This window comes from Lepidochelys kempii, chromosome 12 (genome assembly GCF_965140265.1).
Source record: "Lepidochelys kempii isolate rLepKem1 chromosome 12, rLepKem1.hap2, whole genome shotgun sequence".
NCBI classification, from domain to species: domain Eukaryota; kingdom Metazoa; phylum Chordata; order Testudines; family Cheloniidae; genus Lepidochelys; species Lepidochelys kempii.
This window is the reverse complement of record NC_133267.1, coordinates 31422653-31494741: the sequence shown is the minus strand read 5'-3', so window position 1 is coordinate 31494741 and position 72089 is coordinate 31422653. Positions and strand designations below refer to the sequence as shown.

Below are 72089 nucleotides of genomic sequence, written 5' to 3'. Positions count from 1 at the left end.
TTTTATACATACAAAGCATGAAAAAATATCTCCTCCCACCCCACTCTCCTGCTGGTAATAGCTTATCTAAAGTGATCACTCTCCTTACAATGTATATGATAATCAAGTTGGGCTATTTCCAGCACAAATCCAGGTTTTCTCACCGCTCCCCCCCCCCACACACAAACCCACTCTCCTGCTGGTAATAGCTTATCTAAAGTGACCATGAAAGTTACAATATTACAACAAAAAAACTTCAAATCCAGACTCCAGCGAGAAACTGTTGAATTGGAATTCATTTGCAAATTGGATACAATTAACTTAGGCTTGAATAGAGACTGGGAGTGGCTAAGTCATTATGCAAGGTACCCTATTTCCCCTTGTTTTTTCCTACCCCCACCCCCCCAGACATTCTTGTTAAACACTGGATTTGTGCTGGAAAAGGCCCAACTTGATTATCATACACATTGTAAGGAGAGTGAGCACTTTAGATAAGCTATTACCAGCAGGAGAGTGGGGTGGGGGGAGGTATTTTTTCATGCTTTGTGTGTATAAAAAGATCTTCTACACTTTCCACAGTATGCATCTGATGAAGTGAGCTGTAGCTCACGAAAGCTTATGCTCAAATAAATTGGTTAGTCTCTAAGGTGCCACAAGTACTCCTTTTCTTTTTGCGAATACAGACTAACACGGCTGTTACTCTGAAATCAGCTAATCTAGGCATTTCACCCATGGTGCTTAGACCACAAGCTCTAATAGTGAAGTATTGGAAAGAAGTCCAGTGGGAGCTCTGTAATGGGTCTTTGTGTTTATATGTAGCCAATTATCTTGGAAGCTGGACTATGAAAATAACAAGAGTCCTGAAAAAAGTTAGATATTTTTGAATCAGATGTTTCTTTTACCCAAGTGCCCTGTCTAAATTAAAGCAGAGGCAACATGGCTCATTCTCACAATGTGCTTAATGAAAAATGGGTACTAGAAAAAGTTAAGGAGATGGATAATGAATGTAGGTTCCTTCATGTAAACCAATAGACATTGCTATACAGTATTATGAAATTGTTTGTCTCATATCTGTACTTGAGAATTCACACGTTTTCTTCTTAGTTTGTCATAACAGGATTGTGTCCTGTTAGAGAAGAACAGTTAGGTAATAATCTGATTTTTTTTCAATAAGGCTGCAATCTGGTTTCTTTACCCACCCATGGCACCAAGATAGCTTTCCTCTGAGGCTGCAGTGACCTTCTGCTTGCTCACCAGGGGCATGTCTACATGATGAAGTTGTCGGATCTTTTCCTCTGTTTTTGACACGAGTGACGTGACCCCCCCCCCCTCCTTTCTCATTTGGAGTTCGATGCTGACCCACGTGACTTCTGAATTGGGTTAGATTTCATTTGTCTCATGGTATTCCATTCGCTGCCCTGGGGAATTACTTTTGCAGTTTGGCCCTAATTACTCCTGGAAAACCCAAGGCTACATTTTAACTCCTCTCTTTCGTTTGACGTTGATATATATCTATAAGGTCATTTGTATCCATTTCATGATTTTCAAATTTTGCACACTGCTTTGTGTGTACATAATACTAGATGTACTTCTCATTCCCTGTGCATCCTATGAAGCAGCTTAGTGGTTTGCGTAGATATCTTTCCAATATTGAATCTTGGATGAATTAAAATGTTCTTACATTTGGATTGTCCAGTGGCTTAGCAATTGGGTCTATGCATCAATGTGGAAGATTGGAGTCTGGGTGGGTGAAGCTCAGGTCCATCACAAGGGTAGAGTAACAAGTTTAAACTTCATGTCAGGTATGATGGGCATTCCCTTAAATACACATACATGGAAAGAGCAATAGAATAGCAATAACTGTCACACAATCCTAGGTACTACAGTTATACAATAAATAAATAATAATATTTTCAGCTAAAGGAATAGTGTTGTGATGGGTGAGATGATTCATGGGAGAAAAACACAAGCCCTTAGAATGAAAAGGAATACTTTGAACTGTACTAATCAAATGAAAAAGCTGGGATTTAAAGATGTCAGTTTCTTCCTTTTTACTGCCCCACCAGTAGACCGTTACATTTTCAGATCCATATTATTCCGGTGTCCACATACCTATTACAAATAATGGAGGAAAGGAAAAATCCTTTAAGTATATTAAAAGAAATAAGGAAAGAGTAAAAAGGGAAATATTTCACAAAGTTAAATAAACATTAATTCTTTTTTAAAAAAAACCACTTTTTTCTTTCTCATTCACAAACACTCCCTTTCAGCAGTGCTCTTGTTTTAATAAATCTGTAACTAGCAAACAAATGTTCTTTTTGACCCAAAAATCATTGCCACTGTCATTGCTTATACTCACCAGGGACTATACCCAGACATTAGAGGAACACAGCTGCATGCATTATGACACAAAGAAAGTGAGGGAATAGCAAAGAAGACTTCTCCTTCCTGTGTCCTTTGGACACAGAAGCATGAGGATTCCACATTCTGAGGCTCAGAGCTCTTTCTCCCCACCAAGGCCATGGTCCAGAAAAGCATATAAGCACATGCTTAACTTTGAGCACATAAGTAGCTCCACTGACTTTGTGAAAAGGACTTAAGCATATGCATCAGTGTGTTACAAGACTGGAGCCCAAGTCAGCACCGAGCACATCTCCACAGGTACGGGACTTTGGATTTCTAGAGCTTTCTCCCTTATCCCCCACCAGTCTTCTCATACCAGGTTAATCATGGGCTGAATTCTCCTAATCACTGGTATCTCACACATGCAGCTCGCTGGCCAGTTGGAATGTTAGGGCCCCCAAAGTAGCTAGACTTGGTGCCCAGGAGGGGGTGGCTTAAGAAAGAGTGAGACTAAAGTGAAAAAATATTTCATGCTCTTATCAAGGAGCAAAGAAGACTTATAGTTGCTGCCAGCCAGATAAAATGGAATGAATTTGTGTGTTCTGATTTCATCTTTCTCCTCTTCATCTACTTTGAAAATACCATCCAGGGTCTAAAGGTTCAGCCAGGTCTTGTTGTTGCACTACACAAGGAGTCCAATCCATACCACTTTCACCCCCAACCGAGAACTCTTTTTACATGTCCCTTAAAGGGCGGGTTCATCAACACTGTACAGGCTTATTTAAACTGGTCCTATGATCTTTCCCAATTACTGCGAGAATACTAAATCTTCCAGCTACCCTTCTCCAGTTATCCTTAAGAACATATACAAACGAATACATCTAAATCCTTCTGTCATATTACTGAGGGCCAGAGCCTGATATGATACTCAGTGAGAGTGAAGGTATCCAAATTTGGGTCTGTGAGAGCTATGGTATATTACACATTGATAAAGAAGCAAGTTGATGTGTTCATTGCAAGGCTTACTTTGTAATATCAGCAGGCCACAATGTTCAATAGACTCTGTGGGCTTTTATCCATTCCGTGTGGACTGGCTGCCTCCTATAGATTACATGTATTTTCATTCTGAGCCTTAACTATGGAATCTGATGCCTTTACACAGTAAAATTTCAGATTTATTGTTTAGTTTTAAACCCCAGCTTAAATTTGATTCAGCTTTTTTTAAAAAAAATCATATTGGCAAGTGCAGTTTTATATTAACTTGGTACGGGCCTTTGGGGAATGTTTTACCCACAGGGTCCTGTAGACATTTAAATCTGATTGATTAATTGCTAATAAAAGTTATATTGTGTAAGTGAATGCAAATAACAAATTGAGTATAGCGTTTACATTGGCATCAAAACACTTTAAAAAGGCCAGTTTTAGCCTCAGGTGATTGACAGCATTTTTTAGTCTTTGCTTCTAAGTAAACCTCTAACAATGGAGCAATCCAAATAATTAAAGCCAGATTGTCCTTCTCTGTTTGCACAGTATTATTATTATTTCCTATCAGGATCTAACTGTACCATAGTGACCTCCAATGTAAAGGAATAAGGAGTGCCTTTTCTTAGTTGCTATGCCTTAGAGATTCCTGTCACAAGTCTTATCAAGCCATAATAAAGCTCATGAGCAGAAGAACACCAAGCAACTTAAAAAGCAAGGAACAGATGCGCACCCACAAAATCCTAAAACCTGGTGATAAAATAAAATTGAAGAGCACAATGCAGAAGCTGTTAATTTTTATAGCTAATACAGATACTAATATCTTATGAGGTTTGGAACTATCAATATAAAAAAGTAAGATCTAGCCTTACCCTTTTTGTTTTAATGCAAAGATAAAACCGTCACATTGTAGTATGAATAAAGCAGCATTATGGTTAATAGACCTCTTCTTTATGGACGGAACTATCTTCCTGTTTTCTTTCTCAATATTTTGAAAAGCAGAGGGGTATTCTCCCCTCCGCCATTCCTATGAGAAATCCACAATCCGTTTTTTCTTAAAGAAGCACCTCCCCCACTCTCGTATATTTCCAGGCATATTTTCAGTTAAATGGCAGCACCAGGTTGATACTCCTGTGGGTTGTAGTTTGTGAAACGTCTCCATTTAAATGTAGATTTTGACTTTACACTGGGGGCCTATATGAAAGACTTTCCACTGCAGAATTAACAGGAAGGTGAAAATATGAACTCTGAGAAGGTGTTGTCTCCTCTCTCTGGGTGCATGCTGTGTGAGTCTAATCTGAATGCTCTTCACCAGTTATTCAGAATGTTACCATTACATCATAGGGAACAGCAGGGCCATTGTAAGATCTATATATTTATAGAAGCCACAACAATACCTGAGTTCAGTGAAATCTGTTGCCAAAGGGTAGCACAGAAACCAGTTAAAAATACCAGGTCCAATACTTTTGAGGGAGCTCTATGTCTATGACCCGCTGGAATAAATAATGTTACATATAAATATTTAAGAATAAAACTATATCTAGTTTAATCAACTAGAGATGACAAAGGTATCATATCTTGAAGGCATGGGGTAAGAAATTACACTGCTATTACACTGTAAACATGCAATAATATAATAGCACTTCATCTCAGCAAAATGGGATTGTGTCAGGTCTTGTAGTTAAGATGATCTAGTGAATGGGGTTCTTGGGTGGGACTCAGGAGACCCAGATTCAATTCTTGGCTCAGCCCTAGCCTTCATGTGTGACCTGGTGACTTAATGAACCCTATGCCTCAATTTTCCTGTCTATAAAATGGGGGAAATACTTCACTGGGGTGTTGTGCAGATAAAATTCATTAGTGATTGTGAGGCGCTCAGATATTACAGAGATGAAGGCTATACAAACACCTAGATTGATGGATATTACCAGGAAGTTATTTTATCATTTTACAGCAACACTAAGTCAACTATCCATATCAATCAAACAGCAAGATGCAAAATTATGCAAGTCCCAGACTATACTTTTGTAAGTTTTTTTCTCGTTAAGTTTCATAGTAGGGTTTTATCAAAACTGGGAAAAGACCAAACAAACAATTGTATATTAAAAGCATGAATAGAGCAGGACATATAATATAGTTCAGCTACTGGATAATTGGAAAGAGAGCAAGGGCATTCCTGAGTGACTGTAATCCTGGCATAAATATTTTGGGAAAACACATGTTTATAAAGAATTTTACTACTGCATAAGGTTCAGTGGTTTCTTCAATATATTGCAAGATGGATGCATACACTTCGTGATATGAGTCCTGGCCATAATTCAAGATAGCCATAAAGAATTCTATTTTAGCTGTAGCCAAGAGACCTGATTCCAATAATGTTGAGAATTCAAGGTGTTTGTTAATATTTAGCTGTAATTAATGCAGCATGTGTGTAAAAGAGCTGCATATTTTAGGGCTTCTAATTCCACAAAGCTACATGCATAGTACACAGATTACCAAGTCTAAGGACCAACATTCTAGCATGGACATAAAGTCCACGCAAGTTATTACCACTAATACCGCAACGCTAAAGTCACTTCCGTAGGCATCACATCCACATTAGCAGTTTGCTAAGCTCTTTGATGATTCCAAAAGATGGAAAACAGAACTATGGAGTGAGTAGCAGTGATAGAGTTCTTGCATGTTGGCACATATCTGTTTTACATTAGTCCCTAGCCGTTTCAAGACTGATGTGCAAGCAGTTGAATGCCCAGCCTTCCTCTCTGTTGTTGGTTTGGTAAAACCTTGCTCTCTTCAGTTAAATGGGAATAGTCCACTTTCTAGAAACCATTTGTTTAATTGTCTAAGGAAAATCAGCTTTGGTTATACCAGATCAGACCACAGGCCCATCCAGTCCAATAACTTGCATAAGTACTGCTCAATACTTGATGTAGCTTCAGAAGAGGAGGGAATAGTTAATTGTTTTTGTATTAAGGACCTGAGCCTGCATGCTTTGCTCTCTCAAACTCCCACGGACCTCAGTGGACGTTATAGGTGTTGAAAGGATGCAGGGATCCAGCCCCCCAAAACATCCAAATCCAGAGTGCACAGCTTATCTCGGGAGGGTAGCATGCAAAGGAAGGCTTTCTATCAGCTTTGTACCAGTTCTGTCAGATTAACTATGCAAGTCAGATTAACTGCAAAGGCCATGCTAGGATCTGGGCCAAAACTGCTCAATATTTTGCAGTGTTGTAGATAGATGGAAAACTTGATTTCCATGACGTGAAGATGATCATCTTACACCGTGAAGCATTTATTACCCTTACCTTACCTTGCACAACTACAAATGTTATTAATCACCCAGTTTATGTTTAATATTATGGGACAAGGGCAGATTAGTCTTTCAATATTCCCTTCATAAACCTTAATTTAGATGTGCCACAGGATTTGGATTCAATAGTCTCCTCCATAACCTGTACATTGAATTACAGCTTTTCTCAGCCATTATATGTGCATACTTGCCTGCATTTCCCATAATAAAGTTCCTGTTGTTCACTATTACATTTTTGCGTAAAAAAATAGAATAGAAATTCTTAAAGGGTTTCACTGGACTAAGGTATACTCCATGTTCTGTCTTAGGGGAGGAAGGCTATTATTTGTAAGGCATTACCATTCTGGAAGAGTAATCAGAAGATATTCATAGGGCACAGGGCTATTTTAATGAGTTTAGGCATTTCTATTATTTAGCTGACTAAATTCATCAGCCACCAGTGCAATTAAAAAGTGGTTTGACAGACATTATTGGTTTTGCCAATATTCCTCATTTTATGTATAGTGACTATGTATCAATCCAGCAGAAATTTTCAGAATGCAAGAAGCTTTGTAAGTTTGACTATTGGATGTCTCTATGCAGTTGCCCAGTAAACTCTGAGCACTGTATAAATAATAGTGATTAATAATAATAAAATTTCACACTAGGACCGTTTTCCTGTAATTTTCCTTTCACTATTTCATTCAGTTAATTTTAGTTAATTTTTCAGATATATCTGTGTCTTCTCTGGATTGAAAGACAGACATAGGCATGCAATTAGTATAGATGCTGATGTTACACAAGGTATTCTGATTTCTCACAGAAGTAGCCAAATAGAACCTGCTTGGTCTATGTTTCTGCCTTTATTCTGTAGCATTTCTCTTATGTTCTCATTTGTTTTCTTTTGATAGCATAAGGAATATTTCATAGAACATCACTTTTTTGACGTTCCCCTTCCATCCTGAGTAAGAAATTCTCCCCAGATGAGAGTGAAAGCAACTGATTGCTCCTAGTATGGCTACAATCCACATGCCACACCTTTTCCCTCTGTTGTATACACAGGAAAAACTGTCAGTGTTTCTGTAAATTGTGATGGCTTAGTCCAGGAAAACTGTATTTTGCACCTCATCTGGTCTAAATATTGAGTTTACAAGTGAATGTTACTTTGCATTATGTGTTATAGATGCTTTATGTTTATTTAAGAACTCAGTTTTCAGGAATGTTTTCCAGACATGCGGTTTACCGCAATAGACAGTTGTTGATATTCTGATCCCAAGAGCATTAGAATATGTTTAGAAATTGCAACACTTTTAAAACCAGATGTTCTACATAAACTGCACAAAAAAGGGGAGGAGGGGAGGACAAATAGAACTGTTATTTGGCATAAAAATGGTCTGTTAAAGCAGAGGCAAACACATACCAAGTGAAATTTTAAAATTGTGAACTACCCCAAGCTGCTTCTCTTTTTGTAAGATGCAAAGAACTGTTTTAACAAGAGATGGAAAACTCTGGACCCAAATACCCACCCAATTGTGGGGAAGTTCAGATCCAGATTCACATCTGAATGTTGGAGATGACCCTCATATAATGGGCCATACCAGAACTGTAGATGTAAGCAGTTCTGAAGGAGTTTAGATCTCGATTCAGAATCCAGCTTTGGCATTTGCATTGCTCTCTGCTTTAGAGGATGAATTTGCAAGGATCAAAGGCAGCCACAAAGCACTGTTTCCTGCTAGCACACCCTGACGGGCAAATCATCCCAAAGAGAACAAGGAGGTGCTGGGGAGAAGACAGAGCCACCCTATCCCCCTTCATACTAACCAGTGGAACTGGCTGGCCAGGGAGGTGGGCATACGCTGAACCCTCCTACAAGGTGCTGTGGAGGACAAACTTCTTCAGTGTGCCTTTGGGACCCTGGAAGGGGCACAGTTAGTTCTCCTGGGAAATGGTAGCACCAAACCACCTCCACTGCTACCGAAGGTCAGTGTTGCAAAAACACAATCTGGCCATTAGCGTGGGATTCAGCCTACACAGCAGCTAGTGACATCTCAAAATGTGTTACAAATCACCATCCTCCATTCAGTGTGATCCTAGTTCTTCCTCTGCACTTTGGATTTGCTTTTGCCCATTTTTAAAGAGAAGAAAAAAACCAAAAAGTTAAAATTATCCCGCAGAATAGTAGTGTTTACTATCTCTAAAGTGATGATCAGCTGTTCCAGAGGGTATTTTCCTTCTAGTGCTCCCAGTTCATTAGAAAATACACAATAATCAGAGATGGGCCTCTGGACCTGATAGGAAAAGCAAGAGCAACTGGCCCCCACTAACAAGAAAACCCAGAAGTGAGGGTGTTACAGTGACCTTATACAAATGAGACTGCCTTGCTTTGCTTTACAACAACACCACACTATGATGGAATGATACGATTACTAGCAAGGCTGGTGTAATTTGCAAATAACAAATGGCTAAAGCAATAAAGAATTGCCCAAAGCCTGCAAAAGTACTGCAGGCTATGGTAATATTGTGGCACAGTGGAAGTAACATTTATAATATAGAGGCAATGCAGTAATTTACTGATTGTTCTCTTGACAGTGTTCCTCTAATTTTTTTCAAAAACAAATAATCATATAAAACATGTACTTATCTCAGTTACTTAGTGACATTCCAGATCGTTAAAATATGTAATATGTAGATTTAAAAATTTGAATGTACTTTTCTCCATTTTCCACATCATTCAGTATGAACAGACCAGTTTTACGTTGTCGTTGCCTGCACGAGAACCATGTTAGACTGTTTGGCCCAGATCCTCAAGGCCTAACTGCCTTGTATTTCAATGGGAGTTGGGCATCTAAAATACCTTTGAGGTATACACTGCAGGGGACATTTTCTGTAGTTTAAAATTGGGTATTCTTTAACATTTAAAAATGTATGAAAATATTTCTATTCATGTTAGGAGTTTTAGAATTTTTAATATTAAAAAAGCCCTAAATTACCTGATAGTTATCCTTCAAGACTGTTTGTTTTTAATTTCTAACTTCAGTTGAGACCCACTAAAATCTGTGGTTGTTAAGGAATTAAAATCTCGATGAAACCCAGGCCCTGTTGAATATGTACTTTATGCGGGGGGCATAGCCAAGGGAAAAAGGACAATGCTGGGGTGTCCCCTGTGCCCCGGCTTATCGCTTCTGCCACAACAGCCCCCTGAGGACACAGGCAGTTGGCACAAAACAAAGTAACCTTCAGGTTACACGAATTTGTACCGGGGCTAGGTCAGCCCAATGGACCCCAAGCTCAACAGGTTGCAAAGGTGTCTTGAAGCCACTTTTTTGCTCTCCATCCTCAGATTCACTGAGCATTCCTTAGCTTTAGTTGAGGATCAGGACCATTTAGACACCCCCCCCTTATGTTTACCTAGAGCCATTTTGACTCACATTGCACATCTGTGTTTATTTCAGTTCAATCCACTGCTTGTAAATAGGCAGATCTATTATTTACTTGTTCTAAATGAAGGTAATTACTTTTTTTAAAAACCCACATAGTGACTGAACCCAACCTTGCTCCCACTAAAGATAAACCTCCCTTTGACTTCAGTGGCTGCAGGACCAGGTCCCTAGTCTGGCTTCAAAGGGTTAGCCCAGAGGCAAGACCTCTCCACACTGACTCACCCTGCTGCATATGGGCACCTGAAAAGCCAGAAGTCAACTTTGAAAACTCTCCCTAGTTCTCGTCTGCCTCACTGAAGACAATTTATGGAGGAAGTTCATGCACATGTTTATTTTTGTGCTAAAGAGTTTGCTGCCACACTTCGAACTGTGGGCTATTGCCTGGTCAGGGTTATTGCCTGCTTGAAAGAATTACTGCCAATCTGAGTGAGCCTCCTTGAGCAATAGTTGAAATTAAAATGTGCCATTTCTCATGTTCGCACCAATCCAAAATGACCACAAAACCCAAAATGTAATTCTTGCAAGCTTCTGGCTGCAGAGCTATCACATTTAGATTTCTGCTGGTGGGGAAGAGGAGGGGGAAATGTTCCCTTCAAAGACGTGCTGCTTCTTGACTCCATTACCAGTGACTATGACCCTAGCATTAGCTGGAAGATTGTGTAGAACTCTGATATCCACCACTGGTGAACCTGCCGTTAAATGCTATGGAAGAAGGTGGTGGGGGTAAGTGTGGCAATGAGATTAGACAAGAGACTATTCGCTATGTTAAAAATAAAGACTTCTCGGAAACTTTTCATCGTTGACTTTTTCCTATTCCTTGAGCCTATTGTTAGAGTTGGGGCATACAATTAGGGATTTGGTTGAGGTAGGTTTTGATCACTTTGTCACTCCGTCTAGAAAGATGGTGTTGATATTTTTAAATGTGTTTTAATGAGAGTATGTGCTTTTTTTTTTAGCCATAATTTAAAAAATCAATTAAAGCAGAATTTCAGCACTAACCTGAAGTCAGGAGTCTAAGATTTGTAAAATACAAACTGAGCCAGTATTTCCCTGCTTGGCTCAGAGCTGTTCTTCATTGCTTATCATGTCATCCTTTCATACCATCTGAGATATCCCAGGGATTGTGTCACATTTTAACCTAAAACTTGTAGGCTACAGCTGCCTATGGTATGTTTATCGGAACAATGAAAACACAGCAATATCTGCAATATGCTGCTCCTCCACACTCCTCTCAAACCCTTTCCTGGCTCATCTAGGGCTTTCGTGCTTTTCTGGATAATGTAAATCTCCTGAAGTAAGAGAGAGAAAGCTTTTTGTTTGCTATTTCCTTCACAGAATATGGCAAATATATATATCGTCTGTGTTTTTTATTTCCATGTCCTGAAAGAAAAGAGAATTGTCAAGCAAAAACAAAAGGTGAGAAAACAGAAACCAGAGATAACACCTAAGAGTCCACTTAATGGAAGATATTTCAATATAGGTGTGATTGATTTACTGATTGAGGGATGTTGTATATGTGTGCACCCATGCACACATAACTGTGTAAATACCAAGAAAGGGACCACCAACCCATAAATTCTGGTTCTAGCCGATTTAGCAAGCCAGGTGTGATGTGATCACATTTGCATCATGATTAGAGATGGGCCAAAACTCGAACTCCAGATCCAATTAGCCTGTATTTGGAGAAAAGTTCAGATGCTGACCTTGATCTGAAATTTGTGACTCTAGTCTCCTCTTATCAGTCATTGTGGGACTTTGAATCTGAACAATGCCAAATTTGTGCAAAGTTTGGGTTCAGATTCAAACTTTGCAACCCAAGTCCATCTATAATCATGAGGTAGGATGACCAGATATTCTGATTTTCTAGCGACAGTCCCGATATTTGGAGCTTTTTCTTATAGGCACAAATTACCCCACCACACACACACACACACTCTCCCTGTCATAATTTTTCATACTTGCTATCTGGTCACCCTATCATGAGGTCAGACTGGAGGAGCCAACAAGCTGGGAGCCAACAAGCCAACCTTGCAGCACAATACCAAGTTTGCTGAACCCAAGGACTCTACAAGTTTTTGGGTTCATTTGCAAGACTTGAACAGACCTAATAGGCTTAAAAATGAAATCCTTGCGGATCTTAAACATAAAAAAGAAGCTTACAAGAAGTGGAAGATTGGACAAATGACCAGGGAAGAGTATAAAAATATTGCTCGGGCATGTAGGAATGAAATCAGGAGGGCCAAATCGCACCTGGAGCTGCAGCTAGCAAGAGATGTTAAGAGTAACAAGAAGGGTTTCTTCAGGTATGTTGGCAACAAGAAGAAAGCCAAGGAAAGTGTGGGCCCCTTACTGAATGAGGGAGGCAACCTAGTGACAGAGGATGTGGAAAAAGCTAATGTACTCAATGCTTTTTTTGCCTCTGTCTTCATGAACAAGGTCAGCTCCCAGACTACTGCACTGGGCAGCACAGCATGGGGAGAAGGTGACCAGCCCTCTTGGAGAAAGAAGTGGTTGGGGACTATTTAGAAAAGCTGGACATGCACAAATCCATGGGGCCAGATGCGTTGCATCCGAGAGTGCTAAAGGAGTTGGCGGCTGTGATTGCAGAGCCATTGGCCATTATCTTTGAAAACACATGGTGATCCGGGGAAGTCCCGGACGACTGGAAAAAGGCTAATGTAGTGCCCATCTTTAAAAAAGGGAAGAAGGAGGATCCTGGGAACTACAGGCCAGTCAGCCTCACCTTAGTCCCCGGAAAAATCATGGAGCAGGTCTTCAAGGAATCAATCCTGAAGCACTTATACGAGAGGAAAGTGATCAGGAACAGTCAGCATGGATTCACCAAGGGAAGGTCATACCTGACTAATCTAATCGCCTTCTATGATGAGATTACTGGTTCTGTGGATGAAGGGAAAGCAGTGGATGTATTGTTTCTTGACTTTAGCAAAGCTTTTGACATGGTCTCCCATAGTATTCTTGTCAGCAAGTTAAAGAAGTATGGGCTGGATGAATGCACTATAAGGTGGGTAGAAAGTTGGCTAGATTGTCGGGCTCAACGGGTAGTGATCAATGGCTCCATGTCTAGATGGCAGCCGGTATCAAGTGGAGAGCCCCAAAGGTCGGTCCTGTGGCCGGTTTTGTTCAATATCTTCATAAATGATCTGGAGGATGGTGTGGATTGCACTCTCAGCAAATTTGCGGATGATACTAAACTAGGAGGAGTGGTAGATATGGTGGCAGGTAGGGATAGGATACAGAGGGACCTAGACAAATTGGAGGATTGGGCCAAAAGAAATCTGATGAGGTTCAACAAGGATAAGTGCAGAGTCCTGCACTTAGGACGGAAGAATCCAATGCACCGCTACAGACTAGGGACCGAATGACTAGGCAGCAGTTCAGCGGAAAAGGACCTAGGGGTGACAGTGGACGAGAAGCTGGATATGAGTCAACAGTGTGCCCTTGTTGCCAAGAAGGCCAATGGCATTTTGGGATGTATAAGTAGGGGCATAGCCAGCAGATCGAGGGACGTGATCGTTCCCCTCTATTCGACATTGGTGAGGCCTCATCTGGAGTACTGTGTCCAGTTTTGGGCCCCACACTAGAAGAAGGATGTGGATAAATTGGAGAGAGTCCAGCGAAGGGCAACAAAAATGATTAGGGGTCTGGAACACATGACTTATGAGGAGAGGCTGAGGGAACTGGGATTGTTTAGTCTGCAGAAGAGAAGAATGAGGGGGGATTTGATAGATGCTTTCAACTACCTGAGAGGTGGTTCCAAAGAGGATGTTTCTAGACTATTCTCAGTGGTAGAAGATGACAGAACAAGGAGTAATGGTCTCAAGTTGCAGTGGGGGAGGTTTAGGTTGGATATTAGGAAAAACTTTTTCACTAGGAGGGTGGTGAAATACTGGAATGCGTTATCTAGGGAGGTGGTAGAATCTCCTTCCTTAGAAGTTTTTAAGGTCAGGCTTGACAAAGCCCTGGCTGGGATGATTTAATTGGGGATTGGTCCTGCTTTGAGCAGGGGGTTGGACTAGATGACCTCCTGAGGTCCCTTCCAACCCTGATATTCTATGATTAATATGGGAGAACCTGAAATAATCACTCTGCTACATATATTATAGTACTGTATTGCCAACCTCGAGCATTCACAAATCATGAGTCAGCTCCCCCCCAAAATCGTCACATTTGGCTTAAAACAATGAAGGTGTTTTAAGAAAAAATACATTTTTACTTTTTTTTTTCTTGTCTTCAGGTTTTTCGGACTTTAGGGTATATTCGGCTCATGTTTTCAAGGTTTTTCTCCACAGCCATGAGGGCTAGACATATTTTCTATATCTACACAGACAAAGAACCTGTGTCTGGCCCTTGCCAGATGACTCAGCCCCATGGAGCTCAGGCTGCAGGGTTATTTCATTGCTGTGCAGACTTCCAGGCTGAGGCTGGAGCCTGAGCTTTGAGACACTCCCATCCCATAGGATCCTAGAGCCCGGGCTCCCGCCTGAGCCCAGAAGTCTACACAGCAATTAAACAGCCCCATAGCCCAAGTCCCTTTTCACTCCAGATGAAAATAAACTCTTGTTTCTCTCCAGAGTGAAGCTGGGTTATTGTGCAGTAGCATTCAATCCCCATGCTGAATCACTTGCTGAACATGTGTTAGTGGTTTTATGTCATGCACTATGAACTGGGAAGTAAGCTAAGCTTACCCAGCCTATTTCATTTATGACTTCACACAAGTAAATAAGCATATTTTTCAGCTACTCGTGACAGGAATGGCTTGCAAATTGCAATCTCCAGTGCATGGGAGGTGAAAGGTTAAGCTTGTCAACAGGTCAGGCTACAGTGCTAATTCACCTCACTAATGAGTCCCAAGCAGCCCGTAACATGTGTTTGTGGCTGTTGTGTTTGTATAGTGTATAAATAAAATGAAAACCGTATGACAGAGGTTAGGCCTCTTAAACGGTTGTCACACTGGCTTGGGTGACTTTCTTACTGTTAGCCAAAAATCTGGTGGTATTTTTGTATGAATTTTATTGACGTGGTGAACAAAATTGAGTAATTTTGTAGTTATGCTACCCAGCTAGCAGCCCTAACAATGTGCTGTCTGTCTGTTTCTCACTGAAATATCACTAACTATGTTCAGCTTCCAGTAGTGGGCCTCCTCCAAACTAGTGGATGGTCTGTCTGTGAGAGAGAGGACCTAGATACGTGACAGCCATTTCACTCTTCATGGATATTAAGTGCGCAAATGTATTTATGTTCAGTCTCCCGCTGCTGAATTTGCATTCGGCGTTTTGCACAAACTAATTGCGCGCACGAAATTGGCTGTGCATGCACAAGTCAGGTAGCTGAATGAAAGCCCAGTTACCCAAACTGAAAGTATGGGGTTTTAGATGTGCAAAGCACCCTATTTAGTCAATATAATGAACTGCACACACAAACTGCAGTGGACAACTCAGTGGCCACTTTGAGCTGTGTATAAATTTGGCCCTGAATATTCACATCATATTTTTACAGGAAAGTATGGAAAGAAACAGTTTTTAAGAGAGGAATCAAATGAGCTCAGTTTGGCTTGCCCCACCAGCATGCATGATGCACCCGTTATGTACCACCTGTATGATGAGGCAAGTGCCAGTCAACTCACATGGGGCAGGGAGGGGGTCCTGTAATCATAGAATATCAGGGTTGGAAGGGACCACAGAGTTCATCTAGTCCAACCCCCTGCTCAAAGCAGGACCAATCCCCAACTAAATCATCCCAGCCAGGGCTTTGTCAAGCCTGACCTTGAAAACCTCTAAAGAAGAAGATTCCACCACCTCCCTAGGTAACCATTCCAGAGCTTCACCACCCACCTACTGAAAAAGTTTTTCCTAATATCCAACCTAAACCTCCCCCACTGCAACTTGAGACCATTACTCCTTGTTCTGTCATCTGCTACCAATGAGAACAGTCTAGATCCATCCTCTTTGGAACCACCTCTCAGGTAGTTGAAAGCATCTATCAAATCCCCCCTCATTCTTCTCTTCTGCAGACTAAACAATCCCAGTTCCCTTGGCCTCTCCTCAAAAGTCATGTGTTCCAGTACCCTAATCATTTTTGTTGCCCTCTGCTGGACACTTTCCAATTTTTCCACTTCCTTCTTGTAGTGTGGGGCCCAAAACTGGACAAGGTACTCCAGATGAGGCCTCACCAGTGCCGAAGAGAGGGGAATGATCACATCCCTCGATCTGCTGGCAATGCCCATACTTATACATCCCAAAATGCCATTGGCCTTCTTGGCAACAAGGGCACACTGACTCATATCCAGCTTCTCATCCACTGTAACCCTGAGGTCCTTTTCTGCAGAACTGCTGCCTAGCCATTTGGTCTCTAGTCTGTAGCGGTGCATGGGATTCTTCCATCTGAAGTGCAGGACTCTGCACTTGTCCTTGTTGAACCTCATCAGATTTCTTTTGGCCCAGTCCTCTAATTTGTCTAGGTCCCTCTGTATCCTATCCCTACCCTCCAATGTATCTACCTGTCCTCCCAGTTTAGTGTCATCTGCAAACTTGCTGAGGGTGCAATACATGCCATCCTCCAGATGATTAATGAAGATATTAAACAAAACCAGCCCCAGAACCGTCCCTTGGGTCACTCCGCTTGATACCGGCTGCCAACTAGACATGGAGCCATTGATCACTACCCATTGAGGCCAATGATATACTAGTATACTATTGTTTTACTACGTTAGTATCCAAAGGCCACAATCATGGTCAGATTCCCATTGTGCGAGGCAATTGTCAAACATATAGGAAGCATGCATGAGATGAGGCACTTATTGGCATTGACCCAAACAGCAGGGGCTTTGCAGAATGGATCCCTTCATATAGTGGAAGATTAATTGTATAGTGGCTGAGATGTGCATGTGACCACTATGGCTGTCTTTTAACTATACTACCCCTTCCTGATTAGCACATGATCAGCTACCATACCTTTAATATACCCATGAAGCATATGACAACCTATGTATGTGAAAGGTCAGTGCACATTTTGTCTCACGTAATTACCTCTGGGCTCTCAGAAGTAAATGCCTACTCCTTGCATCTCAAAACTACTTCAAGTTATTCATTCAATATGTGTTACATGATATCATGGGCTAGTTATTATAGGGCTATCAGAAACAGGCACAATCCCCAGAATAAATACAAGTCCTAAAAGCAACAGGACCTCTCGCTCTCTGTTTTCTTCTCCCCAAGAGTCAGGAAGAATAGACTCACTCCTGAATTTTCAGAAAATACTTTTTGAGACAGGAGTCCATCTCTTATGGAAGGAGCCACAGCCTTTAGAGGCTGAGCATATTAAGGAACACTCACTCACGTAGCTAGCTTGGTAACTCTGTTGTAGTACTGTCAAACTTCAGACTCTGGAATGTGAGCCCATTTTGAGAGAAGACTTCTGCAGACAGTAGAACACATAGCACACAAAGGAGAGGATTCTGGGTGTACAAAACAGTTTGCAATAAATATTATGAAATTCCTCCATTTCAGCTCATCTGGTTCCCCTGAAAAGTGAGTGGTTCCCCCATCCTTGGTGAAATTCTCTAAGGGGTTGGCAATATTGCTCAGATTTAACATTTACTATGAACTATGCTTACATTTCAATAGCATTTTATTAATATTTTTCATAAGTATAAGCTAAAGTAGTTACTTTCCACATGGGTCATGGAGAGTTCAGTAAATGCTGATAGACTGTATTCAGTATTAATGGTACTAAGCTAGCAGCCTCACTGTGCTGCCAGAATTCTTTATTTAAAGGAATAGCCCCGTATTTCACAAGAAAATATTTTTAAAGCTTTCCCCACTAATAATTTGTCCAAAGAGAGACAGGTCTGATTATTTATATTGAATCTGGAAAGCTCAGTATTGGATGTGTTCAATAAGGAACATGCTTTATTTGAATATATATTTGGAGCTGTGTGAATACCTTGATGATGATTATTATTTATTTAATTAACTGAATATCAGCAATTAGCTTATTTAGCTGATTATTGAATTTTAAACGTGATCCTACAAAAGAAACTGAAGAAATTATAAGGACTAGTTCGTGCCTTTAGGCACGGCTTTGAGTAATGGGCAGTGTACAATGTGCATCACCTCAGGAGTATCCCTGGGAGGCATGATGATTCGTAGTCATAAGTCCCTCCCTGTTTTCCCCTTCCTCCAGGGGGCAGTAACTTGCCACTGCTTATATTAGCTCAGAGTTGTTCAGGACCACAAGTGATTGTGGTTACAATGAGGCTCCACCCCGTTCCCTGTCCATATGCTGTGGGGAGGCGGGACTGACATTAGGCATACAACATCTATCCTTTTCTATCCATCTGGGAGCCTGGGTAGCTCATGTTTGGGGGTAATTGATGTTCTTACTCCCTTGCCTGGGTGATTCGAGTCACCATCTACCCTTAAAAGAGGGAGTTATTCAAAAACCACAGTGTTGGTATTTTGAAAAAATCATCTGTTTCAGTTATAACCTCAGTTCTTATTAAAACCATAAACTTCGAATGACCCAAAAGTGAAATGATTTGAAAAGTGAGGCCTATAAAACGATAAAAGAACAATTAGGGCCAAATTCCCCTGTTTCATCTGAGCAACCCATTGCTATCAATGAGGTTACACTGAGACATCACCCCATAATATCTCTTTGCAGGGAGGCTGTCTAAGCAGCAATGCCCCCCTGGGTGCCCCACTTAGAATTAGTACAGATTTACATTTTAAAAATATATGGAGGGGGGAATTATTTTAAAATAAAATCCGAAAGAGAAGACAAAAAAACCCTCTGCTCTTTACATGACTTCTGCGTGCTCAGTGATGGAACAATTTATGGAGCTAACAAAAATCTTCCCATTAAAATGTAAAGACCGTGACAGTAAAATGTGTAATACCCAGCTAAACAGAATGACTCCTTCAGTTCTGACTATGTGGTTTAGTAGGATACTTAACAACAACCGCAGAGCTGTACACAAATTTCAAGAAAAGTATGTACCATTTACTCCTCTACATTATAGAAGCTAGTCAATCAATTAAGGGCTTGATCATCTAGTCCTTGTGCCAGCAACACTCTGATGGGAGGCGGAAGTTATGCCACCGTAAGGACTGTAGGATCAAGCTCATATGTGGTAAATAGCAGTAAAAAAGTGATGGGAAAGATGCAAGAGAAACATCTACAGAGCTTTAACTGCCAGATTTTCAGCTGCCAGGTGTAAACTGGCAAAGCTCCAGAGACTTACAGAGAGCTCTGCGAATTTACACCAGCTGAGGATCTGGCCCTTATAGATTTCCTTAAGACTGTGTGAAATAAAATGATCCTGGCCCTCACTTAACACATATAAGGAAGTAATTAGGGCCCCTCAATCCTGCAAGGCACTTAAGTTCCTCCTTAACTTTAAACATGTGACTAGTCCCCCTGAAGCCATATAACTTTGTTAGATTGAAGTCTGGGGCACTATTCACATGCTTAAAATTAAGCGTGTGATTATGTGCTGTGCTAAATCAGGACCCAATAGCATGTACGTGTAGGTGGGGGAGGTAATGTCTTTTATTGGGACAACTTCTGTTTGTGGAAGAGAGACGCTTACGCAGAGCTCTTTTCCAGGTCCCCCTTGCCTCTCTAATATCCTGAGACCAACACGGCTACAACACTGCAAATACCTATATAAGTGGTGTTTATGTTGAACCTTCTGTAATTCTTTCACTTCAAAGAAGCAGGACCGGCTCTAGGCACCAGCGAAGCAAGCATGTGCTTGGGGCATTCACAGGCACCGACTTTACCCAGTGCCAGTGGGGGCTTGGGCCCCCCCATTCCCCGCCCCTATTCCAACCCCTTCCCCAAATCCCTGGCCCTGCCTCCTTCCCCAGGCGCGCTGCATTTCCCCTCATCCCCCGCCCCCCCTCCCCCACTGTTTCGTGCGGCAAGCCTGGGAGAGAGGGGGGAGAAGTGGAGCGGCAGTGCGCTCAGGGGAGGTGAGCTGGGGCGGGGTGGGGAGCTGCCAGTGCAAACAGAGCACCCACCAATTTTTCCCTGGGGGTGCTCCATGGGTGCTCCTGGGCTGGAGTTGGCGCCTATGGGCACATTTCCAGGGGTGGAACATTTCCAGGGATGGCATTCCGGCCAAAAAGTGGGGGCGGCCAAAAAATTTTTTGCTTGGGACAGCAAAAAACCTAGAGCTGTCCCTGCAAAGAAGATATTTTATCCACTGTTAAATAAGGGATGGATGCTGGAGTAGAGTCACCACTCCAATTCTGTATTTATTTTGTTTAAATTTTGGATATTTTTTGCTTAAAAAACAACCCAAACCCTCTCTCTCCTGTCTAAGTAGCGATAGCCGATTACACTCTGACCCTACAGTGATTTCCCAGGCAATAGATTATGAAAATCATGTTTAGCAAAATGAAAAACGTAAATATCGTTTATAAGAATGATGTTAAGGAGAAGCTGTAGCTGGCTACATTCAAATTTAGTCCCATCATGGTGTGATTTGATCAAAGAAGCAAACCCTGATGTTCAGTAATGATCTGCTGGAACTTTATAGAGAGGTTGTTATTTAGGCTGAAGGAACAGGGCTGTCATAATAAAATGTACATTTTCAAAACTCAGGGCAAAAATTGCAGAATTCTTTAAAAATAACTTAGCCTTGAGGTTGTTGGCCACAATGTCTTTGTGATATAGCATGGCCAGAGGGCAGCAGGAGAGTGTTTGGAGAAGTGCTGCAGTGGGCTAAGAAGACCAAGACCCTAGGTAAAGGGATACCTGGTTTGTGCAGAGGAAGGGCAGGAAGCCCCACAAGCTGAAGAGCAGGAGAGGGAAGTAGCCCAAGGGAAGGAACCACTAGTTTTAGTGGTTTACTGCTGTCCCTAGGGCCCCTGGGGCTGGGACCCGGAGTAGAGGGTGGGCCCAGGTCCCTCCCTCTCCACTCCCCTCCTCTAGGACACTAGTAGGGCAGTTAATACCCCAGTTCAGGGGCAAGAAATGGTGCCCTGAACCCCCACCCACCAAGAAAAGAAAGCACGAGACCCATCATAGTAGTGCTGGCGATTTGCCACAGTTTGTAAATACATAAAACCAGTATGAAAATACACCAGCTCGTAGTGAGATAGGGACGAAGGGAAACAACTGAAAAAAGATATAATTATTCTGAGAGTAAAAACAACTAGAGAATCTGTTTGATCCCACAGATCAGGCCACTCTGAAGAACCGCATTGCTCAATAAACCCACTTGGTGGGATTTTCAAACTTCACTCCCATTTCGGACATGGTACTGTTAGCATTAACTTCACTGGGACTGGGGTAGGCCATTGCTTGGGGGCTTTTGAAAATTCCCACTCTGTATGTCCAGAGTAGGAGAAGGTTGGTCCTGTAGCTAACATGCAAGATCGAGAGTCAAGAGATACTGGCTCTATTCCTTGCTCATTCACAGATTCACTGAGGCTGTTGACCTTCAATCAAAGACTCATGGCAATGAGTCTGAGTCCAGGTCAATTGACTCAGGCTGCGAGGCTAAAAGTAGTAGTGTAAATGTTCTGGCTCAGGCTATAGCTCAGGCTCTGAAACCACAACCAGGGCATAGCATGACAGGGTATGTCTACACTGCAGCAGAACACCCATGGATGGGCCTGTGTCAGCTGACTTTTGCTCATGCTGCAGAGCTATACAACTGGAGTGTAGATGTTTGGGCTCAGGTTGGAGCCTGGGGTGTGGGGGAATCCCCTCCTCCCCTTTGAAGGTCCCCAGAGCCTAGGCTCCAACCCAAGCCTGAACATCTACACTGCAGTTTTGTAGCCACACAGCCCAAGCCCCATGAGCCCAAGTCAGTTGACCCAGGCCAGCTGCAGGTGTTTTATTGTAGCGTAAACATACACTCAAAGCCTGACCCCCATCCTGAGTGGGAATGTCTACACAGCTATTTTCACCTCCGTAGCCAAGTTCTGCGAGCTTGAGTCAGTTGACCGGGACTTTGAGACTTGGTACCGCAGGTTCTCTTTGCAGCGTAGACATAACCTGAATAACTTTGTGCAAGTCATCTAACCTCATTAGTAAACTGAGGACCACTATACTCGTTGACCTCACAGTTGCGAAACCGCATTCACTAGTGTATGTAGTGCTCAAATGTCAAAGCTAAGGAAATGTGACCTAGTTCTTGGCAATTTTGGTTGGATGTTGTGACAGTGCCCCCCATAAGGCTTTATGGAGATATGCTTATGAATGTATATATGATATAACGAGAATGTTTTATGCTATATGTGCCATGTAACATATCTCTGTAACGGTTATGATCTACTGAATCTATTAATCCTATTTGTCTGTATGTATCATTTTTGTATTCGAAGTTATGAATATTGGCTGTGTACTGGCTTGATTTCTAAATAACCTTAGCAGAGCATTTGGTCAGTTCCTGGAGAAAGGAATTTGCAAAGTTAAGTGCCCAATCAAGAAGCACTTAAGGAACAATTTCTTGCTTGCATATTTATACCTGCCTCTGGAAATTTCCACTACATGCATCCGACGAAGTGAGCATTCACCCATGAAATCTTATACTCCAATACATCTGTAAGTCTATAAGGTGCCAGAGGACTCTTTGCTGCTTTTAAGGAACAATGAATCTTGGAAGGCTCCAATCCACATAAGAAGTCTTCCTGGAGACATTCAAGATACCATGTGGGCAATGGCTTCTGCCTGTAAAAACTGTGAGTCATGCATGGACATGTGACTGGCCCAGGTGACTCCAGAACTCCATCTTGGAGCTGGACTTTGCATAGGAGAGAGGAGGGGGTCTCTGCCCACCAGAGAGTCTATTTAAGCCTGTGGGAGACCCCTCCATTTTGTCTTCAGCTGGCTAAGGAGATAGCCTCTCCACCCCTAAGGATACCTGAAAGAAACTGGAACAGAAGACAATAACTACAGGGGGTGTGAGTGATTGCTGGACCCGGACTAGAAGGAGATTAGTCTGTAAAAGGAAGCTTACTGGAACTGGTGAGGTTTTGTCTGTATTCAGTTTTTTATTAGACATAGATTTGCAGGTTTTATTTTATTTTGCTTGGTAATTCACTTTGTTCTATCTATTGCTACTTGGAACCACTTAAATCCTACTTTCTGTATTTAATAAAACCACTTTTTATTTATTAATTAACTCAGAGTATGTATTAATACTTGGGGGGAAGGGGCAAACAGCTGTGCATATCTTTCTATCAATGTTATAGAGGGTGAACAATTTATGAGTTTATCCTGTGTAAGCTGAGTGTTAAAGACAGGCACACTTCTGTAAGCTGCTTTCAGTTAAGCCTACACCGGTTAGACCCAGGTCTGAACCACGTCCCCTGGGTTTGCAGCAGGCTAGTGGGTCTGGCTCAAACCAGGTAGGGCACTGAAGTCCTAAGCTGCCAGGGCAGGAAAGCAGGGACAGAAATAGTCTTGGCACATAGGGTGGCAACTCCCAAGGGGGTTTCTGTGATCCAACCTGTCACAGATGTATTCCTTGAGATTTCATCACATGACATAATCTTTAATTCTTGGAGACTCCAGGACAATCCTGGAGGGTTGGCAACTTTATTCATTCCTCCCAACTTGCCCTGGGTAAGTATGGAATGCGGAAAAGGGTGCAGGCAGTCCACTCAGTAACAGGCACAGTGCTATCTTACAGATGTACGCCTAGTTCCTGATCCTGAGAGAGGTGCTCAGCACCCTCAGTTCTCACTGAAGTTAATGGGAGTTGCAGGCCCTCCTATACCTCTCAGGTTCAACCCTCTATGGGTCTAGTCACATATCTCTTCAGAGGATGTAGCTAAATTATACATCACAAGCAAGTTTGTAATTTTTAAAGCTGTCCTGTGTGTGGGGGGGAAATATATAAACATACAGGAAAGACTGGGTATTTTCCATAAATCTTTTTACAAAAGTTGCTTATCAGCTGTATCTGGTAGACCACTCTGGAAAGATGCAAATAAAGTATTTAACTGGATTTGGTAAGCAAGGCATTCTTTCAAATTTACGTGTAATGCAAGTTTATTTTAAAAAAAAAAAGAAAAAGAAAAGAAATCCCGGTGTGTTAGTATAGGCGATGAAGGCTGAGACTAGATTCCCGAGAAGATAAAGCTTGCAAAACATTGAACCTCCAACCTCATGGACAGCACACTGAGCATTTTAAAGAAATGACTGGATACGATTAGAATCCTAGCCAATAGAATCTGATACATTCACAAGGTTTTAATCAGAAGCTTTTCTAGTCTGTGACAACCTAGCCAAGGTGGAAGAAAAAAATGAACTGCTTAATTATGGTCCCTTCTGTTTTTCTCCCATCCCCTCCATGACAGTCTACATTGCTAGTGCTAAAACACCAGTAAGCTCTGACACCTCCTTTAAGCACATGAAAGTGTGAGTAATACTGTGCATTGACACCATATAATTCTAGGCATAGCAGTTCTCTGATAGATTGGTGTGCTCCTGTCAACAAACTATTGATACCACAGCAGCTCCATTTCACACACAAAAATGTGTAGAATTTGGAGAATGGCCCAAACCTAAGACGCTTGTCTGAAAACCAGACCACCCTCCATTTTGGATAAAAATGGTAACTGAATCGCATTCAGCCTATAGATTTTAACTTTGACAATGGATACCTGAGTTTTAGGTTTTGCACAACTAAAACCATGGCCAGTTTTGCGTTGTGTTTGATAGAGAAGGGTGTGTTAATTCATGGAACATTTACTTGATATATTCTGGTTAAGTAGTCATAATGTACGCCATCTGAGATTTTCATAGCTAGATGGCATCCTAACTATTTATGCACATGCAACGCTGTTTGTGTGTACTCAAGCAGTAGTGTGTATACAAAGTAGATATTCAGTTGCATACACAGAGATGCACACATCTGATTAATGTAAATCCGTCTTGTCTAACTTAATTTCCACTTTTACAGAACATGGATTTGGTCTTTTTCTCTTCCAGCCGAGTTGCAACCAAAAGCACATTTGTCACATCCTTCAAATTGTGTGGAAGAAACAGTCACACCCTGAAGTAATCCATGGAACTATTATTACAGCATAGGCTTCCAATTTAAAAGGCAAATTTGGGGGGCCTGATTCTCATTTACACTAAGATCCTTTACACACTTGTTGCACATTAAGGGGCTTTACATTTAAACGCGAATAAAACCCATAGTCTCCGCTTTCACTATTCATTGAGGTAATCCATATTTAGCTCAAGCCTTTATCATTCTAGATCTAGATGTCCTTCAGAAGTGAACATGAGTTACTGTACAAAGAATAGTAGAGAAGTAGCATCCCCCAATATTCCGGAAGACAGCAAACCAACATGATAGGCCAGTGGATAATGCTAGTTATAAATATTTTTCGTAATTCCAACCATATATTATTAGCAACAAAGTTGAAGAAAGGTATAGAAAGTATAAATTATACTTTTAAAAAATAAAACCTAAATAATTCAGTATCTATAAGTGCTGTGCCTTGATCCAATTTTAATGGACATCTTGGCAGACTTTTTTGTGAAGTGCCGGCTCTGATCGCACTCCCTGCCGGGCAAACCTGCACATGCCACTTAGGCTGTGGCATCACATTCAGACTCCAGGCTACAAGGATCTTCCTCAGGGGTTGCAGATACCATGAGGGATTTCTGATAGATTAGCAGCCAGAATCTGAACTTTTCCTCTTAACCTAATTTTTAATAAAGCTGTACGGGTTTCTTGAATTTCTTTTGGTCTCTAACGCTTCTTTGCTTTCTCTTTGTGCAGTTTCTCCATTAGACTTCTTGAAAAGTCTTGATAAGATTGGTTGTACTTTCAGCAAAGCTCCAGCATAAGGGAAAAGTTCCCAACAGCAGTCATGAGATCCAAATGAGTCCAAGTCTGGTAGGTAGAATTGTAGTCACTTTGAAACTTGTCACCCACCTTGCCCTCTGTACAAGCAAATGTGAGGGTTTGTCTTCACTATCAGGATAAGTTGACCTAAGTTACGCTACGTGAATAATGTAGCTGGAGTTTACTTACCCCGGTGTCTTCACTATGCTGTGTAGATGGGAGACAGTATCCCATCGACTTACGCTACTCTTTTTGGGGAGCTGGAGTACCGGGGTTGACCCCAGTACTGAAGAGCACTCTGCTGTCAATTTAGCAGGTCTTCACTAGACCCGCTAAATCAACACCTGCTGCATCGATTGCAGCAGTGCCAATCTCACCGTAGTGAAGACCAACCCTAAGAGTACTTCCTATCTCCGTTCCCAGTAGTGGCGAGAACTGTTGTACAGCTACACACACAAACAAGTTGAGGAAAGTGGAGTGTGGTGCTATTTCTGTTGTTTAGAAAGAACTTGTCCTCAAGCTCAAAGCAGCATCTTTTGATTTCACAGGAGACCAAGGCAATAGCATCACCAATTTTCAGTGCTCTGTGTCAATAAGTGTGTCAATCTGCTAGGGAAGTTATTTAATGTTGTTGAATATGCATGCAATGCCAATTGTTGTATGTAACAATCTGTGCTGATGAACTGTACACGCAGCAGCATCAACAGAAGAAAATGAAATTTAAACTCAGAAAATTCAGCTCCAAACCCACTACGCTTAGGACCTGATTCAAAGTCAATACTTGTGCACAGAATTGTTAGTGTAGTTGGAAACCATCATAGTTGGTGGACAGTGTCCATGTAATTATTGCCACAGGTTTGGACTGGACATACTACAATATGATCATTTTTATTCTGTGACTCTGCTGATTTACATGTTAGTGTGAAAAATGTCATCTCTGGCTGGTGATTCTGCATTGCTTAAAACTCTACACTTCTTGGGTAAGAGATGGATGGGATATGCCCTTTTTTCTTGCTTGAAAAGTCAATTGTATGAATTGTAGAGCAGTGTATTTTTATACAAAAAACCTTCCAATATTTCCATGGTTTCCCTTTTGCTATTATGACAAGATTTTCCCCTGCAACTGAACAATAAATGTTTCATAAACAGCTCCTTCCATCTGCAAGAGGACCTTGAAAATTGATTATTTTTGTTTTTCTTTTACTCTCCAAATGTTTCTGCCATTATAAAGCAACCAGTTATTTTGCTAGGAAGGAATGTGAAGAATTAGAAAAGTTGAAAGCGATTAAGGCTCTGTCCTTTTAAAACAGAACCACTCCGTTCAGCCTGTGCAGAAGACACTCTGAAGCCTTGAAAACAAGTCCTTTTCTAATCCCATGGGGTGGTGTTTGCATTAGCAGAGAAGAAACGATATAACAGAGACTATTTTCTTCATATTTAAAGGTCCCTGTGGCTTATACTTATTCTATGTAGATGTTTAGTTTTGGATACTTTGTTTCTAGGAAGGCCACCAAAAGTTCAGAGTTATGGAGAAAAGGTCACTTTGTATTTATGGTATAAAAAAGGTGCCAAATAGGCCTGCCACGGTTTTTTTTTTTTTTTTAATTTAAAGAGACAATGAATTTTCCACTTATGCACACACAGTACAGCACATTCCAGTCATTGTCTAAATAGAAACAGATTTAACCCTGGTATTATGACTTGGATAACTAGGTAGTGCATGTTTTCAATATGGTTTCACTTTGTTTTACAAGAAGAACTGTAACTCCATACAACTGTCTTGTGTGGACAGACCTGTTGTTTTGATGCCCTTTGCTTGTATGTAAAATGATGAAAATATGAAGAAGAAGAACCAAAACACAGAGTGGCCTTCCTTATAGGTAACTATTCAACATTCACACAGTGAATTTATTCTTCCTGTAAAGACCTCTGAATATAAACAGAGTATCATTCAGCTCTAAGGACAGTGCCCCTTTCTTTTGTCACTGCTGAAAAGAAGGTCAACAACTTTTAAAAATCTCTATCCTTAAAATATTTGAATGCAACTCATATTCCCTTACAATCAGGGGTGCTGGAACAATTTGTGTAGTGGGGGTGCTGAGAGCCATTGAACCAAACTGTAAACCCTGCATATAATGAAATCTACTTCAAGCCCAGGGGTGCAGCAGTACTCCTAGCACCCCTAGTTCCAGCACCTATGCTTACAATACATTCTTTCACTAAAGGCCTAATCCAAAACCAGCGAAAAGACTCCCATTGTCTGAGGTGAGCTTTGGATCAGGCTTTTGTTATCTAAAAAAAACCTTGAAGTGTTTCTTCAGAAGGGCGGGGGCGGGGGGGCGGAACTATGATAAAGGGTGAGGCCTGAAGATCTGAGGGGAAAGATGGGCTACCGTGTTTGTATATCAGGAAATGACCCATTACTCACAGTTTGCTCCATTTCCTTAGATGAGGGTCGCACTCTCTCAGTGAGAGGCAGAGAGATTAGAACAATATTAATGGTATTTGTAACATTCCATGGTTATTTATCATACTGAGTCTTTTTTTTTTTTTAAGGTTTCCACAAATAGAGTGTGTTTATCTGGTTGATAAGAACGTTGCAGTTTGAAATACTTGCAGTAGAGCAAATGGCCAAATGGTCATCTCTTTGCATATCACAAAGGTTGATCCAGTGGTTAGGACAGTAGTTTGGGATTAGGAAGATCTGGGTTCATTTCCCAGTTCAACTACTTTATGTATAACCTTGGGAAAGTCGCTCAGTCTCTCTGGATGTCAGTTCACCATCTGCAAAAACAGAGATAAAATGGGCACTTCCCTACCGCATAGGGATGTTGTGAAAATAAATATATTAAAGATTGGGGGGGATATTCAGATACTATGGTAATGAGAGCCATACAGTAACTTAGATTCTGAAGCAACATCCACCAAAATGTATATCCACTCTGAATATTTCTAGCTGTAGCTCTGAGTATGTTTCCCAGATCTGAAGAAGAGCTCTGTGTAGCTTGAAAGCTTGGCTCTCTCACCAGCAGAGGTTGGTCCAATATAAGATATTATCTCACCAATCTGGTCTCTCTAATATTCTGGGACCCACCCAGCTACAACAAGACTGCAGACATTTTTAGTTCTACACATTTTGAGTTGCAGGAATCAGCAGATATGACTTTGCTTCCTATCATCTGGGAGCTAAACATGACAACAGCCACAAACCATACTTCAGTGTTCATTTTGCTTATTAAAGGCTCCTAACAAGTTTCTGCAATGATGGGATCTGTAAAATTGTGTGAGCTTTCCAATCAGTAAGTGGATTGGGTTTCAAAGCGCTAAATGAAAATGGGCAATAAATATTAGTGTTAGCTAGGTCATATAGAGCAAAGTGACAAGGAGACTGAAAGACCTTCTGGCAAAACTAGAGCTAACAAATACGAATTGCATCCACTAAATCTTCTAGCTGGCTTTTCAAAAACAGTGCAAAGTTCCTCAGTTCCTTTAATTATTTTAAAAGCAAGTTCAAATGAAGGACCAGGATCAGTGCACCGGTCTGAGCACCAATGATAAACCAGGTAGTCCTGAATTCTAATCCCGACTTTGACATTTAGGTGCTCTGTAACCTGAAGCAATTTACTTTACTCTTCTGGGCGAAGTTTCTTCCTTAAAAGAGGGATAATAATAGTTATCTACCCTATAGAGAGCATGTGAGTATTCGTGTATGCCAGTTTGTACAGTCCTTTGGAGTTACATGGACACATTTTTAGAAGGGTGGTCTCTCAATTGTTGGACATAATTTGTTCCTGATTTTTTTAATTGACTCTTACATACAAATCTGAGTGTTTGCACCACTAGATACCTGTATGCAGAAGCAAATCAAGTGGCTACAATTGCAGTAACTCATATTTGTGCCTGTTGTTTCCATTTGCTGGAAGAAAAAAAAATGCAGATACCCTGGAAAATGTGTATGCTCAAGTAGGGAGTATGAAAAATCTGCTACATGAAGGGCTAAGTAATATTAAATGATAGCTTGACTTCTTTTATAGTATTTTTAAGGATTCATTTTTGCTCAGTCAAAAATATTAATCAACAACACGGCAGGTTATAGCCATCTAGTGTCTTAATTATTTTTTCTAGTCCCTTTCTCATAATATATAATTATGACAGTCTCCTATGTAAATGGTTTTCTCCCTTACTGCCTCTCTCTCTCTCTCTCTTCCTGCTGCATATTGCTACAGTGAAACCACACAGTCCTAATTTATGACCTGCCATTAAGGCTGCCCTCATAGTGAGAGCTCTGTGAATGTGAGATGTTCTTGCATGCCTCTGCAAACCCGAGGCAAATGCATCTCCACCCACCATATTCCCAAAGGCCTCTGCTCTAGCCAGAAGAAGAATATTTACGCTAACTTCTTCCTCTCTCTTGGGAAAAGCCTATGTTTTTGCCCACTTTTAAACCTGAAACAATGGAGAATGTTTTCTTTTCCTATTAAGAATAATGTTAAAACTGGATTTTACTCATTCGTTAACCTATTTTGCAAGCCATAGCTGTAGGGACCTCGTACCTGATGACTGAATGATGCTGTGTCAGAAGCATAGCCATAAGGAGTCAAAGAGATGCACTCAGGGTTTGGGAAAGAGGTAGGCCCTACAGAAAAAGAAAGAAGAGTAAGCGTCATTGGTCAACTGGAAAGAAAAAAAGTTGGACCTTCCCAGAAACAAACCCTGATGGTAGCAGTCATTGTCTACTCCTCCAAAGGCTGTCAGTTTCATTGAAAGAGTTGGGGGTGGGGTCTCGAGGTGTTCCCCAAGACTGAGAAAAGCATTATGGCAGCTTGGAAAAGTCATCAATCTTCCTTAGTGACTAAAAAAATATTTTTTGGAAAAATGAATGTTTGACATAGTTCCAATCCCTGGCTGCATGTTCAGAGCTCAGATACCACAGTAATGGGTATAGAATAGAATAGAAATCCTTAGCCACATAGTGCTATTTCAGAAGTACTGTATAAGAAAAACAAGCATACACATTGTCCCTGGAAAAATTCTATTCCAGGACCAGGCTAACTTGGAGAAGCAGCATGGAAAATGGGATTGAACCAATATGCTGTTTGAACTATCCCCACCCAATACATGCAAATGCAGCTTGCCTCCTTCACACTTAAATCCAAGCCTCTACAGCTGGTGAGCATTCCAGATACATCTGGGGAGTTGAAGGCACCTGCCATGCTGCAATAGGCCGAGTACACTCTACAGTTCTGTTGACTTCAGCAGACTATTAATTCACAACAGGTGCCAGCAAGGAAAGGGTCAATATGAGAACACTGGTGAATATTTATTAACCAGCTTTAGAAATAGATATGGAAAGCTATTGTAGAATTCATTTAAAACAGACTTGGGCACCTGTTTGTGTACAATTCAAAATGTATAGTTCAGAACAAAGTTCTCCGATGCAATTGCTGCTAAAATCTCTTAATACATACTGCATATAATATAATTATACATTTCACTTCTCTATGCCTTTGCATCCAGGTATCTTAAAGCATTTTAAACAATTATAGCCACATGCCCGCTAGGCAACTCCCCTTTTGCACATGGATAAACTGAGGCACACCGGAGCTGTTAAGGGCTTTATCTTGTGAGACGCTGAGCACTCTCACTTCCCAAGTATAGTCCGTGGGATTTAAGGACACTCTGCACATCACAGTGCATGGTAAGACTGAGCCTGGTGTGACTTGGCAAAAGCCAGATAATTGATATAATTAGACGTGGCTCTTGAGGTGAGCACTGCTGCATGCGGGAGAAATTTAGTGTGTAGCAGGAGTAGTTCTGCACTGAGAATAAGGTGGCCAGAGTGCAGACTGGAAAGAATTTTTGCTCCGAGCTTTTGGAACTTAAATTATGGACCTAGCAGTAAAGTTCAGTAGTCTCTAAAGCTGTAAAAAAAAAAAAAAATTGTATGAACCTGAGTGATGAACTCCAGGGCCCAAGTTTTCAAAACTACAGTTTTGCATGTGTGCTGTCCCCGCAGTGGAAGAATGCGAGCCAGGATGGCCACATGCACCTGTGAAAATCTGGACCGTAAAAGGTTTACTTTTAATCCAAGCAAAGAAGCTTCCATAGGACTTTTTAATTGTTTGTGTAGTTGGTGAAGAGCTATGAATAACTTTCCCCAGGTATTTAAGCAAGTTGCATCCTTGAGGGGAGCATCACGTCTTTCATGTTCCTTTATCACCTGTGCTGTCTTACGCCTTTATCATCAGTCTTGAGTGAACGTTAGGACTGTTCTAAATGTAGCTTTCCCACAGCGATGTTGGGTACCAGGCTCCAGTCATCTTAGCACATGCACAACATGCCTCGGGTGGCCTGTGACCAGGATTCGTCATCGAATTTGGTCCAAAGCGTTGGATCATTAGCTTCCCTGGCCCAGGCCAGGAACTGACAGGGAGTGCAACATGAATGCTGATCCATGCCCCCCGCCAGGCTCCGGTATTGTAATATAAATAGTATAGTTATTTAGAAAAGGAGCACTTGTGGTTAGTCTCTAAGGGGCCACAAGTCCTCCTTTTCTTTTTGCGAATACAGACTGACACGGCTGTTACTCTGAAACCTGTAGTTATTTAGTTACTGATATGGAAATAACACATTGGCTTCATTTGTGACTCTTGAATGTATTGTCACTTTGTCTGTCCTGTGTAAAAGTCATCTCCAAGGGCCCTTAGAAATATGCGTTCCAAATATATTCTCGTACTCCGTCTAGATGTACTGATGACACTCCAAACAGTTTGGCTAGAGAAAATCTGAAACATCAGATCTAAATGACAGAACAAATCTTTGGAAGGAAGCATAATAATCCGACGACATCTTTGGAGCATAAGAAAATTGAGGAACAGGGAAATGTCATCCAGGCCAATGTGCATGCCCATCCAGCCCTTACTCCCATCCATCACTGATTAAAAATGAATTAGGAAATGGCAGGCAGAGAGTTTTCTGGTTAAAGCCCAGGACTTGACGTCAGGAACCGTAGGGTTTAGTCCTAGGCACTGCTGCAGACTTCTTCTGAGCGTTTGGGCAAATCACTTAGGCCAACAGTTTCAAAATGCAAAATGACTAAATGCAGGTTCCTAATTGCATACTTAGGGACCTAAATAGAAGTGGGTAGATCTCCAATGTGAGCTGGTTTGTTTGTTTCCCACAGTGCCTCTGAAAATTTGGCCACTTCAATTTAGGAGCCAAAGTACAGAATTAGGAGCCCCACTTTAGGTAGCCATGCTTAAAAACATTAGCCTGTATGTCTCTTCACTTCCACTTCCTCCTCTATAAAACGGTGATAATACTCTTCTGCTAAGAGAGGTGTCGCATGTGGCTGAATTCATTAAAATACTTTGAACAAGAAGGTGAAAAGTAATTGTTTGGGTCTGAGTGCCTTCTCCCATAACAGAGCATTCAAGGAAGGAAATCTAGGTAAGCTTCCCGGATGGAGTTCCACTAAGTTCTTCCAACAATGGGTAGAGTATCCCCTTCCTCCCCACACCAGGGAGAGAAGCAGAAGTGTCTCCCCACACGCTGCACATACACTCTGGGGTCTGCTAAAAGCCAGGGGTTCAGGCTGTATAGACATTGCTAAGTAGTACCCACAGGGCTTGAGTATCTCCTCTCAACACTCCCCTAGGCCTACCCACTCCACTAGGCCTACCTCCATGAAGTGGATGGTTCTACTGTGGCAATTGATCTTTCTTCTGCCCCCAACCCATTCCCCATCTGTGTGGGACAGAGAAAATCTGCAGATGAATTTCAGAGGGGATGACTGAACTGATTATTACTAGTTTGGACGCTGGCTGGCAAAACTTCCAGTCACCAGCAGGAAAACATCCCCTCTATCTCCAGTCACATGTGCCAGATCATCACCAAGATAATAACGAAATTAAGAAAAATCTTTTCCATTATGTTAAAAAAAAAAAGTGTTACCTGGGATTGGGATGTCTAATTCAAGCAAACTGCTGAGTATCCATTTTGTTCAAAAAATCTTCCTCATTTTTCCAGCCATATGGATTTGCCAGCTCTCTGCATCATTGCATGTTTATACTACAGCATATCTTCAGCAGCTGTCAATATCTCGTAATGCTACAGCATCTCTCACGCTGATTTCCAAGCCACAATAGATTGATATCATGTCCAAAAGAGCCCTAATATCCAGTCGGACTCCACTTGTGAGCTTTTGAAGAGGAAAAGAGTGCTAGAAACACTCTTAAACATGTCTGTTGTTTCAGCCTTGGTAAAGTGTCATATTGCTGTTAATTCTCAGCCAATGCTTGGCCTTTAATCAGGCACAGTGTACATTTTATTGCCAAATGTAACTATGCTCTTTTTTCTTTACTAACCTGTGAATCACAAATTAACCGCATGAGTTTAATTTGGGAATCTGATGTCCTAAGAGGTTATTATTTGGCAATGAGAAAGTTAAATGAAGACAGGAAATTTTCAGGGGTTGTCCTTGATTTGCATTAAAATTCTTCTTTTCCTCAGTGTGGGTTTGCATCTTCATTGATCTATTCAGCCCTTCAGGATTTAATATAGGCATGGTATGGAGGAAAACTATAATCTGGGAACATACTCATCTGTATGCATGATCTTCTCCAATACTCTGCTCCTGCCACACTTGTATCCTTGATCCTACTATCTTTAAAAAGACTTCCCCTGGATATTCAAAAGATTAATCAGAAGTGGATTTAAATTGTTCAGATAGGCAAATCTAACAAATGTGGGTTCCTTACTATCTATGCTGCACATTAAGAATGATGAACGGTTGTGCGCACACACACGAAGAAGAAGAAAAGGAGGGAAAAAAGGCCCAAACTTTTGCTCCAAGCTCAAATCAAAATTTTTTTGGGGGGGGGGCGCGGGAGGACATCTGAAAAACTTCACTTATCTATTATCTTGTTTGTTGATTTCATTTTTGCAAACTTCCAGGTTTCAGCTGGGTATCAAAATATTTCAGATTAGAGTATTTCTGAGCAGGCTGGAAAAAGGCAGGACTAGAAAGTATAAGAACACATATCATGAGCGTTCTTGTTCAGTTTCCCAACCAAAGAGCATCAACTGTCTTGTGGCCTGTGTGAAATGACTTAAAACCTGTTCCTGGTGGACTTTTGTCTACGCTGCTAAACACATCACTGCAGGTGGCCTTCTTGGCAGCCTCAAAAAGAGGCCAAGGCCTGAAAAGCCATGGAGGCTAAAGTGAGTCAGATAAGTCAGGAATGAAGCAAGATAGTGTGGGGAAGCTTGCACTAATGCTGCCCAGGCTGTGCCTGTTGTATGGACAGAAAACAACCATTTTCCCCAGGATTGACAGTTTGGCACCTTTCTGCAATAGTAAATCCATACTATTGATAATGTTTAAGTTCAGATAAATATCTAACCTGAGCCTTGAATCCTGCTGTATACCACTCATTGTTCATACTAAGCCACTCTGCATTACCTGCTAATATTTTGATGATACGTGTTTTGTTTGCCAGATGCTAGCATGATTGATTAACTAGTAGTAGTTGTTGCCTTCTTGTGGCTGTGTGGATTTCTTCTGCATATTAGTTTGGAAACTTCAAACCTGTCCCTACCTGGCCACCGAGAAGAGGAGTTAAGTTTATGTCAGCTGGAAGTTGTTGATGGATATCTTGGAGTAGATGTAGCTATTCAGGCAGCGGGTGCTGTTTCTGGGATTCAGCAGGTATTACTTTGTTAACTAGATCACTCTTGAACCTTTATCATTTCAGAGTCACCAAGACAGGAAAAAGGTTGTTGGATTTTTTAAAATGCATTTTATGATAAGACAATTCAGGCTATTGAAGTAGTTTATGTGAAGTTGCACTGTGGTGGTTAAATGACATAATATCCCTTGAGAGATAAACAGACTTATTCCTGGTAGTTATAACTCAATCAGACAACACCAAATCACAGAATAACTGAACTTGTCTGACAAGTTCCTCTGACACAAGCAGATTGTCAATATTGTATTAAAACTAAATCAACAAGGAAATGTCTCAACTTACAGTGACTTTAAAAATTGAAGAGAAGGAGGTGGGAGATGGCACATGACAGTTGTCCAGGAACAGAAAGGATCTCCCCGGTCCAGAGCATGAGAAAGGGGAGCCCACTAGGGTTTGCAGCCAATGATCATGGCCAACACGGTGGTGTCTGTTACTGCTGCTTTGAACAATATTACTGGTTCAAGAGTTGGAATAAGCAGAGAGCTGGGTGTGAGAACGTCCTGCATTCTAATCCTCCCTCTGGAATTGACTCACTGCATAACCTTGGGCAAGTCACTTCATCAGTCTGCACCTCAGTTTTCCCATCTGTAAAATGGTGGGAATAATTCTTATCTACCTGTCTCATAGGAGTACCAAACCTTTGGGTAAGGATTGAAGAATTATGATCATACAGCAGAGGATGGAAAGTCCATTTTGTCAAGCAGTTTGAGATTTGGACAGTCTTTGCTCTGAGAAGGAACAAAACCTGGAAATCTCTAAATTCTCTGTGAAAGAAAATTCTAAAGAAAATTTTGGATCAAGAAATTTTGTTTCAATTTCACCTTTTTTATTTTAGAATTATAGAATACGCATTTCAAACATAAAGTAGTTTCAAACAAACAAACAAAAAAAGAAGCTTTTCATTCCAAAATCTGTTGAAACGTTCAATATTGTTGAGACTGTTTTTGCCAGTTTTCTCTAAAATGAAATTTCTGCAAAATTAACATGATTTCATGAAACATTTTGACTTTGACAGAACTGCCTTGGCTGATGGAAGAAGGTTCCATCAAAGTTTTTCCAACAAGCTCTAGTGCAAAATATTGTTAGTATTGCATATAATGGTACATACCTTTAGCAACAGTAAAAACATTAAGTGCAGCCATTCTATAGCTGTGCTTCATGCAGCAGGTCAAATACTCACAGGAGTGGAAACCTGCATGCAGGATTGGACTAATGCAGCACCCCAAGGAATTTGCAGAAGTCCAAAACCCACCACGCTGGGAGGACATGTCTAACATAATGCAGGGGAAGTGATAAAATGGTGGCAGCAAAGCCTAATAGATTTTTCAAGGAGATTGAACAGGAGCTTCTGAAGGTAGAAGTGAAGCATAGAAAGCAAAAGTAAACTAGGGCTCATTTAATTATCTTTTTCACGCTGCATTAATCACCACAAACACAGCTTTATGCGTATTTTTACATCAGTGTTAGAGATTAATACAAAGGTAATTTCCTGCATTGTCTGTCATCAGCAACTGCAAAATCAACAGCTTGAAGAGCAAAATAACAAGATCTTTTGACCTATTGTTCACCAAGCACTGCTTTCCCTTTGACCTCTGAATTTCTCCTATCAAATCATCATATGATTTGCTATAATTGTGCTCATTCTTCCTGTCCTCCCTTCTCTCCCCTCCATCCCCCAATCCACCCTGGCACTTGTTGTTTCCTTGACCACTATCCTCATTCACCTCTATGTCCTTTGAGTCAGTCAATTCCTCCTGTTAAGGTTTTCACAATTCTTTGCTTTCTAGTTATCTTCCTACTTTGCCAGTTGCTCGTTCAGCATCTCTGTTGGTGGTTGTTCCCCAAACCCCCTTCTACCTTCTGAGTCCCTCAGAGTTCTGTTTCTCTACATCCCTTGTCTCAAACTACCATCTCTACATGTTACACCCAGAGTAACTCTTCATCTATGTCCCTAATCCCTCGCTCCAGTCTTGCCTCTTTGACTCTCTCATTCCAAGGGTCTCATTGCCAACTCCAGCTCATCAGCGTGAAAACTCCTCACCTTTCCTCTAAGGCTATGTCTATACTACTGCGGTAAGTTGATCTAAGTTACACAACTCCAGCTATGTGAATAACGTAGCTGGAGTCGACGTAGCTTAGGTCAACTTACTGCAGTGTCTACACCACCCTAGGTCGAAGGGAGACATACTCCCAATAACTTACCTTACTCCTCTTGTTCCTGGTAGAGTACCGGGTTTGACCAGAGAGCGCTCTGCGATATAGACCCGCTAAATCGACCCCCAGTGCATCGATCACCAAGTGGTCGATGCTGTGGTAGTGTAGACATAGCCTAAGAGTCCTCTATTTTTCCTCATCACTTTCTGCTACTCCACCAACCTCCCTATAAACCGACTGACAATATCAGTGTATCCTATTCAGCTTCTATCTTTCTTTCCCTCCCCACGTCTTCACAAGCAGTTCTAGTTTCTGGTTCTCACTTTCAAGGCCCTGCACAAGTCTGGTTCTGCTTAGATTTCTGCTCCTATTGCCTTCTTTCATTCCCTTCTGCCTGCCTCTGCTCCCTTGTCCTACCCTATTCTTTGACTTTTAAAATAATTTACAATCATATGTGAATTTAGTGTTCATGAAAGTAGAGGCTTAACAGCTCTGGAGACTTAAATCCTCTGTTAACCTTGCAGAGTAAGAACCTCCCAGGCAGCAGGTTCTCTATGGTGCTTTACCCCACAAATGTGCATTCAAACTAATGTAGAAGGGCAACCACTAGGGGGAGAGAGATGTTACATTTTCCAAGCCCGTTCAGCGATTGGTCTCACTGCTCAGAGTTCTCACTGCTCAACAAGAGTCCCCTCTTCTAAGAGTTACTAGAATAGATTAGCTCATGAGTCCATTTTGTGCTACACCCTCATCCAGAAATGACCAGTAGTTGATGCTTCAAAGACAGCAAAACAAACAAATAAAATAAAAACCAAACCCATAATACATCTAGCTAATTGTTCAATATTGCACAAGGTGTGTACTGGGTTTAGATTTCTTTCTGACCCATGTAGGCAATAAGCTTATGCCCTGAAGCATGAGGTGAGTTACTCCTATAATTATTTCTGCTCACAACACTACTGCTCTGATGCTGTAAATGGTCACAGAAGTACTAGGTCCTTTATTAAATCCACCTATAGTAATTGTCTTGATGACCTGCTGAACAGTGAATCCCACAGGTTGTCTCTGCTGCATAAAAACATATCTTATTTTTATTGTTCCTAAATAGATTGACCTCTCATTTTATTGAGTGTTCCCTTGTTCTTATCTTATGGGATATGGTTAAAAAGAAAGCAGATCCGTTACTCCTTCCCAAGTGGAATAATCCTAATCTTTGCCATTTCTCATTTATAAAATCCTGTCCTATTGCTCGCCATTTTCGCCAACCACTCTGAACTTTCCATTTTCTTCTGTCTCTGCGTTGGCTTGAAGGTCTGGTGTTATATATATTGCAAAGTCAGGCAGAGATTCAGAATGGTGCATAGGGTACAGCACTGTGCTTTTTATATGGGTGAACCAACAAGAAATAACTCAAGAAACCAAATCTTCAGGATTTCCAGCGACTTCAGGAAATAAAATTCATCCAGTCATTTTACAGCACTGATTCCTATGGAATGAACAGGAATATATCTTCCCAGATTAGCAACCCCCTTGATTGTGATCAGTCTTTATAAACCATGTCTCTACTTGAACGATGGACAATTGACTGCATCTGTTTTACTTTACTAATTCAAACTGTCTAGGAAAACTACTTTTGCAGGAACTTTAAAGGTGAAAAATACCACCAATTATATTCTTTAATACAATTGATCTTTAAGAACCTGTGTGTACATTTCTGATTCTTCTGTAAACCCCAACTGCAAACACCATAAAAGGGGGTTTTATGAGCTTCTGAAAGCTTTATTTCCAAGGATAATAGCCACAGACTCCACAGGTTCAGCAGTAGAATTTAAGCACTGTACAAGGCCAAGCATACAGGAAATTGCTCTTACTGTTAACAAGAATGGGCAAGATTACATATGATACGGTTTGAACCTTTGCCTGTGCCCTCCAACCAAGCGTGGGCAACGGCTCTTTTGAGCTTTCCAAAGTTTTGTTTTTTTCTCCAGTTCTGTGATCTGCTATGCAACCTTTGTACCAGTCAGAATAATAAGCAGAAGTAAAACTGTTGGACCAGTACTGCCCACCCAAAAAGAAATAGGAAGTAGTTGAAATTTCTCAGAGAAAAAGCTCGTGTTCACATGATTTCTATTAATGTAAGGAGAAATGCAGCAAATTTAAAATACTTTAAAAATTGTTTTTACATAATGGACAAGTTGGGGTTGTCTGTGGAACTTATTGCCACAAGATGAGACAAAGAACCTAGCAGGAGTCAAAAAAGGATTGGACATTGTATGGTTTATGGGCAATTACTATAGTGAGGATTAAAAAAACAAGAGTTTGGGAAGGGATTTAAACCCTCCTGCTTCATAGCATAACCCAGTCTCTAGCTAAAGGAAGTTAATAAGAAACATTCCCTATGAGCAGATTATTTAATAAATGCCTGCAGCATGGATCTTCCTCAGAAGCTGGTGGGTACTGTTAACTGATGAAGACAAGGTACTGTATTAGTTGGGCTACTGGCTTGATTGAATATGGCAATTTCTATGTACAGTAATTGTTTTGCCTTTAGACTGTTACTTCTAGCTGAGCTAGTCGCTAGTTGATCCCAAGGTTAGGGAAATGGAAAACCACTTTGTTCTAAACATAATGCCGCCCAGACTAGCTAATATGGGTCACTAATACATACACACACATTCAGTGTTGTATGGAGAGATCTAACACTCTCACAAAGTGCAAATTTAGGAGGAGAATTATCACTTTGTTAAAATAAAACACATGGCGATTGACGTGTATTATGGAATTATATAAATATACATAAAATTCCATTTTAGAAACATGTTCCTTTAATACTAATAGGATGCAAAAATCTTATCACATTAGTAACCTTCATACCTTTATAATAAGTCTCTTATTGTATTAGCCAGCTTGGTTTTCACTAATATGATATGAAAGACTTGCTAATATATTAGGAAAGCCACTAACACTATTAATTTACTAGATAAATTACTTCTCTATCTTGGAACTTTAAATGAAATGGAATTCACTAATCCTAATTGGTTTGCCTTCTACCGGAATTATTTCCCATTAGTTCAGCATGTTTTCTTGTTTCATACTTGAATAGAGGAGACTTCTTAAACTCAAAGCCTTGGGGTACGGTATATGGGTTTATTAATTATCGGGTATTCATTCAAGGGGTTTAATTAAGCACTAACTTTCCATTGACTGGTGTATACAAAGGAATAAAAGGCTTGACTGGTCTGGCTGATTAAAGCATTGAGGCCATTTTGTCATCATTTTGTCCTATTTGGTGAGGGGAATAAAGATTTTTGAATTGTTTAGTATGATTGGCTCCAAACATGGACACCCATTACTATACACGGGAGGTTCGTTCCTGTATTGATTTTTGTCCTTTTTTCCCCATCTGTTCCTGGCTAGGAGGGTTATGACCTTTCCTCTTGGATATGGACCTTGCTACTGGATACATGTCTTTGTCACCTGAAGAGCAGACGACTGTAATACAATAAAGGAGCTTAACTTTAAATCTCCTGGGAAGCTGACACTGGTGCAGAATGTAGCAACTTGCTTAGTAAGTGGGGGATCTTGCTGAGCGGACATGACACCAATGCTCTGGGGTCTTCACTTGTCTATTAATTGCCAGGCAGAGTTTAAGGGGTTCTGCTTTTATATTTGGGGCCTGATCCAAATTCCTGTGGCATCAGTTGAAAGACTCCCATGTACTTCAATGGATCAGGCCCAGAAAGCTCTAAGTAGCTTGCCGCAAGCCTGCATGAAAAATGTTATCTAGCCCCATGGGATACAGCCCCAGGTCTGGTTAGCAGCAGAATGTCAGGGGGAACATCTTCAACACTAAAGAGAGAGGGCTGCTGCCATGAATGCTCTTTGACTGAAACATGCTCCCTGCCCTGACTTGGTCTGCAGTCAGCTGAATCGGTTGGTTTTTAGTACATACTGTGAAGACCATATATAGAAGAATCCTCTGGTGGCATGGAATTGTCATAGTGTAGGGGGCCAGAGTAGTGGGGCATGACTGGGGAAAGGAGCTTCTTTATGCCTCGCTGATTCCCAATGCCTTTAACAGCCCCGCTAGGGCTGCTGGTGGTCAGTATTAATTGTAACAGTCTCCAGTCTGCTCTGAGTTACACTGAGGAATGGGCCCTGGCTTGGCACACAGATGACCCAAGCTTTGGGAGTACAAAGTCCTCCTTTATTCCGTTCACGCATCTGCACGCACACCTTGCGTTGCACTGCACAAGTCCCCAGCCACAGCCAACTCTGCGTAACCCAGGCGCTGGAATCCTTGTGAAGAAGATTGTGCTTGCATTTATTGGCAAATGTATGTTAAGTGCTCTCTAAAACTGGCAAGCTGAAATTGTTGCTTACAGTCAGCCTCACGTCCCTGAGTCAGCGCAACCTGAAGCCTTCGCACATCTCTGCCCAAGGGAAGTGCAACTCAACATAAGGAGTGGCTTCTGGGTACCGAGGGAAGGAACCAAGTTATACAAGAAAGAAGAGGGTGGCGGTGGTGGGGCTGCAAGCTGGGAAAGCATAGTGATATTAGAGTGCCTGGCAAATTTGCTTTCAAACAAGCCTTAGCAGGCTTGTCTCTCTTTATATTTTAGTGCCTGGGGTAAGTGTCAGTTGCTATGTAATGGCAAGACTGGTAACAACTGCCAAACATAGTGCCAGGAAGCACTAATGTAGTTCTCTGTCCTCACCTGTTCCTCTTAAGGTGTAGCAGACTCTGCCATTCAGCCAAACAATGTGGAGGCTAAGGCATCCCTCTGTTTGCAGAGCTTTGCCCTGGTCCCAGACACAGAGTCCCTGGAGGAGCAAAGCCAATGCAGTATCCTGCTGAAACCACTGAGCTCTAACCAGTCTTTTTATTTTTTTAACAACATATTGAGCGAGTTCTTCAGTTCACCAGGACAGCTGCAACTGCAGCATCACTTCAGCGAGAAGGAGCCTTTGGTAAAAGGAAAAGATTTTGAAACATGAAATACAAAAGCTGTGAGACAGCTTGAGTGGTTGAAATCCTAGATCTCTATCCACCTATACATCTTCCTGAGCCAAATGACTTGCTTTGGCTTGCTTATCACTCCAAGACAAAGCAGACAATCTAGCTTTATTTGACACTTGCAATCATAAAAAGTATCCAAGAAAATGTACGGTTCTGCAATGGAGCAGGTCTTACAGGTCATTTGCACAAGATAACTATGCAGGCTAGTGACACAAAAGTGTGCGATTATTATTAATATTATTTGGTACCATCAGCTTTTCCACCAGCAGCATATGTGAAAACTATAGCTGCAGGAATACAAATAATTCTCAGAAAATGATTGCCTGTGATTTTATTTTCCCTTTTGATTTGTAAAATGTACACTGGCTAGTCACAACCGGCTTAAATTTATTCATTCTGAGTGAAATGCACCTTTTTACAGGACTATGAACCACTTAAGCCCTCCAAATAGAACTTGGCTTGGTGAAAAATTTAAATGCAATGTTCCTTCACATTCACACAAAGCCATTTTGTGTGCATGTGCCACCCTGCTGCCAGAAGGTAGAAGTCACGTACTTGTCTGGCTCATTTAATTGTCTCTGTTTTGGGCCTCTAGAAACCTTGTCCCCTTACCATGTTAAAGCAGTGTCCCAATCCCATCCCATGTAAAATATAGCCACCTGCATTTTATTTATTATGTAATTTTCTGTCATCACCACAGTCACTGACACAAAGTAATGTGTATGTGTGTGTGTGTGTGAGAGAGAGAGAGAGAGTCCTACTTGCGAAGAGTGCAACTACATCCTCGACTCATTTATTAGTTGCTTTACTGCCAGGGAGGTTTCTGTGAACCCTGTTCCCCTGTTGAAACAAGCAGCACCCTGTACTATACGAAATGAATCACTTCTGCTGAGAACAGTCAGGCACATGCATTTCAAACTGGCTAGATCCAAGTACCCAAGCCCATGAGCTTGTGTAAGCACGGCTGAAACAAGTTCACCATGAAATTCAAGCAAACACTTGCACTGCATTTTTTGCAGCATTTATGCAGACAAACATTCAAGTCTAGTAATAACAATAGTACAGTTACCTTCACATCTGAGCAATAACAATGATAATTAGCAGGGCTGCTAATCCAGCTGTTTCCTTCTTTAATTTCCAACTATGTTCCTACAGACAGACACTGTCCTCCCCTGAGAACCTTTACTCTGATCTGGTAACATGAGGGGGGCCTTGAAGTTGGTGGAAACAGTCCCCAGTCTCAGGGACACCGTAAGCAGCCCTACACCCCGCTCTTCGCAACCACCTCCTAGCTGTAGGGGACATAGTGGGGCGATGGCGAAAGGTCAGAGAAGTGGAGCAATTTTTAGGCAGTTGAAAGAAAGCTGCCATAAATTAGAGCAGCCAGTTGGGTTGCTCCAACTTCGTGAGAGGCCACATTGACCATGGAGCAGCCTATAATCTGGGCAGTACAAAGGTAGCATCCAGCTATCTTTAGCCTCCCTCTGTCCTCCGTGCCACAAGCTTCACATCACAGAATTTCTACCTTCCTGATTTTCAAGTAGGATTTTTACAATAGTACCAAGGAACACTTTAAAAATACTTATCCGTGAAAAGCTTTCCATTTTACATTCATTCTCCTTGGTGTTTTGTTTTGTTTTTTTTTCTAATTAGCAAAAGATAGCTGTGTGTTCAGAGAAATGCCGCTTCACTGGACTCTCTCTTCCCTGCTAGGAAGTCAGAACAATGCCTTTGTGACCTCTTGCTTAGGGCCTGAGCCTGAGTTTGGCCTAAAAAAAGGCAGGTTTTTCTGATCAGCCACACTTTAGTTAGCTGCATTATGTCTATGGGTTTTAAGCACTAAGCGTGAAATTCACCAGTGTACAGAGGGCCAGCATAATGCCTATGGAGCAGTTAGGACTTAAGTGATGCATGGGCTTCACCCTGACTCTCTGGGTAGGACTGTATTTCACTCTTACAAAAGACTAATGGTTTGCAATACTGATCCTATTCTTTCCAATTCATTCCCTTCTGAAAAATTCAGAGTTAGATGTAGCGATTGGGCGGCTGGTTTTGAACTTTATTTGCCTTAACATTTTTTTATGGCAAATACCTGTAAGGATTATGGGTTTGTGGGCATTATGTTTGGAAAGAGTTTGCTAGGATCTCTAATATATATGTCTTGGCTGACAGCCCCTTGTCACTCAGTGTAAGATTGATTTAGGAGAGGTGTAAAGTTGATTTGTGGAAGGGGAGGAGGATCGTAAAAGGGGAATGGCTTGAAAAATGTGTGTAAGAGAGTCAGTGTAACCCTATACTCTTACATTAACCAGGGACTTAACTCTTTTTCCTGCAGTGTTTGTCTGATAAATGTCTGTTTAAAACGAAACCCTAACCCCTGTTAATAAATCCCAGTTATCTATTTCTATCACGCTTTCATCGGGATCAGCCTTAAATTTTCCCCTGCCCTTAGGAAGACTTAGAGTGTCCCATTTGGTGGCAGGGATAGAAGAAGGTTTACATAGCAAGCCAGACAAAGCTTTACAATTTCACTTCACTTCAGAGAAAAAATGCCGGCAGAGGAATATGCTCCCCTAGTCACATTGGCAAGCAAATTACTGGCATCACTGACGTGCCAGCTAGAGGCTGGAATTTTGCCCTGGTAAAATTTTAAAATTAAGAGCCTTGTCCAAAGCACATTTGAGTCAATGGGAACCTTTCCATTGACATCAATGGGCTTTGGGACACACCCTAAGTACGTAAGGTGGAAATGGCATTCCCTGTGCAAAACCTGAGTAAATGGGCTTTGTGCAGCTCACCAGTGCAGGAGGGAAGGTCGGCAGATGGAATCTTCTTCCCCCTTGCACAGAAATGGGGAGAGGAGTATACACATCTCAGCCTGTGCCCACCACTCCAAAGCCATGTGCTTCAGTAGTGGTCATGGCCCACTGTATAACACAGTGCACATGGTCAGTGGGTCTTTACAATGTGTGAACCCACTGGGCCATGTTCCCAGTTATGTTCTGACTGGCATGCCTGCTCATAGTCCCCTGCCCAATCTTGCACACCACACGACAGTGGAGCACACGGGAGACTGTGGAATTCTCCTACAGGGATTCTCAGAGGCTGGAACTGTGGGCATCTCCATTGCCGTTTGGGTCTTCCACAACTCCACATCAGAGACACCCTCATGCCTGTAATGCATCTGCTACGCAAGGGACAACAGTTCCGAGCAGCCTCCTCCCCACTCCACTCCACATCCCCTTCCTCCTCTTTTCGCCTTCTCCCTCCCCACAGGTTTAGACACGTTTCAGGGAGAAAAAGCCAAGGAGTGAAATTAACCCTGACCCAGCAGGTTCAATCCCTTTCCTTCTAGCTGGGTAAGAGGAAAGAGCCTGAACCAGGAAGTGGCCGGGGCTCTGCCTGGGAAGCAACCACTACATGACTAGCCTGGAGCTTCAGAGAAGCTGGATGCAGAAGCAATTCCCTAGAAACCATATGTGGTGTTGCATATGGAACAGGCTGTGACTGTTGGACAGGTCTGTGTGGGACTTATGGGGAACAGCAGCGGCTGGGCAGGGAGCCAGTGCAGAAGGCCCCAGAGGGGGAGAGTGAGCCTGGTTTGGAAACCTGTAAACTCCTGTTTGCTTGAATGGAGACTGGACTGGGAAGGTCTCCCCAGGGACTAGGCCTGAAGGGCCCCAACTCTTGGTTAGACTTCCCCAAGGACCTAAACAGGAACTGCTATTGCTCACTTGAACTGTAACTGCTTAAGCCTCTGTACGTAGGGTATCTGCAAGCTTTCCTGCCAGCACTAGTAAAATACCCTTTCACCCTCACCCTTTCACCAGGGGTCTGAGTGGTTATTGGGACTCGCCAGGGCTAGTGCCTACAAGGCGTTGCTGCTGAAGCACCTATAAAGCTTGCCTCGGAGTCATGATACACATGGCACATTGCTGGCACCTTGGAGGTTTTGTGTGCTCCATTACTGACCAGCCCTTAAGCCCTTGCACACTTATTATTGCCCCTTCCACTTTGGTACGTAAGGCAACTGCTTGTTCTGAGTGCTCCTAAGGCTGGGGCAGGGTGGAATATGATGTGTGAATAAAAGTGTTCGGAAGAGCTACTAGCCAGTAGACCACAGGAGAGGGCAGGTGGAGGAGACCAGCTTGTTGTTTATGCATTCTAGAGCCATATGTTTCAGGACAAGAATTATGAAATGAGAGCTGCCATTTAAATAGGAAGAATTCAGTCCAAATGTCTGTGACTGAGCACAGGATTTCATTTCTCAGAAGATCTAACACTTGGATTCAGCTGCACTTGGGAGAAACCTGCTGTTCAGTTCTGGGTGCTGTCAGTGAAGGCCAGGATTTCAACGCCAGTAATTAGTAACAAACGTCACCACTTTAAACGTGCCAGCCAGCCAAAAGGTCCATTCTTCAAACATCTGTCCCCATCTCCCTATGAGGAGGAGAAAAATATGAGCAAAGGGAATTTAAGTGACAGCACCCGTGATCGGGCATATGTCACTGCCTCAGAGGCTGATTTAACCAGGCAGCAGGTAGAAAAGACAAATATTCACTATAGGAACTGGAGAAAATGGAGAGGAGGCAGAATGAGATAAAACCTATTACAGAAAGTGTTTTACAGTGCAATACCTTAGGGAGCTGAGAGGGAAGGGGAAAGCTCACCATAAATGGAAAAAAAGCTTGAATTGTAATTGATTCACAATGGCCAAGGCTTTTACCACATTTAGACTCTATTTCCATGGAAGAGAAAAAATGCACCAAATCTCAGGTGTTCAGTATCTTTAAAGCACACAACAGAGAGATGTATGACAATAGATTAATATTAGAGTAAATTTCCTCTCTATGGGCTTCATAAAAGGTCTTTTGATGCTTTCGAAGTTAAACCACAGGCAAACTAATCAACCCAACCTGAAAGGTCATCCACGGAAGGTCATTCTGAGAACAGACATTGACATTGCCCAGACTGCATGGCTCCTGCAAATGGACTGCATAAAAGAGAGTTTCTGTTGGCAATACATATAGCCAGATGCTCAGCTGTTGTCAATGAGTGCCTCTCCATTTACTTTACCCAATTAGTCCAGATCAGAAGCTGCAAAGGTGGCTTTCCCCTGCCACACCCTCAATTGCTAGTCCTGTAAACTCACCTTGCAATCTGGTAGCCAAACTGTGTTCTTTCTAGTTTATACCTTGTCAAAACTGAAGACCTGCAATCTGAATTCTGTTGATGCACTAGCTAGAATAGATTCCAGCTCACTGTCCCAATGGTGCGCAGGTTCTGTAGAGCCAACAGAAGTAAAAACCAGTGTCAAATATATTCTTATCTCTCAGGTCAGTAGATGGGACTCTGAATACACACAGAGGTAAGAACTGCTCAGTCAGAAGGTATGTTTTGCATAGTCATTTTTTTTTTCAGACCAAATGCAAAGTTTTCTTAAACAAATATAAGCCACAACATTCTGATCCAGATCCCACCTTTCCCCAAGTTCAGGGACAGTTGGATCTCCAGTTTTAGTTCATTACTTATTAAATTGTTGTTAGATTTTATACTTGCCCTTTTATATTCTTGTCTAGAAAAAAGTGTTTCTGCATCCTGAGAGCGAGTACTCCTTTGGTCTTTCTGTACCGCATGCTTTTATGTAAAACTCAATAAAACTGTATTTGCCAATATAATTACAGATGCAGCTACACTTTTTAATAATAGATTATATAAAGCATGTTATGAAATGCATTCATATCAAGTTCCTGGCAAATTATACTATATACTGTAACCAGGTGTTATAAAACCAATTACAGTATATGAGAATTACTGACACAACGTATGCGCCCCTTTAATAAAATACAATTTCAGATGGCTGTAAAACACATTGTAAAGTACCACTGAGTTATTACAAATTTGTGGCAGCCAGCAGCACTGAAGAGGAATCCATTTTTATGGGGGACATTGTGATAAATGAAAGCTTAAGAGCTATAGACTTGCAACCATACTGTCCATGTAAAGAGGACAAAATACTATGATCCTTAGTGTTTTCACTCAGTCTCTAGTAATGCAAATTCACATGGAAGTCCATGGTAGTTTGCTCAACTAAAGACTTGGTGAAAACAGAGTAAAGACTTAGCATTTGCCCCACATTACATTTACTATGTTCCGTCAACTTTGTTGCAGTATCACACTAAGGGCCTGATCCAAAGCTCCTTGAATGCACAGGAAATTTTTCTGTTCACTTGAATGGGTTGTAGATCTGATCCTAGTTGAATTATTTATTTCCATATTATTTCATAAGCGTAGAGGGGCTGTTATCTTGAGTAAGTCTGAGTGTTGCTGTGTACTGTACTGTGCAAAATGAAATGGATTTTTTTGTACTTCCTCATTACTCAAAAACAAGTTCTAGACAAAGATAAGCAGAACCAGTTCAGATAAATAGGAAGCACCATCCCCTCTCTTCCTACTCCGAACCTTCACCCAAAGTCAAACCAAACCCTTTTTCTGTGAGGTTCCTGTTGTTTTGTTTTTTTAATTTTTTTGCCTCTGTATTTCCTACTTCCGATTGGATCTAGAAGTGGAGTCCAAAATAACACAAGAAAAGTTACCTACGTGTTGTTGTTTCCAAGTTTGGCCAGAAGCATGAGGTACCAAAAATATCACAAGAAAACCTGTTCTCTGGACACTTCCAGTCCAGTTTTACTAACTCGGGGGATCTAGATAGTTAAGATAAACATCCATACCTTTTAAAGTCTGACCTCGCTATTTCATTCCATGCATTCAGTTTGAATCAGAATCAAATCTTGTTCCCATTGAAGCATTTCCATTTTTTCAGAAGCTGTTTTCTCTGGAAAATTCTCATTCACTGCAGTGAGAGTGAGACCGGAGACCAAAAGGGAATCTATATTTAAGTAATCACCTAGCCCTATCAAAGATCAAAGAGAGTACAAAAATTCAGAGCTCTAGTTATGAAATACAGACATACAGATCCATTTTTTCCAAAAAATGCCTGTGTAAACTAATTTAATGTCTCCCTTGCTCACATGATTACTATGATAGTGTGCACTGTGGCAGAAAAGGCACAACCAGTGGTCACTAGAGGTTTAAATGAAATTTAAGCATGTAGTTGCAGAACCAATCTTCTGAAAGTATAAGTCGGTTACACAAGTAGCAATACTGATCGTGTACAAGTGCACAATGTCTTTCCTTCAAGGACCTCAAGGCACTTCACAGATGTTGTTTAAGCTTCCCAATACTTCTTCATTTGAGTAAATATAGTCTCACTGAGATTCAGTGACTTACTCAAAGTCACCCAGTAAATCAGGGGTTGAACCAGGAAGCGAAACCAGGCATCCTGGCTCCAAGTGCCCTGCTTTAACCTCTGGTTGTGTTGCCACTGTTAAGCAGGGGCCTGATTCTGCTGCCCTTACTCACATGAGCAGCCCCAGAGAAGTGAATGGAACTGTTTGCATGAGTTAAAGGGTTGCAAGATTGGGCTCTTCGGGCCTGTTCCTGCCAGGTGCTGAGGTTTTATCTCATTCTGCCTCCTCTCCATTTTCTCCTGGCTTCAACTCAGACTGAAGATTTCTACTAGTAAAAAAAAAAATCTCAATTTCTCTTCTTTCCTTCTAAGGCAGAAAAGTACAAAATAAATTCCCGGTCCTCCAACTTGCTGCATGTGGGCAGGGCCTAAGTAAGTATTGGCACTCTGCGCCTCTCAGAAATGGGCCGTTAATTTTGTGCTTTTCTGCCTTGTAAGGAAAGGAGATATTTCACTATTGGAATATGGAAGTGGTGATTGGTCTCTCACCAGGCATAAACATAGAAAGGATTCCTCATCAGCAAGGCATTGGCTCTTCCCCAGCTTCAGCACTCACATAGGCTAAAATATGACCAATTTTTTAAAAAAATCTAAAAATGTGTCTTTAATAAAAGGAGGAGAGTATTCCAAACTCCTGTCTAATTTCTCTCCAGGGAAAGAGTTATAGATACATGCCCTCTTTTCTGTCTTTTAAAATCCCTACCCTTCCTAATCTGTATTCTCTAGTAGAACTGAAATAAACAAAGTGGTAAATTACTAGAAAGAAAGTATGAGAGAATAAAAGAGGTGCTAAAAGGTTTTGGACATTATATAGACAGCAATAACTAGCTAGAAATAAATGTGGCTATGAAAGGAGGGCTTTCCCTAAATATAGTGAGGTCCATTGTTCAGGAGAAATGTTGTTATTAAGAAATAAAGGAACCTACTGCACTTGAGAAGAGAAATCTGCTGACTGAGTTCTATCCACTGTTCTAATACGGAATGAACTGTTCTAATATGGAAAGTGAGAACTGTCATATACAGCGAAAGTGGAAGCTACTGTTCCAACCTGAAAAAGTGAAGAATTCCCTACAGTTTGCACTTCTGCGATAAAAAGAAAGAGATCATTAACTGTGAGTGAAGATAGTTTGTGAAGGAGAAAAGAGAAGAAGAAAAAATCCTTTAACGCTGTAATTTTTAAAAGTGCCCTTGTTTGTTTTCTTGGCAGAGGAGTTAAGTATTTGGCACAAAGAGCTTGGAATGTGGCCCAACTGTATAAATGCTCCGGTTGGCCTTTTTCATACTGTTGCTAAGCGGATGGCCCAATGGCTGGCTAGAGGCCCTTTAAACCCCACCCCTAAGCTCTGGCTTTATCCAGAAATCCCTCAAGCCCTTATTAAAGCCTCTCTTCTCCCACTTGCTAATAATAATAATTTTTTTTAAAGCTGAAGAAGCACTGAGTTTGTGCAAGCGAAACCAAACCGGCTCATGCCAAGAACACCGCAGAGAGCAGCTGAAGAGAAAGAGCTTGTGCCACGCTCTGTCTCTGTTTAGTCCTGAGGGACTAGAGCTGCTGTAGATTGCTATCCTGTCAGACTTGTTCTGCTCTCTCTCTCTCTCTCTGTGTTTCGCAGACTAGAGGTAGAGGGCAGGACTGAAATTTTCCCCCCATTTTTTTTAAAATAACTTTGTCAATTCAGTGAACTCTGGGATGATTTGTGCATTTCATGCTCTCCTTTGCTTCTCCTCTTGGCTAGAATTTGGATCCTTTCCAAAGCTCAGTTAAAACTTTTTTCCCCCCTGGTTGTTTGTGGTTTTGCATGAAAGGGCATTGTTAACTCTTTCACAGTCCATTTGAAAAGTGCTTCTTGGCTCAACTGTTACAGGCATTTCGAGAAGAGCAAAATAAGTGTCTGGCTTTAAAAATACTCCTGGCAAGAATAGTAATGATGGGAAAGATTAAAACTGCTACTGTGGGATAACTAGATCTAGAGGAGCAAAGCTAGCTATTTTTAAAAAGCTCCCTACCCATCCTCCTCATCCATTCTAAACAGCCAGAGTTCAAAAGTGAGGAAAAAAGAGGAAGCAAGGAATAATAATGCTGCCAGGTTTTCTGAAACTATAGAAAGAGTGGGAGGGGGGCATTGTCCCTCAGTATTGATGGGGGAGAATGGGATTATAACATCACATCAGTGTGACAGAGGGTCGCACTTTCCACACAGCTGCACTATTTGCACAAGTGCCCATTTCCATGTGCAAAAAGTTTCTATTTGTGTTTTTAAAAGGGATAATGCAGTACTTCTTTCTTACATATATATACATATATATATAGAGAGAGAGAGAGAGAGAGAGAGAGAGAGAAGGGGGGAGGTTATGTTTATGTAAGAGGATGCACCTTGTCACCCAGAATGTCTTGAAATGAGAAAATTTAGCCCATCTACCTGTGCTTGGATAGCAGAAAACATAGAGATTGATCTGGCTAGCTTAGAAACCAAAGTGACAAGCATTTATCACCTTGGGCCCGAGGATCAGGGCCTTCGTATCAATCTATCATCTAGCTAGCTAGCTGAGACACTTATGTTTAATGTATTTATCCTCACAACTCCCCTGTGAGGTATCCCTTTCTTCCCCCACTACTCATCATCCTGGCTTTTTTAAATGATTCATATTATTGTGTTGTGTGAATGCATCTCAGTGTGCATGTTACAATGGGGATCTTTTGCTGTTCTCTCGTTCTCATTCATAAATCAGAATTGCCAAAGATGGCTGCCATGGCACTTCCAATGGCAATCTCAAGAGTGTGAGGTTTCACACATGCTGAAATGCAAACAGTGGGTTCTTGGCGTGTCAAGGACACAAATAATGCATGAAAAGAACTGGTGAAAAGTTGTCCTGAAAAATGTTCATCACTTTTTTTCCAGCTTTGATATATATTTTTTTCTGTTTGCTTAGTATTCAGACATGTTTGTAACAGCTGGTGACAGAACGGTCATTTGAATAGAGAGTACATTTACATCATATGTAGTACACTGGAGCTTTGTGGGCCCAGAATCACCCAGGAGTGGATTGCAACTCATTTCTGTCAACAGCACTGTGTCATATTAATTTTCCTTTGCTGCCCACAGATCTGAGAGACTAAGAGCCTGGAATCTGCCATTTAAGGCTTTTTTCCCCCCTCAGTATTCACAGCTGCTGAAAAGTGGGCACATTCTTGCTCACATAGTGGGCACAATCTGCATTCTCAGGTATACCTTCTCTAACACCCCTAGCATGTCCCCCACAGCATTACAAATGAGTTGAGTCTTGAGTGAATGCTAAAAACAAGTATTAAATATTTGGCAGCAGCTGAGGTAGATTATGTTTTTCATTTCAACAAATGGAATGTGAGCAGATTGTATTATATTTATATATTTTTATTTTTTTCCTTGGATTATAAAACATCCCTATTGCTGCCAGTGGGAATGTAAATATATATTAAAAATGCATACATTAACATAAGTGAAAGTGACACAACATTTTGAGTAAAAGCGCTAAGAACACAGAAACAACCCTCACCTCCCAATTAGCACATCCTGTTGTAGTTAGCATATGAGTAGCTTATTATGCTCAATCTGAAAGTTTTTGAAAAGTAACCTTTATGGGTGATTAAAACAGATGCATATTTTGCTGACTTCTTCCAGAACATTTTAACATGGTTGCTATTCTTAAATAAATAAATAAAATCTTGTGCCAGCAAGTTTGACTGTGTAAAATAAAACCATAATAAATGATATATTCTCAAGCATTACAAGATACTTTAAGGGCTGTATATCCAGGAATTTTTCTTCCCCACTGAAATGCAGCCACCTCTGAGGTGGAATGCTCCAGACAATTTCACACGAGTAACATCTGAAAATAAGACATTACACAGATGTAGATGACAATCTGCTGCTCTTACAGCATTTGCTGAATGGAGAGTAGTGCCACTAGGACTCAATTTAAAGTGAAGCCTGTGAGTAATTCTTTGCAGGACTGAGGCGTGAGACAGATTAATCCACATGTAACTTGGTCCTGATGCTTTGGAAACAAAAGCTTTTGGAAAGGTATTCAAAGGCTCTACCAGGTGTTCAGATGCTGGTTATAATAACATCCAGGGACCTTCAGATGCTTATGTTATGAAATATCCATCTACTCATCTATATGCAAGGGGTGAAATCCTGGCCCCATTTGAAGTCAATGGGAGTTTTGCCCTTGACTTCAATAGGGTCAGGATTTTACCCCAGAACTTTATATCCATTCTGACTCTGGGCTTTTTTTATTAGCCTTGACAGAATTTTGTGCATCTGTTCTGATGGATTACTTGGGCTGCAAAAATATTTTGAAATTATTAGAGTCTGGCTCATTGATCTGGGATTTTGAATCCATCCTGACAAAACTTGAGTAGATGTTTGTTTCAAGCATGATAGACATAGAGCCATTTATTTGTACGTGCAAAATTTTGTTGGCACACCTGTTGTGGCCTGTTTCAGAAATTTGTTCATGTAGCAAATCCCAGTCTGGGCACTGATTTCATTTCACCACATCACAGCGAGCTGTGTCAACTACTGTACGTCAGTGTGCGACCGTGCTAAAGCTGCTCTGACAAATAGCTACTTCAGCAAGCTGTCATTTCAATATTTTATGTAGTTTCTTGTTGTGTATGTTTGCTCTAAATTTTAGAGCAGCCTCATCTCTCCTGCCCATTGCCATAGGCTACAAGTCTGTGGCAAAACTCCATCTCTAACATGTCAAACACAATGACAATGGAGAATTCTAGCCCGAACAACCTGCCTCCTGATTTCTGGAGATGGTACTGAAACATCGGAGTCAGGAAGGGATAGGGTGTGAGCAAGTGAGTGAGTAGCTGACGATTCCAATGAGAAATATGGCACTATTAGGCCTCTTACTATGGGAGAGAATTATTCCTGCTATAATTAGCCACTGGACATAGAAAACAATTTCTGTACAACAACTCTGGCAGGATCCACTCCATTTTTGGCTACTGCTGACTAGCGGGTAATATGGAATATGTGTGTCTATTTTATAAATTTGCACTCTAAATTCAAACTAAATAGCTGTATAATAACAATGTTTTACACTTATATAGTGCCTTTCGTATGACTATCTCAAAGTACTCAGTTCTGCTCTATCTATTCTCTTCATTCATATAGGTAGCTAAGTATCTTAAATCAAAGGGAGTCTTTCAATCTACTTTCATGGCAATTAGACTGGGTCTTCAGTTAAAGTTTATTTGTGCCCTAGAGCATTAAGGTACCTGGGCACAACAAAATGTTTACACACTGCAAACTTTAATGAGTGAAGCCTCACAACACCCTCTGTGAAGTAGGGAAATGTTATTGTCCGCATTTTACATGTGAGGAGCTGAGACATAGAGATGGTAAGTCCCAAATTCAGTAAGGTACGTCAGCACATGCCGACCTTTAAGAACCTGATTAGGGAATCATAGAATATCAGGATTGGAAGGGACCTCAGGAGGTCATCTAGTCCAACCCCCTGCTCAAAGCAGGACCAATCCCCAATCTTTGCCCCAGATCCCTAAATGGCTCCCTCAAGGATTGAACTCACAACCCTGGGTTTAGCAGGCCAATGCTCAAACCACTGAGCTATCCCTCCCCCCATTTCTGGATGAAAAGTTACGGGAACCCAGTCTGCAGCTCGGACATCTATACTGCAATTCTATAGCCCCGCAGGTTAGTTTGATTGACTTCTGTGGAACTACTCATGTTTAATCATGTGCCTCACTGAACTGAGGCCTACACAACTTATGCAAAGAAACACAGGGAGTCTGGCAGAGATAGAAACAGGACCCAGATTTCCTGATTTCTGATTGAACCTCAAGACCATGCTCTTTCTACAAGTTTGCCCCTGCTGATGTGTCTGTAAGACACGCCAGTTTTATTTAGAGTGTACAGAAAGATGAACTGCCTTTTTTGCAGCATTTTAGCACTTCTGCTTTTACTCATGACCAAAAATAGGCAAGTGGTGAGGTGTGCAAAAAGGGGAACTAATGGGGATGGGTAGTTTTTGTGCCTCAAAAATGATTGCTTGGAGTTCAAATTGCATTCTGAGGTAACGCTTGGGTCAGGTTTTGTTTTACCCAAACCAATTTGCTTATTCCTGGTTCTTGTAAAGATGGCTTACTTTAAATGCCAGGGTAATACCAAGGGCTTGTTTACCTCTCATTATGTGAGACTGGCTCTTTCAAATAAGACAAAATGATATAAATGAGAAGCTGGGATAATCCTGCTAAGAGGCTATCAACAGGGTACTTGAAATACTCTTTCTATCAAAGAAATATATATTAACTTTATAATGGCTTATGATATGTATCTGCAACTGAGTCATATTGCCTTAATTTGTTTCTGTATGTGACACAATGCAGGCTGACATAGCCTGACACAATATGGTATGCACAATGAGCATATATCATGATGAGACACTTGAAAAATAAAGACAAGGGTAGACAAGCATGATCCAAAAGAGGTCCTGTGTCCATCAGAGAGAGAAGATTTAGTGTGTCACATGTTCCACTTGTAAGTAAATAAATAAGCATTGACATGAGGCAAATACTATAGTAAACTAACAAGATAATAAATCTCATATAATATTTGGAAATGTCACTTTACTTCCCTTTCCCCCTGTATTTTAGTTTTTTTAAAATTAATTTTCTATTTTAATTCAGGATAGAAAATATAACATCCAGGTATCCAGAACTCAAATTAACAACAACAGCACTAAATCGTTCACTAAGCTTTAAAGCCCACTGAAGGAAGAGGTGGGCATAACTGTAATTGTAGCCATGTGATTGCTTCCCCAACTGGAAGTCTATTGTTACTTTTGTGAAGATAAAAGGCATCAGCAACCATGATGGTACATTAAAAAAGCTCTGAGGGCCGAAACTGAAGGATCATTGTGGGCTTCAATGGCTGCTCTGCTGCTTGATAAAAGGGAAGAGCCTTCTGTTTTCAAGAGGACCTGGGATAAAATAGTCTTCAATGTCCCTAGCCACGTTTTTTGATTTAGATGCCTCGAAAAACTTTGCTGTGCTCCAAGTAAGAGGTGAGAGGGAGATGGCATTTAGTCACTTAGTGGATGATGGAACATTGTGTGCCATATATTGACTGGGTGTGTATAAAATAACCCAACAAAATCCAGCCTCCCTGCTCATTAAACTGTAGGCATTATGTCTCATAAAGACATGGGCTGCTGAGTGTCATATAACTTTACCAAACTGACTTTCACACCTAAAAAACATACACATGCTAACAGTGGCCAAGCTGCAGGATCTTGTTATGTTGAAAATTGCCTGGATTTGGGCCACAGAGAAGCCAAAATCATGTACATTAGTGACTCCCTGCTTTTGGGGCCAAGGAGGTGTCTCCCAGAGGCTGGAGCATGGTGCCTGTTCTGACCTAGTGAAAATGCCCCCAATGGTCTATCTGGGATCATTTTGTTGCAAGAATGTGAGAGGAGGCTCTTTATCTAGAGGAGAAACTGGATACTCTCTGCAATTATTCAAATATATCTTAAAGAAAAGTGTCCACTAACCTGAAATAGCACAAAGATGAACTGCCTCTGATTCGTTTTTCTATAGACTATACAGGATGATCAGTCAGTCAGAAAGATGAACTTTCCATCCTACATGTGTGTCACTGGAAATACTGAACATGTTCAGTGTCATATTCTTGATAGCATCACAGTGAGCAAAACTCTATGGGCTCCATCCAAAGTCCAACAAAGTCAATGAAAAGACTCTCATTGACTTCACTGGGCTTTGTCAGGTCCTATAAGACCATAGACACAAAACAAGAGGCTGCATGGCTCTTCAGAATGGTCCTTAAAGCACGAACAAAATAGAAAATATCATAATGCCACTATATAAACTCATGGTACGCCCATATCTTAAATGCTGGATTGAGGCTAGTTCTCTGAAAACATCTGCTCAATGTGCAGTGGCAGTCAAAAAAACCAGTCAGAATGTTGGGAATGACTAGGAATGGGATAGATAATAAACTAGAAAATATCTTAATGCCACTATATAAATCCATGGTATGCCCATACCTTGAATGCTGCAAAAAAGAATTAGATAAGTTCATGGAGGATAGGTCCATCTATGGCTATTAGCCAAGTTGATCAGGGATGCAACCCTATTGTGCTGGGTGTCCCTAAACCTCCAACTGCTAGCAGCTGGGAATAGATGACAGGGGCTCGATCACTCAAAATTGCTTGGTTCTGTTCATTCCCTCTGAAGCATTCAGCATTGGCCACTGTCGGAGACAGGACATGAGGCTAGATGGAACATTGGTCTCGACCAGTATGGCTGTTCTTATGTTCAGTTCTGAATGTTAATTTGCATAATATTATTTGTATTCTTTCAGTGCCATACATTTGCCATTTAGGTGCTTAGATTGCTTTTCAATACAAAACGCTACAGAAAGTTAGGAAATGGGAGACTAAATCTATTTCCATTTGTGGGAGCCGCCCAATCAAGAGGGAACACTTGGAATGCATTGTATACTTGCAGAGGAGCATTTAGCCTATAGAGACCTGGAAAATGCTTCAGTGGCTCTCTACCCACATCTCTTCATGACTATAATTTCAAAAATATATATAATTTGGAAGCGATAGCATTCTGGAAGCTTGGCTCATGTGGTGCTCATAGTTATATTTTACTTTATCCTCTGAAATAAATTATACCAAGCAAATCCCAACTGCAGATAAGTTCTTCTCAATCTATTTTCCTACAAAAGACAAAAGATGTAAAATTGTTTTCATATAGCAATTGCACAAGCAAGTCGGAAGTCATAAACTTATTGCTGAAAGAGAAAGTTAGAATGCTTTTGGTCAAACGCCAAAAATCTTTGTTAAAAATTCTCTGAAAATAACTGCAAGAAACTGATAATTATTAAGCCTAAACAGTCCTCAAGTTAAGTTAAACTAAATTTAACTTAAATATTTATTAGCAATGCAACCTAATATAAATGCTGAAAACCAAAATATTTATTTCTTAATTGTCTTTTCTCTTTCCCACAATGTATCTTAAGATGTAATGAGGTCATCTGAATTTTTAGTAACCCCTCCAAGGTGGAGTCCAGAGCAAAATGCATTCCAAAGTGCAGATCTCAATGTCAAAGGGGGTAAGAAAGAGACTAAAAAATACAAATCTGTGCTTTGAGAGTGAAAGAATTCAAGGAATGTGTGTCTAGGGAAGTGTAGATTTACCTGATGAGTAACAGGAAAGTTGGTTTGTATTTAATGCACATAGCAGTATGTGGATATGGCTACACAATAACAAATTGGGCTATTATAGATTTATCAATAAGCCTGTAAATATAAAGTCACTTCTTAAAAGTGATCCAAGTAGAATTTTTCCTTTTAGAAGGGGTTTAGTTATATTTGAAAACTGCAGAGTTATAGTATAATTTTGTGTGTGTGTATGTGTGTATGCCCATATGGACACATCCAGTAGATGTGACTAAAATACCTATTTCTAGAAGCATGGTTTCATTCAAAATGTCTTGGATGGAAGAGTTCATAAGGAAAAGACTTGTACTAATTCTATCAATATTAAAAGTAAAAGTGGAATTGAACAAAAAATAAACACCGCCAATAAGATTCACAGAATGATGATGATGGGAATAAAAATGATCAGCTGCTCCATATGTATGTACTGAACAGACAATGCAAACATCATAGACTGTCATGTGGATTTGGGAAACCTACAAGGGTTCTAAAAACACACATGCTGTGTTTGATAATTACTTCAGACTCTCTGAAGATCCAGCATGTATAATTGTGACCCCGTAAGCAGTGAAGAATTTTTTCCAGTTTTGCATCTGTTTTATTTTTTCCATGTAAATTAAATGTCTATCATAAATGCTCTAGCCCTTCTCACAATGAAAAATCCAGAACCTCATATAAGAAAATAACCCAAATATCTAACAAATGATACCAAGAGGAACTAGCCAACCCACCAGAAAGAAAACAGCCACACTCCTTTCCCTCATAGAAGGCCTGTATACTTAGGTAAATCTTTGCAACCCACTCAAAGAGCTGTGATGGAACAAGGGAAGCAAGTGAGTTCAAGTTTTGCCCCATCTATGGACAACTTGCTTCCAGTTATTTTAGCCTAGGGAATGTCAGTTCAAGTGTCCCAGCTAGGCTATGGCACATAAGGACCCAAATTGTAAATGGCTTTATAAAATAAGAAACTGCACTGCATGCAGAAATTAACTGGTACCCAGTGCAGTCTTAGAAGCACATATGAAAAACTTTTTGCAGGCACGATCGAAAGGACGAACACATTCTTGCCCAGAACTCCATCTGCCTTTATCCCAAGTGGGGGGATGGGGGTGACACAATACTTTGGCCCACATTGGGGTTTAGTCCTCACGAATTTACCTCAGATCCCAGTCACATATAAAATCTAGATCATGATCATCTTTACACAAGAAACAGATGATTGTTTTAAGAAGGGTGACCAGTTTACTGTTGACAGCATGTCACCTAGAGCACCAGTATAAATTGCATTGATTTCAATTGGAGATTTATGCATATAACAAGTAACCTGAGTAGAGTCTAGGGACCTGATTCAGGAAACATTTTACACATATGAGAAGACGCATTGAGCTTAACAAGTCTTTAAAGAAATTATATATGTGACTGTTTGAAGGGTACCTGATACCCTTGAAAATGTAAGCTTAACAGCTCTTCTTATATTGTTTTTTTATAATGATTTTACAGTTTGTTTATTTGATTTTACATAGCCCTACAACTCCCCCCTCCCCCCAAAAAAGAATATACCTTTCAATTTGGAAGCAAATTGTTCACCTAGGTATTTGCTAAGGAGGTAGTTGTGGTCGGTCTGTTTTATTGGACGCTGCCAGTTGGTTAGCTGCTGTTTCAGCTTGATTGTTCTTTAAGTTATTCCAAGGATGCCCAGAGTAATATGTAGGTGCACTCTTTGTATATTTTATTACAAATCTAATGAAAATAATAATTTTTAAAAAAAGAAAGACATCACCACAGAAATACTGTCCCTTGTCTCTTGTGCTCATCTTTCATTCATCACATTAGTTTGTTTTTAATTCCATATCTCTCAGCCCCTCTGTAAATATAAATGAGCTCTTCCTTGATTTCATTGATCCTCTTTGCCTGCAGTGGCCCTTTTTGATAATTTATTTAATATGTTTATTCTTCTGAAAGTACAAATTGCCAAGGGACACTGTGGGATTGTCATCATTTGCTTGCCTAGACACCCATCTATTATGGATTATTTAAGGATAAGGAAAACAATCCTACTATGATTCAGGGAGGGAGGGCTTCAATGACCTGGTAGAACTAGTCCTCTCCAATCCAAATGATTCTATTTTTTGTTCTAAATTCATTTTGATCTCATTTTTTTCAAGTTAATGTTTTCTTATGCTTGTGTTTGAAAGTGTGAAGAATTTGCATGAACCAATTTTTTATTAGTTCCCAAGAGAATGTTAAAAACTTCAATTAGGTCACTGTGAAGTCTCTTTTCCTGAGAGAAATTCCTTAATCTTCTTTAATAACTTAAATCTTTGAGAACTGATGATGTTCTGCAATGCATTTTCCTCAAAAGTAATTACATTCCAGCTAAGATACTGTACAATAGCCAGTGCTGTGTAGTGCTCTAAGTATAGTCAAACCTTGGGCTTTATATAACCCATTGGTGACACATGACATTGCTTGTTATGGGGTGTATTCTGGAAAATCTAAACTTCCAGCACCAAGAGGATAATACTTTTCATAGACACTATAACCTTTAGCTATATAATCTACTATTATGTTTGAATTTTTTACTGACTCTGCACATTGGGCTTTAGGATAGATTTCAACAACAAAAACATAATCTATATCTGAGTTAATATGCTGAAGAATAGATGGGAAATCAGTATGTATGTCTGTCCCTCTGTCTTTCTCTTCACGCATTTATCATCACCATTGATCTTGATACTTTCCAATAGATAGTGTCAAGCCATTAAATACTATAACTGATCAAACGCTGATATCCCAATGTTGAGCACGGTACAGTAGCAGTTCAACCTCTACCAGCCTGATAGATTCCCCTTTGCGGCTGCCCTTTGCTATTCCGCCCTTTGCTCACCTCAACTTTCTACTAATTCCATAACTACCTCTAAGCATTTTTACATTCTGGAATTAATGGGAATTGGCCATCCAAATCCCCTGTGTGGCTTTGAAAATCCTACTCTCTGGGGTCTCTTCAGCATGTGCGCACTGTCAGTACACAGCAAATAATAATAAAGGGCCTGCTTCTTCACTGCATTTACATCAATTTTAAGACAGAAAACCATCATTGAATTCAATGGAGTTATAATGGCATAAATCTGGGGTAAAGGAGAACCATATCAGGACCAAAGATGTAAATCAATCCAAATCAGAACATGGTTAGGTACTTCTTGTAATATCTGTGATACCTTCAGTTTACCCACAAGAAAACTACATTTTGAAAATTAGAATAGAGCAGAGGTTTTCAAACTGTGGGGTGCAACCCCCCAAGGGAGGGTGCAGAGGAACATTTGGGGGGTGAGCAGTGACACCAGGCAACTCAGGCCAGCCCCACGTGGGGGGAGACTTGGGAAGGGAGTGCCACTTCCACCCCCGAATCACCTCAGTGGGCTACCCAGCCTGTGGGTCAGTGTCAATGCCTCTGCACCCAGTGCTGGCTCTGCCCCCAGAGACTGTTGCACATGCCTTCCCCCACCCTGAAAACTCGAGGGGGGAGGGGCAGGTATTGAGGGGCACAACTAAAAATTATAACTCAAAGGATGGGGGCTCAGCTCAAAAAGTCTGAAAACTGCTGGAGTAGAGCCCTGGGTCCTTAGAGACTAAAATGATCCTAGAGGCTAAGTTGCAAAGAGGAGAACCAGGAAATTAAAAAAACAAAAACCTGGACTAACCAATGGGCAGAAAGACATAAGAGATCCTGGAAATACATAGACAACCAAAGCGATTATGAGGTTACTTTTTCAGTGCATACCATCTCTCTGGCTACCTGATCAATAGAAGAGAAGGGCCTGAGGCACAAAGTCAAAATCTAAACATTCTCTAAATTCAGTTTGCCTCTAAATGCTTCCTCTCAGACCTTGAAATTCTTCTTTTTGCTTTTAATTGTATTACCAGTTACGTGGGTAGAGTTTATTGTCCTGTACTCTGTTTAGCGTCCCAGTGTCTGCTTCGTTCGCAAAATAAACCTTGTAGATACTTAAAATCAGTCCATTCAGCTCAGATTTCAGGAGTTCCTTTCATTCCTATTTCCCTGCAAGAGGTATACCCTTTTTATGGGTAGCACATCTTAAAAGAAATGCAAAGGAGTTAGTGAATAATGTAGGCTCCCACTCATGGCAATATAGTTGTTTACACCATCCTTCCACACCATCATGCATGATATTCTCTGTGTGAGGCCATTAATGTTAGGGTTTGCATATTCACTAGACTTGTTACCATTCCTTATACAATAACTAGTTTTTTGTTTTGGACAAAACATAGAATGCTTTCTTCTCTGGTCTTGTTGGTTTCTCAACCAACTCTGATTAAAGGGAAATTTCATACCTTAAGTGTGTTTCTCAAATAGCACAGAAGATATTGCTTCTTATAAAGCCTCAATGAACTTACACCTTGTAAGCCTTGACCTGCTTTTTTCATAAGGTTCCCTTATGAATTTTTTATTAGGATCTCAATTCAAGATGCTTCTTTTGTTGATAATGTAGCTGTCATATCTCATTTTTCCCTCCAAGCAAAAGTGACAAGGTCCTTACTTACCCATATTCCCACGCTCCACCCTGTGCTGTTGAGTCATGACCTGTTATGACATGTGAATGCTTGTTATTTGTTTGTTGTCTGGTGTAGATAGGTGATCTTAGTGTATGTTTTGGGGGCAAAGGGAGATTTAGAAATACTCTTCCCTTCCATTGTTTTATTTCCTTCAATTCTCTCCACTATTTATTTCTATTTTGTAGGTTAATATCACATTTCTTCCCATTCACTAGTTTACAAAAAACACGTACATGGCAATACCAGGTTCCCTGCTCTTTTTTTGATCAGGTGTAGCTACATCTTTGTACTCTATTGCATTTTAATCTAAAGATATTTGGAAGTGTCACATCTTAGACCTCTTCTTGTCCCCATGCACAAAATATAGCTATGCGCAATTTTCCCCTCGGTAAAAAAGTGAGAGTTTGAGACAGCAATTAACCATATGGAAACAATTTTAAAAATCAAAGATTTTGGGGCAGGCTTGGGCTCCCTCAAGTGGAATAAGCTCCTCCCTCTGCTATGACATCTACAGCTCATGCCTGCCAATAGAAAAGGACAGACTGTACGAGGCAGGTGGAGTATCTCCAACTCCAAACTCCTGGTACATGAACAGGGAGGCACAGGACATGGAGCAGCACTTCCCACCTGCACTGGATAGACACAGCAGGGAAGGAGAGGTGGATCACCTTCAGCATACATCAGCTGGTTTGGGAGACGCTGGGAACAACCACCCGCCTCTCAGCCTCAATAGCATCTGTATTCATCTTCTGCTTACTTACTTACTTAGCCTCTCTCCTTATACTATCTGTGTGCCTCACAATCATTAATGAACTGTAGATAGTAGAAATGTAGGCTGTGAGGTAGTAGTTATTATTAATATTTTGGATGTGGGGAATTGAGGCACAGAGAGGTTATACGACTTGCCCAATATCACACAGAAAGTATTTGGCAAAGCCAGAAGTTGAAGTAATTAAGTACATAGGTGTTTTTAATTCCTGCAGGTGGTCAGGGTCTTGCCCTGGAAGTCAACACTTCCAGCAGCACAGCAACACCTAACACCACACTGGAGCATTGGTTCCATACTGATTCTGGGGAAAGAACCATCTACTGAAGCACCAATTCCATGTCCTTCAGCATCCTGGCTGCTTGCAGGCCACCTACTGATCAGGTCAGAGCCTGCTTAGCACCAGGATCACAGTCAGGGGTGACACAACGGGAGGTTATCAAGATATTATTATCAGACTCTTCTTGTTTCACACAAATACTCAAACATTATGTCACTGATGTTACGCCATGTTCTTTTTGTTGCTGTAGAGATTGGGAACAAAGTTATTTTGCCTCTTTGCTTTAGTATATGCCCACATTTATTCTATTCGGTTTAATCTGGCTAGATAATTTCTAGACTCTGTTTGGCTAAGGACATGCCAGGCTGAGGTCACGTTCATATTCTGAAACCTCTGTTTACCTCTAGCATTGTGCTTTAATGGAAACAGCCATGAATTGCAATAACTGAATAGATGCATTATGCTAAAACTGCCTGGCTAATGCAAACAAAAGAGGGCATTTTTCATTAAAAAAAAAATTCCATCTGGCTGAAAATACTGTTTTTAAGAACTTACTGGAATTTTACATGACAATCTTTATTATTTCAGGTCAACAGAAACCAAGTTTGAAGCAGGAAAAGAGGAAGTCCAATGGCAGATAAATACACATGCTCAGGAAATGTGAGCGGTTTAAGAAGCATATTGTGCAACTGTGTCTTAGAGTCCTCAGCCTGACAGTTCAGGGCCATGTTTCCAGAGCTACTGGTCAATATATGGACACACATATTGCAACCACTATTCACTCCATGCTCAAGTTTCATAGAGTCAATTGTACAGTAAGTCAGAGCTCATGCTGGCTGAATGAGCACAAACTCCCCTTCCATAGCTTGAGGGAGGTAGTGTGCAGGTCCATTAGGGAAAGCCAATGTCAGCAAGGATACTGAAGAAACAATGCTGCCTATGGGAAATTTGGAGGGGTGGGGGACTATGTTGAAGAGGGCATCTCCCTTCAGAAGCCTCAGGATTCTTATGGTTGAATTCTAAGTTCCCTGATGAATTTCAAGACGAGCCTCCTTGCATGAGGCTTTGCACCTCTCCACTGAGGGAAAAATTCCTCCTAAGAGCCAGACTCTCCACTCTTTTCCAATCACTTTTGCTCCCTGTCTTGGAATTTTCTATGGTATGAGAATGTTTTGGACACTGTGGGCTAATGAAAACAAGAGGAATTGAATTGGATCCATAACTATACAACTTGATCTATTTCCATTCAGTTTTGGGATGTGACTCAGGAAAGACACCACACAGAATTCCTTCTAACTCTACAGTCATCCCAGATTTCCCATTAATTACTGGTTCAGATTTTCAGAGTGAAATTAAGAAGCTAGTGAGGTCTTGGAGAGTAATATTACCTTGGATCCTAGAATTATTTTCTGAGGAGCCCAAAGCTGTGTATCTACTATTGGTAAGCCACAAGGAAAATTCCTGTGGTGAGCTAAGATTACTCCAAAAATGGAAAGCATTACAAGATTAGACATTTTAAAGTTGTCCATGTGCCTACATATGCTCACAATTTAGAGGGAGGCTGAAGTAAAATAATTATTTGGAGATTAATAATTACATATCTATCAAGGTTTCCATTGCTGCAGTATCTGATGCCCTTACCATACTTTGGGGGCATGTGTGTGATGAGGGATGTTTGTTTTTCTCCTATACATTTTTTTTCTTGTGATTTAGAAATAAAATGATAAACTAACTCAAGAAAGAAGAATCTTCAAGGCTAACACATGGTCCTTGCTCCAAGCTAAAATAAACAGGCCTAGTTACAGTGGAGAATCACAATGGTTGATGGGAAAGGGGAATGAATCCTCCTCCCCAGGTCTCAGAAAGGCAGTGGAGCTCAGGGCTGTAGTAGCCTCTGAAGATGCTATGTCACCTTCTGTAGGGAGAGGTTCAGCTTTTGAATCTGAAAAGACACTGGTCCATTGATGCCATTCTCCCCACCCCAATTTTGCCCTGCCTCCAGAGCACCAAAATGGCACAGAGAATCCCTCTGAGATGCACATAAGTCTTGGAACACTTGAACACTATATTACTCCAGTGATGGGCACCATTATAAGAATCTCTTACCCACTCCATGAAACATAATCATACCATGATTATAGGGCATTCCATGCCTGACAACCAGAGAGGATGATTTCCTACCCAGTGGGCAATATATCTTGTTATAAATTAAAGTTTCACAAATGTAGTTTTTGGATAACTTTAGCCCAACAAAAAACAGACCCTACTGCTAATGCAAAGACAATGGGATTGCCCTGGTTATGAATCCATCCCTGTCTTTTCAAGTGTTTGGAGTCTAATATCTCTCGGTTTCTAGAAACTGGCACAGTAAATAAAATTGATGCCTATGGTAACTTTCCAGGGGCCAGATCCTGTGCCACTGAGGTGAGTGGGAGACTTATCACTGACTTCACTGGGAACAGGATCAGGCCCATAATGTTGACTAGGACCCAGCTATAACAGCTGTAGTAGATGTGTGGAGAGCCACCTCATGAGATCCTTCTGAGTTAGATCACTCATATTCGCTCCACTGAATGCATCCGATGGAGAGAGCTGTAGCTCACGAAAGCTTATGCTCAAATAACTTTGTGAGTCTCTACCGTGCCACAAGTCCTCCTGTTCTTTTTTCGTTTTTTTAATGTGATTCCCTTCTAAATTTTTGCTGGGAAAAGAACCCATATGTGACTGTATACTCTGCAGCTGCTTATGGGACACCCATGTCTGACAAGTCCTAAACTAGTGGTTCATCTGCAGAATGTCATGGTAGAATTTGTTGGTATCAATCTTGAAATAAAATATACTTTCTCTGATAAGGCAGGTCTTCTATGCACTGCAGTGTCACTGTGTGTATGTATTGTATGGGGAGGCCACTTTAATAATAGTAATACCTAGCTCTTTTTGTCTGTAGAGCTCCAAGTGTTTAACAAGGGAAATAAATATCATTCTCCCCATTTTACAGTGGGCATGCCTAATTTTTTATGGGATGCAAATTGATATTCCAAACTAAGTATGCTGAAATCAATGTTTACAATGGACAATAGTATCAGTTTGGCTGGTCATGTTCCTAGCATTCCAGTGCCTCACAGAAAAGAATGCACATGTTGAACTTCAAGTGACCTAGTTGTCTTTGCTAATCGCTGGCTGATTACTAGCTAATCAGTGTCTTGTTTAGAGCAAGGAAGCCAAAATCATTCTATGCTATGCTGCACTTGGAAAGTGGGATGCATTTTTGTCATTTTCGGTAGTGTGCTGTGATTGCATTTGAAATGGACAATGGAACACAGGCTTGACCCAAATGGGGCCTGCAGCTGTAGGTAACTCATCAGCATTCTTTTACTATAGGTCACCAGAGTCCTCTGCTCTGCAGCCCTCTGCAAAGCATAAAACAGCCTAAAACCATTTGCTTGTGCTGTTCCCACAAGAGATGGGAGACTGAAAAGAAAAGTGCCCCTTCTGGCCAATGGGACAAATTTCACTCTATTACATGAGTGTAAATCTGGAGTAGCCCCATTGAAATTTATTGGCTGAATTAATCCTTACTCTGGGCCGAGAGGACAAAGCTCAAAGGAATCTTCAGTTCTATTCCTGATCTTGCCATTGACCCTAATATGTAATACTGGCCAAGTCACTTCACCACTCTGTACCTCAGTTTCCCCATCTGTAAAATAGGAATAAAGATACTTTGTCAAGTGCTTTGACATCTACAAATGAAAACTGCTATATGAGAGCTTATTAGTAGAGGTACTAAGAGCAGTAGCTCCGTGGTATTGAACTAAGCGATGATCCCAACAATTGCCACCACTACAATATTCACCTGCTTTCTGCACAACTGACTCCCATTCAAACATCTTCCTCCTTTTTCAAAAGCTTGTTATAAGGTGGGAAAGAGTTTATAATAATCACATTAAAAATATAATCCACCACTGTCTTCTGGAAGTAAATAACTCAATAGACATTGGAAAAACAGGGCATTGTTTTAAATTTAAACATATTCCTTGTCATTGGGGTTTTGTGCAATCACGAAACTAGAGTAATAAACCTTCCTGATAGCTGCTCTAGCAGGATATAAAGGAAAGTTCTTTTAGGCAGCTGTACCACCTGCTTCACTGAGTGAAATGTGCCTATTAAAAAGCCATCTTTGTCCTTGTGTTTTGACAATAGGATACTGTTAAATATTTGGCCATTTAACCCAGCACAATCGTTAAACAGTTAATCAGCTTTAGGTTTAATGATTGTTCTTAAGGAGTTTCTCTCTGTGGACTTTCTTGTCAAACTCATCTAAGTGTCAACTGAGCCTTTTCAGATTTACAGAAGAAGGTAGGTATAAACTATTCTTCGTGGTCATATCATGTCATTGCTCATACTAGACCCTTGCTAATCCAAAAATACTTAAATTCACATTAAAAACCAGCAGACTCAATACAGATCCATTGGCTTCTACATGTGAGAGCCTAAAATCAAAGCTATGAGAACATCTCAGAGTAGGTATTCGTTATGCTGTTAGCACATTACCATAGTGTGTTTAAATATGCCATTGATGCAGTATGCTTGATTTATAATTTTCCTGAGTTTATTTGCTCACTTGCCAATTCACAAGAATCAATAATTTTGTAATGGGTCAGCCATTAGAATTAGTAACATTCAATAATAGAATGGTTTTATTTTATTTTTAGATATACAGGTACTAAGTTACACTGTGTTGTTTATACATTAGCTTTTAATTTCTTTCAACCTGGAGAGAAATCCTTCTGATTGCAGGTAAAAATGAGTTTTAATGGATAAGTTTATACAAACCCACCACTCATTCTGATCCGACTAGCCATTTCAGTTCATGAGCGGTTCAGCACTAGGATAGCAGGGTAAAGATTGAGGATTGCTAGCTGAGCTTTTGTATGCAAGAGAAGCTATTACAGCATCTGTCTCTCTCTCCCTTGTCAGTGTTAGGACCACACTGAGCTGATAAATTCAAAGTTATGTGCATTAGAGTAAACAATTTAGAGATGTTTATTTAAGGTATAATTAACACCATATTTGAACACAATGGCATCTAAGCTGCAAATTTCCCGGTTCTCTACCAGAGTGAATGAAAGATGGGCCTAACCCCAGCATCTCCAAACTTCCAGGCTGTTTGAGCCCTAATCAGGACCTCAGCTGTAGGCTTGGGTCCATTTCTATTCATAAGTATTATAAACAGAGAGGATAAAAGAGTAGGGTTGAAAGTAGAGCTAGGAAAATAATGGATTTCTCAGTTCACTGGCAATTCCAAAAAATAAAAAAATAAAGCTTTTTGTTTTTAGGTAGAGCTGAAAATGAAATTTTTTGGCTAATCAAAAAAGTCAAAACCACGTTGAATTGTATCAAAATGAAACGTTTTGCTTCACCCTTCCTGACACTTTTCATTTTGATATCAAAGCACTTTGAAAACAGCAAAGGAGAATTCAAGTCACAAAATGCCCCACTCTAGTTGAAAGGAATTGTTCTTTCAAACTTTTGCTTAGGTCCTTGTTCTTAGAGATATGTGAAGGTTTCACGATAAAAGGCAACAATACTTTAAATCTGAGGGATTTAAAAGTTTATCACAAACTTAAAAATGGGGTTTATTTCTACTTGATTATGGGTATCTTTTCCAGTGAAAATGAGCCAATTTATGATTGAGAATGGCTTGTTCCAAAGACGCCTTTGAAAGTTACTGCTTGATGTAAGAGTTTCCCAGTACTTTTGATGCCAAAAAGGTGTCATGATATCAACTTTAACAGAAGAACAACATTCGAATTGCATAGTGTTGCAAAATATTAAATGTAATGTTTCATATACAACTTTCTGGCCATTTAAGTGTTTTGTGGCAATCTGGTCCAGTAGATAAGGTGTTAGGTTCACACTAGGAAGACCTGAGTTCTAAGCATCATCTCTACCACTGTCCAGCAGGTGTGACCTTGACCAAACCAATTTACCTGCCCCTGCCTCTGTTTTCTCTCTCTGTCTTGCCTATTGAGATTGTAAGATCTGGAGGCATAAGCCGTCTTTTGCTATGTTTGTACAGTACCTAGCACATAGGAGGCTCTACAATATAATATACATAAATAAAAACATTCAAATGTTCACCAGTTTTATTTCTAGTGACAACTTGCTTTAGCTCAGAAATCATGAAGGGTGCAGCTCAGACTTCTGAGGATCTCAGGAAGGTGATAAATTGCTTCTGGTTTTGTTTTTGCTTTTGTTTTTTAAACAATGGCTAAGTTTTTTGCTTTTGGACTCCTACAAAAGAGCTACAGGGAATTTTTAATAAAACCTTTACAATTCACTTTTAACCCTTTTGTATTGGCTTATGAATCATCTAGCAGCTTTGTCATCAGAAAACGTCAAAACGTTTTTTTTTCTCCAAGCACTGGAATTTGTTTATTCATTTCATCTTAGGGTATGTCTACACTGCAATAAAACTCCTGAGACTGGCCCAATACTTCTCTAAGCAAGATTCTGAGTGACTGAATTAGTATAGCCCATTGGTGAATGTGTGTTACAGGTCCCCATCTGCACCAATAAGAGTTGTTACAGCCCTCTACTACAGAGTAGTAGCAGCTCATGCTTTTAGCTTTACAGGTCCCTAGTGTAATCCCTCGTGTGCTGGCCAAGAGGGTGGACATCCCATAAGTACTCTAAAAGAATAGAGTTATTCAGAGAGACAGTGATATAGCACGAGAGGTACAAGAGAGTAAAAAGGTTTCTTTTTTAAACAGGTTCTTTTCTGCTAACCACTGATGGACATGATAAAACTTGCTCTATGTGCTACTGATAAGTAAAGCAAAGGAAACCAGTGTTACTTTATACCCTACATACGGTACATGTTGGTTTCATTTGGAGTGTCAGACATTTTTATCCTATAGCAAGTATTATAAATAGGCCTCCTACTTATCTGATCCTCCTCTTAATGTTTTTCATTAGAAAACCACAGTTAAATTTAGATAATTGTTAGAGATAATCTCTAATTTGTGTGTAGCGCATGCCCCAGTTCTAAGAAAAACATGACACTTGTGGAAGGCACTGGCTGGCATCTTTTCATTTACTG

General features: G+C 40.8%; 1 long non-coding RNA gene across 1 annotated transcript; it reads left to right on the top strand.

The window, feature by feature from the left end:
* The first annotated feature begins 22627 nt into the window (after window positions 1–22627).
* On the top strand, window positions 22628–68406 carry LOC140896346 (uncharacterized). The gene is made up of 4 exons (XR_012154523.1): window positions 22628–23034; window positions 25808–25924; window positions 41194–41344; window positions 65576–68406. It is a non-coding gene; the product is annotated as an uncharacterized lncRNA (long non-coding RNA).
* The last annotated feature ends 3683 nt before the right edge of the window (window positions 68407–72089 follow it).